The sequence below is a fragment of the Nicotiana tomentosiformis genome, chromosome 3, assembly GCF_000390325.3.
Source record: "Nicotiana tomentosiformis chromosome 3, ASM39032v3, whole genome shotgun sequence".
NCBI classification, from domain to species: domain Eukaryota; kingdom Viridiplantae; phylum Streptophyta; class Magnoliopsida; order Solanales; family Solanaceae; genus Nicotiana; species Nicotiana tomentosiformis.
The window spans coordinates 98,014,502-98,086,590 of NC_090814.1; the positions used below are offsets into that span (position 1 = coordinate 98,014,502).

Sequence of the window (72,089 nt, forward strand, 5' to 3'; positions counted from 1 at the left end):
TAGGCACTTCAATTTGATTTTCTCCTTCCAAGAGTTTTTGATTTCGAAGCATCGCCCGCCATGTCCAGTCGGGGTTGCCTTGATGCCCCTGCTGAGGCTGTGTGCCTCTTGAATATTGGCTTGTGTCAAACAAAAGCCCTGTAAATCAGCCTTGATATGCCTTCTTTGCCTTAATTTTTGGAATAGAGTTACACCGAAGGGGATTCAAAGAAAAACAAACAATGGAATGGACAATGAATTTAGAACAAAAGGTATCCCTTTCGGGGAAAGGAAGAAAAGGACTTATCTGAAGTACATGCAAATTTCAATGAACATGACATGCCTTTTGGACTGGATGCCTGATATGTGTCCATTGTCCGACTCTCAAAAATTCATCACAATTTTTGCCTTGAAACCGAGAAACCTTGCCTAGGACTGTGTCAATACCAATGGTTGTGAGGATACTCTCTTCGATCAATGGCGCCCTTTGTGGGTTTTCACCAACTGACCTCTCTCATTTCTCTTCCCACCATCGCCTTACAGTGCTATTTGCGAGTTTTCACTAACAAGACTCTCATTTTGGTTTCTTTACTCACCATCGCCTTGCAGTGCCCGTGAGGGTTTTCACTAATAAGACACTCTCATTTTACTTCTCTCATTTTATTGTATCAGATCCAAGTAACTGTATCCTCCATTCTTGAACATTCTCGTTGATTGATCGGAAGGACTTGAAAAGAATTTGGATTAAATTACAACTTTGGAACCTTTCAGGCGAAACCATCGCTCAACCATTGTAACATCTGCCCCAATTTCAATTTTTGGGGGAATGTGGATTTTTATTTTGGTGTGACTGAACCCCAAAGAGAGGCTGCCTACATATCCTTTTGGAATCAAGTCAAACGTAGTTCAATGAACTTTGTTTCTGATTCTCTTTTGGTTTTGTTTTCTTTTCTCTTTCTTTTTCCTTTTATTTTTCCTCTTTTTTTAATTTTTCATTTCATTTTCTTTTTGTCTCTTTTTTTATTTTATTTTATTTCAATAACGCTTTCAGGTTCCAAAGAGGGTATTCAAAGAAAGGTAACCGGCTCAAAAGGGCTAGCAAAGGGTTGATGGTGTTTAGATATCGAGAATGAAAGCCTTCGTCATCTCAATCAGAGAACATTAATGCTACATAGAGGGTCAAACATAGTACCTTTTGACTGCATCCGCGTTGACGGTTATTTCAGGGACATTTCCTTCGATGCTTCAGGTACAACGCTCTATTTTGCAGTACTCTCGTTACAATGTATGGACCTTTCCAATTTGGATCCAATTTTTCTTTAGCTTCTTCATGAGGTGGGAGGATACGTCTCAAAATGAGTTGTCCTATTTCAAATTTCCTTGGCCGCACTTTCTTGTTGTAGACACAGGTCATTCTTTGTTGGTAAACTGCATGTGGCAAACTACGGCCAATTATTTTTCATCAATCAGTGTCAATTGTTCCAATCGGTTCTTGACCCAATCTTTATCCTCAATATCGGCTTCAACAATGATCCGAAGAGAGGGAATTTCAACTTCTTCTGATTTCATTCGAACTTGGCAAGCCTACTATTCCAATTCTTTATTTATTTTCTCACAAGCTTTATCTTCAATACATTCTGCTTCTTGATTCATTATTTCGAGGTCAAACAACGTTTTAGGATCTAGGCATGAAGTCTGCAAGCATGTTATGTTATTAAAATCTATATTAAGATAACAGAAAAAATAATAATAAATATGACAAGATTAAGAAAAGAGACATTCCTCGATAATGAAATATGAATTTCATTTGATTGTTTTTAATTTTGTTTTTTGATTTTTTTAAAATTTTTAGAAAGGTTTACATCAAAAAGCAAAGCAGTGAAGTAAAATATCCGGATTACACCCTAAAATAATCCAAACGCAGAAAAGATAGCAAGACCGGCTACCCAGACTCCCATCTCACAGAGAACTTTTCAGGTTTGGCACCCGTTTTTTGGTTTCTCTTCTGTCGCGATAATGGCTAATGTGGCTTTTAATGTTGGATCATCAATTCTTCAACTACCATTTTGAGGGTCCAACAGTCCTTTGTATTCATGCCCCGCTACTCCAAAGTGGTATTCACATCTAGCATCAGTTTGGTGCGAGAGGGACTTGGGGTTTGGCCGGTTCGGGGTCACTGGTTGTAGCAGACCTAGCCCGATTAGCTTTTGAAACAAACTTGAATATGATTCACCAATAGGGGTGAACTTATTCCTTCTAAGGGGCTCTTTTGGGCGAGGATTGTACTGGGGAACATTTGATTGGGGATTATACGAATCTTAGTAGGGACGGGCATTTCTGAGAGGTGGAGCTCGGTTATGTCTATAATGTTTTGGCCGCCTGTAAGGTTGCGCGTTCATCACCGCATATGATTGGTTGAATGACCTACGGCCCCCTCGATCTCGAAGCCATCATAACTCTCTCTTCTCTCCCGTTTTTGTTCATCAAAACCCCTGAACCGTTCATAACGGCCTGTGATGTGGTCTTAAAGGCAGCATGATTCAAGATTCGACCCATTTTAAAAATATTTTCGATCATCTCCCCAATTTTGATAGTATCAACGAATGATTTACCCATAGCGGAGACCGTGTTCTAGAAGTAGTCTGCCTCTTGGGCCTGTAGGAAGACCGTAACCATTTCAGCTTCATCCATTGGAGGCTTAACCCTAGCGGCTTGCTCGCGCCATTTGACAACATATTCACAGAAACTTTCCGCATTTCTTTTCTTTTCTCTCTTTGTTTTCTTTGTTATTTTTTTGGTCATATTCCTTATTCTCTATTTTTTTTTTAGTTTATTTGATGGCAATGATCGAATACGATGGGGATTGCCACGTATCATGACGCCGCATGAATTAGATCTTGCGTAGTTCGGGAAGATCGGGAATAGACTGACCTATTTTTATTTTTATTTTTTTGTATAAAGACTTTTAAATATTGTTTTTTCTGAGTTTTTCCTTTTTATGGAATTTTGAATTTTTTTATATAAAAAAAAAAAAGAATTCTAAAGAAGGAAGGAAAATATTTTGGATTTTGATTTGAATTTTGTTTTCTTTTTTTCGAACGAAAGACTTCGGAAAAGAAGAAAAATATTTTTGGATTTAGTTTTTTTATTTTATTTTTTTGGATTTTCTAAGGAAAGAATTTTAACGAGGGAATTAAGGAAAGAGGAATTTGTTTTGATTTTTTTTTTTTAAAATTGAGGCCGCAACCGATGAGGTTTACCTACGTATCTCACATCCGGTGAGAATTAGACCCACGTAGTTTGGTAAGAAAAGCATGACCTTTTTTGAAAATATTTGGCATATTTTGAAATGACTCCTCTTTGTTTTTCTTCAAAATTTCGGCAGAGTTTTGGGATTTTCAAATACCTGAATTTTCAGAAACCAGGTAAATTTCTTTCTCTTGCCTCACTCTTGGTTTTTCTTGATTTTATTTTCCTATTTTAGAAACCAGTCAACATGCAAGTCGAACCAAATAAATGCACAAGTAGCACGTAAAAATGTATCAGGATGATCTTTTGATTTGGGTACACCTAAGGCTGTCCAACGGGTCGTCCCGTCCCGTCACGTCCAGGTCTCGTCCCGTATCCCGTCCCGTCCTGCCTGTCCCGTCCGTCCCGCGTATTTTTTTTAAATATTATGGTATATTTGTGGAATTTATATTGTATTTGATATGTATAAAACAAATCCAACCTATCAGTAGCATCGAAGAGTGCTTTTAGCGCGACAAGATTTCAAATCGGAGATCATAGACATTCACTAGTAGAGGACAGCCTAGAGATTTCCGTTTTATTTAGAGATTGGAATAATTCAGAAAGAGGAAACCTTAGTTTTGAAAAATTAACCACTAGGGAAGAAAAATAATACAATGAGATACTTAGCACCGGGAGCGATGACGACATGGAACTCATGGAACATTATTAAACGGAACACGGGATGGGAGGGGATGCCCATTTCGTCCCATTTATCCCGTCTCCGTCCCGTCCTGCCTGTCCCCTCTGTCCTGCGTATTTTGTTTTTAAATATTATGGTATATTTGTAAAATTTATATTGTATTTGATATGTATAAAATAATTCCAACCTATCAGTAGCATTGAAGAGTGCTTTTAGCGCGACAAGATTTCAAATCGGAGATCATAGACATTCACTAGTGGAGGACAGCCTAGAGATTTTCGTTTTATTTAGAGATTGAAATAATTCAGAAAGATGAAACCTTAGTTTTGAAAAATTAACCACTAGGGAAGAAGAAGAATACAATAAGATACTTAGAACCGGGAGCGATGACGACATGGAACTCATGGAACATCAATCAACATTGCCAATTCCAGAATAATGTCTGAGAGAAATTATAGATAAGTTACAACGAAGCTATATAGGAGCTTATAAATATTAGTATGATAATTTGTAATTGACTACTAAGAGGCCTAGTTCAAACAGAACCCTTCCTAGAAGGTGGCTGCATATATTAGGTGCTTTTCAAAAGAATTATATTTGTATGTGAAATTTGAAAGTTCTATTAATAAAAGAAAAGGCTCTAAGCCTTGAATTTTTTTATGAATTGTCCTACACTCTTACTTGGTTACTTAATGGTTTGAAATTATATTAAATAAATTACAACTCTATTATAATTACTAAAATATTTCATTACAAGTCTTTTGTTTTAATATTTTATAATTCTTTACTTAGTTTCCTAATTTTCTTATAATTTATTAAGTTAAAGTTTATTAAATAAGTCAAAAAACTAGTTGTTGCAAATTTTAAAAATTTAGTCATTATCAAAAAATTAGCCGTTGCCAAACTTAATGCTTAAATAATTTATTTATTTTTAAAAACGGCCTACTTAAGGCCTGTGAAACTGTCCCATCCCATTCCGTCCCATCCCATTTGTTAGCGGGATGGGATGGGCCTACCGTTTCATCCCGTTTAGGCCCGTCCCGCCACCGTTCCGGCTAAATATCGTCCCGTCCCGTTGGACAGCCTTAGGTGCACCTGTCCTAGACGGACCCAACCCTTGTGTTGAGTCCCCAAAGTCAATAGCACATGATGCAAACAAACGTTCCTACCAGGGATCATGCATGAGGCTATGTTATTCAAGGTTTGAATCATGGGTATGTTATTCTAGACCTGGCTTACATGAGCAGACAACTCGAGCCGGAAGGGGGGGGCAGCGTACCGGGAATACAGAAACTTCACCGATTTTATAACTTATCTGATCCTCGTTCTAAAATTAGGGTATGACTCTAACAGAAAAGAAGCCACGCGAAGCGCACACTTCCCAGAAGATTTAGAAGACTCACAGAGAATAAGGATTTTTGTAATAGTTTATATACAATTCACATAATATCAAAAAAGTTAAAAAGCGGCATTTAGCACATTAGGCTCAAGCACGTAAAAAATCAAATAATAAACAAAATCCAATTATAACAGTTATTCTAAGCTTGAATTCTAAACTCTGAACAAGAGATTCTCGGTTCGAATCCCCAGTGGAATCGCCAGAGCTGTCACACCTCCTTTTTTCCGAGGGATAGGGAATTTTTTTAATTAAAGTGATATTATTCGAAATGAGATTATTTATTTAAATCAGAGTCGCCACTTGGAATAATTGTTATGGTGTCCCAAGTCACCGGTTTATTTTAAAATTCCAATTCGAGGAAATTGACTTTATTTATGGTCCGCAAATACAGAGGACCGGTAAGAAATTATGTTAACCCTGTAGAAGGTGTGAGACACTCCCGAGTTCTGTGGTTTTAGCACGGTCGCTTTACAATTACACTTGGCTTAATTTCATGATTATTACATATTTAAAACCTTTTATATGTTACCGCTTCTATACCGTTTTATTTATTTTTAACTCTTTTAGTATTTATGAAAATTATTTGAACAAGTCGCGATGTCGCGCACTCGTTGTTTTGGTACATATTGTAAATCACGCCACGTGAAACGCACCTGTGATTCACAACATGTTTATTTTAATTATTTGAAGTTGGGGTCAAGTCGGGTGAAACACACACTTGAGTTGGGATTTACGTATCGTGACCGTGCCACTGGAACCGTTTTTATAGTTACAATGATTTATTATTAATCGAGCCTAAAACAAGCTACGATGTTCATAATTTGCTCAATTCATAAGTTTGAGATTATTGTGAGACCATGAATTATGAAATCAATTGTGGAAAAGGATCAACTTTTGCTCTTAATTATTCTGGCCCAAATAACTTAAAATTGATCATAGACAATTGGCTTTTTAAAGCCAATTAATGAGTATGCACAGTTACTAGTTCATCAAGCTACTCCACTATCCATTAGTCAATTGCAGTAGTACATGATTCATTAAGCAAAGCTCAACCGCCGGGCCCAATCATCTTTTTTTTCTAAGTCTAAACCTCATTTTCCAATTTCAACTAGCAGACATGGATTTTATTTCCAAAGTTCAAACATTCACTATGTGCCCAAAAATCATGTTTTCATCAATCTTCATGTTAATCAAACAAGAAAGTAATAAAATTTAACAAAGCTAATGAGACCTAACAATTAATACAGAAAAACATTTCAATCCTCATGAAGCTAAATAAGATCAAATTATATATTCAAGCATAATATCTTAACTAAACAATGATGGGAGAAATGGACCTTTACAAGACTGTTTTAAAGCTCGGATAATAGACAAGGATGCAAATGGAGTCTCGACCAAATTCGACAAACGGAGCTCGAACTCGACAACTCAACTTTGGAGCTGGTATTTTCTATACAAAAGAGGACTATTTCGCTGTGTTTTCGGCTCGTTTTTATCGTGCTTTTTAGCTTGGTTTCCAGTTGGTTTCACGGCTAGAGTTTGGTGATGGATTGCTGGATTTTTCGAAAGAAAGCCGAAGAAAGAATGACACGAATAGAATTTTCCTTAGCGTAGAAGAAGCAAAAAGATTTCTCTCAATTCCCCCTCCCTTCTTTTCTCTCTTCCTTCTTTCCTCACATTTTCTCTTCTATTTATAGAAAACTTTTCGGAATTTTTCAGATTTTGTTTTCAATTGTTTTATTATTTGTTAATTAAAAAAATTCTCACTTCCCATTTTTTTTTTCTTTAAAAAAAATCCACACTTTCCTTTGCTTTTATTTTTTAATTTCCCACTTTTTACTTTTATTATATTTAAATTCCCACTTTTTTTTACTTTTTGTTTTATTTTTTATTTTTCACTTATTTTACTTTACTTTTTAAAATTTTTACTTTCTTTTACTTTTTAAAAAATTTTCACCTACCTTTACTTTTATTTTTTAATTCCAACTTTCTTTTACTTTTCATTTTTTAAATTTTCACATTCTTTTACTTTTATTGTTTTTCATTTTTCACTTTCTTTTACCTTTTTATTAAACAATTTTCACCTACTTTTAATTTTACTTTTTAGTTCTATACTTCTACTTTTCCTATTTTTTAATTTCATCCAAAAATTTTAAAAAAATATTTATTTTTTTTCGATTTTAATTTATTTTTATTTAAAATAAATATAAAAATAAAAAATAATATTAATTGCAATAATTTACCTTTTAAATTATTTTTAATTTTTACCCTAAAAAAATGTAACAAAGCTAACAAATATATATTAAATTTCTAAAAATATTTACACAGTAGAAGGTGATAAAAATTCAAATATAGTCAAAAATTAGGTGCTCACAATTATGTTACTACTTAAATTTTCTAATTTGATCATATGATTTTATACTTCAATATTTTATAGATTGATTGGTCGATGTAACGACCCGACCGATCGTTTTGAGCTCTAGCGCATCGTTCAACGGTTTGAGGTCTTGAGTAGCTTCACTTCAGGTATTATGACTTGTACGTGTGGTCGGAATTGAATTTTGAAAAGTTCGAAGTTGATTTGGAAAGAAAATTATAATTTCGGAAGGTTTAAGTTGGAAGAGTTGACTAAGGTTTGACTTTTGAGCAAAATACCTCTGAATCGGAATTTGAAGGTTCCAATAGGTTTGTATGATGATTTCGGACTTGGGCGTATGTTCGGGTTGAGTATCGGACCACCTGTGAGTATTTTGCGCTTATGATGGAAAATTAACATTTTGAAAGTTTAAGAATTTCCTTAAGTTTGCTTTGATGTGGACTTCAATTTTGTCGAAATTCGTTCGGGATCCCGAGCCTTGGAATAGGTTCGTATTGTGATTTATGACATGTGTGCAAGGTTTGGCGTCATTCTGGAATGTTTTGATATGAATCAGATGCGTTCGTCCAAGTTTGAAAGTTTAAAGAAGGATTCGATCGTCGATTCGTAGTGTCGATGTTGTCTGGTGTGATTTGAGGCCTTGACTAAGTCTGTATCATGTTTTGGGATGTGTTGGTATGTTTGGACGGGGTCTCGAAGTCCCCGGGTATGGATCAGATCAAAAACGGATCGAGTTTGGACTTGGGAGAAGTGCTGAGGCACCTGGGATTTGGTGCAATCGCACCTGCGTGAAAAGGGCCGCAGGTGCGAGCCCGCAAAAGTGACTTTTAGACTGAGCTAGGATGGCCGTAGATGCGAGGATATTTTCGTATTTGCAAGCCCGCAGATGCGAAGGGTGCTCCGCAGAAGCGGAAAACGTGATGAGCATCTGGGGTCGCAGAAGCAGAAGATCTCCGCACGTGCGGGAGCGCATGCGCGTATGGTGGACCTGAAAAGCAATCTCGCAGGAGCGAAAATTGTTCCGCAGAAGCGGATTTGCATGGCTTGGAGGGGACCGCACATGCGATGGATCTTTCCGCAGGTGCGACTGGTGTTCTGCAAGTGCGGAAAGTCGGCTGGGCAAATTATTTAAAAACCAGGATTTTGCTCATTTCACTCATTTTCTCTCTTGGTTTGGGCGATCTTTGGAGAACTTCAAGGAGAGATTTTCGTTATTTATGTCAAGGTAAGTATTTTCATCTATTGTAAGTTAAATACATGGTTTATATATGGATTTAAGCATGAGCATTTGTAGAAAATCGGGATTTTGTTGGAAACCTATAAACTGGTATTTATGGATTTTTACCACGAATTTGGAAATGGAATTAGAAACAAATTATATATTTGAGTTCGTGGTGTTATAGGTAAAAGTTTATCTTCAAAAAATTTTGAAATCCAGGCACGTGGGCTCGAGGGGTGACTTTATTGACTTTTCAAGCGGAATTAAAAATTATTATAAATTGATTAATTATGGGTAATATAGTATATATTTATGGATTTACACATTTGTTTGACTAGTTTTGGAGAGACGGGCATCAGTTTGAGGTGTTTGAGAGGTGTTGGGGCGGGTCATGAAATTTCGGAGCGAGGTAAGTCTCTTGTCTAACCTTGTGAGGGGAAAAGTATTACTAGGTGATATTTATTGTTATGTGCAACTAGTTGTGGGTGCTACGTACGCACAAGGCGACGATAGTCCGTACGTAGCTAAATCATGTTTATGTCCGAGTAGACTTAGGAATTTATCATGTAATAATTGAATTATTTGAACTCGTTCTACTGGCTTAATTAATTAAAGTTATTACTAAATTTGATTTAGAAATAAATATATGTATACTTGGCTGAACCTTAACACTTTGAGTTGTGGACGAGTTATTTGAGAAACGGTAAAGAATATATTCATTTTGTGCTCATGTACTGTATTGTAAGCACGTGTCTCGTAATCCGGTAACTTCCTTCCTTTCTCATGGAGCGGGCCGAATGCCTCGGTAGTATAATAGATGCATATATGGTTCGTACCGCACGACCCTCGGTAGTGTACACATTATTCTGGATCGGGCCGAATGACCTCGACAAAATCGTGCGTTATGTCATGGGCGGCTTTCCAGCCATGCCCCATGACCCCTTGGACGCACCCTGTGGCATCCTGGCAAGCCTCCCAATGCCTAACGCCACGGTTGGCCCCGTAGTCTCGACAACTCCAAGTGATAAGCGCGCATATGCCGTTGTCGCCCCACCGATAGCCATCACCAGTGCCCAGCCACATGCAGATGCCAACAGCGCGCGCGCAGACAACGCCGCGTGCGCTGACCCTGATGCTAAAGACAAAGTTGCTGCCAACGGACTTGTTTCTATTTTGTAGAAGACTAAGTCCTTTTCATTGTAAATATAGAATAGTTTTACTGCATTTTCGTTTAGTGTGCTTTTATATCCTATTTAGGTCAAGCCATATAACTTTGGTTTATTTTTTTTAAGCATTATTAAAGGGGCCAAGCAATCAAACTTTCTAGCAAGCAATCAATTCTCAGTAATGGTGTCTCTCCCCCCCGACACCGTGTTGTTTTTATGTAATACCTTTCATTCAATGCAATCAAGCTTTCTTTCATTCTCAATTCTCTTTTCTGCTCTCTCTCAATTGCTCATGATATTGGTTTTCCCGTACGGCACTGACAATCTAGTATAGCGTACGGAGGGGACCTCAGTTGGCGGACAGCAACCGTACTGACATCGGTTGCTTAGCCTTACGTCGCTCTTCCAATGAATTTCAGGAAGGCGCCGCGTAACAGTTGGTATTAGAGCCTAGGCTCGACATCGGACGAGGGATTACATTATAATTACCACCATTTCTGACCATGGTGAATTATGGGGTTCGCATCGCGACCCTTGAGGGGACGGTTGACGCATTTCGGCCCATCATGGAAATGATGCATGACATAAAGACCAGCCTAGTGCAAAGGTTGGAGGACCTGGACCGCAGACTGGTCCAGGCCAAAGTTGACATAGAAAATATCAGTCGCGACTCTGAAGGAGACCGGCAAACAGTAGCCACAGAGGCAGCCAAAATTTTTGGTAAATTTGAGGTCCTCTAGTAGGAGCGTGCCGAGGATTTATCCAACAGGGAACAAGAGGCAGACAGGGTGACTGCCATGCAACAAACTATAGACAACTTGACAGGCCAGCTCAACGTTGTCAATGCTACTTTACAAGGCCTAATTCGAGGAGGCGGAAACCAATTTTGGGGTGGTGTGAACCTCGCCCTTATGGCACAAAAACTGAAAATTTCTGAGCCAAAGCTATACAGCGGAGCTCGGAATGCCAAAGAAGTGGAAAACTTTATTTTCGACATCGAACAATACTTCGATGCCGTGGGAGGCCTAGAAGAAGCTAAGGAGGTAGCAACTGCTGCCATGTATCTTCAAGGTGATGCCAAACTCTGGTGGCGGGTGAAATACGAAGCCATCAAGGCTGGTGAAGATACCCTCGAGACATGGGCAGAACTGAAGGCAGCCATACGCCTACAGTTCTTCCCCGAAAATGTTGAGTACAATGCCAGGAGAAAGCTACGGGAGCTCCGCAGACCAAATCAATGCGAGATTACGTGCGGGAATTCTCTGCTCATGCTAAACATCCATGACATGGGGGACAAAGACAAACTCTTCACCTTTCTGGAAGGGTTGAAACCTTATGCCTACATGGAGTTGCAGAGACAAAGGGTAGACACATTACCTAAGGCGATCCAAGCAGCAGAGTGCCTTGGGGATTATCAAATAGAAGCCCGAAAGGACATGCCTCAACAACCTATCCGAGGAGGATACAAAGGGGGCCAACCGAACACTGGTGGCCCTAGAAGAAGTGGAGGAGACCGGAGTGTACCTAAATCTAAGGCTCCCTCTTCAGGCAGTACTAGTGATGCATCTAACAACAATGATCGGGGGAGGAAACCCCCCCTCAGAATGACGTCATTGTGGCGGACCACATTGGAATAATGAATGCACACATGCACAGATGAACGCCCATCAAACTTTTGAGGATGGAACGGATGACGACGCCGATGATGCGGACCAGACCGAACTAGTAGGTGCATTCAATGCAATTGTTGGCTCTATTTCTGAGCCCTTAGCGGGAACCAGTGCTGGTATCCGCAAGAAGAAGGACCCATGTCCAATCGCCAAGAAAGGAAAAAAGAAGGCGAATGAGAGGACTCCTCCTCATCAAGAGAGGACCTTAATGTTCGTTGACATGAAGGTAAATGGCAAGCCCATTCGGGCAATGATAGACACGGGTGCTACCCACAACTACTTAGCCTTGACTCAGGTGGGGTGCCTTGGACTAGTTGTAGGAAATGGCAAAGGTCGTGTGAAGGCTATCAACTCACCACCTCATCCAGTGGGTAGAATAGCCAAAGAAGTACTAGTGAAGCTTGGCCCTTATGAAGGAAAGTTCAACCTGCGCGTAGTGATCATAGATGAATTCGAGTTAATAGTGGGGTTAGAATTCCTGAGACAGACCAACACCATGCCCGCACTGTATGCGGATATGCTACTGATGGTGGGAGCAAATGGGGCCAAGCCCTGCATTATTCCGTGCATGCCCATGAAGATGAACACCGAGAACATCTCGGCCTTGCAGTTGAAGAAGGGGGTCAAAAGACATGAACCCACGTTCCTGGCTACCCTATGCATGGAAGATATAGAATGCTCCTCGGGTCCCATTCCTGCACCTGTGAAGGAGTTACTACTAGAATTTGAAGACATAATGCCACAAGACATGCCAAAGAGACTCCCGCCTAGGTGCACTGTGGACCATGCGATTGAGTTGGTGCCAGGTGCGAAGCCACCTGCCCAGGTGCCATACAGAATGTCACAACCCGAACTCACCGAGCTTCAGAGACAATTGACGGAAATGCTAGACACAAGAATCATCGTTCCCTCCAAGTCCCCATACGGGTCCCCTGTGCTATTCCAAAAAAAACATGATGGCCGTTTACGACTTTGTGTGGATTATCGGGCTCTGAACAATATCACAGTGAAGAACAAGTACCCTATTCCGCTAATGGCAGATTTGTTCGACAAACTGGGTGGTGCGACAGTGTTCACCAAAATAGACCTGAGGACGGGTTATTGGCAAGTTCGGATTACAGAGGGTGATGAACACAAGACGACCTGCATGACGAGATATGGGTTGTTCGACTTCCTGGTTATGCCATTCGGCTTGACTAATGCGCCAACCATATTTTGCAGCCTAATGAACCAAGTCTTCCGAGAATACATTGACGAATTTGTCGTGGTATATTTGGATGATATTGTGGTATATAGACAGATATTGGAAGAACACTTGGAGCATTTGCGGAAGGTCCTAGCCCGATTGCGGGAGCACGAACTATATGCGAAGCTATCCAAGTGATCCTTTGCGCAAAAACAAATTGACTTCCTCGGACATGTCATCGAGGAAGGGCAGATCAAGATGGACCAACAGAAGATTCAGGCCATCACAGAATGGTCGCCGCCTAAGGATATCCACGCCTTGAGGTCGTTCCTTGGCCTATGTAACTTCTATCGGCGTTTTGTGAAAAGTTACTCCCTTATTGCAGTGCCACTGGCAGAACTTCTCAAAAAGGTCACACCCTGGGATTGGGGTCCCAAGCGAGCAGAGGCCTTCAACGCATTAAAAATGGCCATGTCCAGTAGCCCTGTCTTGGCTCTCCCTGACTTGGCCAAGCCATTCGAGGTACAAACGGATGCCTCCGACTATGCACTTGGTGGAGTCTTGCTACAAGAAGGGCATCCCGTAGCATACGAGAGCCGGAAACTGAAAGATGCAGAGCGACGCTATGCCGCCCACGAAAAAGAATTATTGGTTGTCGTTCATTGCTTACGCCTTTGGAGGCATTATCTACTGGGAACCCCGTTTGTGGTCAAGACAGACAACACATTTGTTAGCCATTTCATGACCCAGCCAAAGCTGAATGGTTGACATGCTAGGTGACAGGAACTCTTAGTGGAATTTCACTTCAGCCTGGAGTACCGAAGTGGGAAGACTAATCATGTTGCTGATGCGCTCAGTCGGAGGGCTGATCTAGTATCGGTGTGCATACTCGCCGCCCTAAAGGGAAGCGAAGTAACAACCACCATAAAAGACCAGATACAGGATCTACTCATCAAGAATCCCGCGTGCACAATATTTGGTTGATTTGGTAGGACAAGGCAAGACTCGCCAGTTCTACACACGGGATGGTTTCCTGAAAGTGAAAGGGAACCGACTTTATATTCCTAACGGAGGGGATCTCCGAAGGACTCTTTTGGTGGAATGCCACGATACTTCCGATCATCCCGGTAAGGAACGCACCATGTCATTGCTTCGTTGTGTATATTATTGGCCTCAAATGATCGACGACGTCGCTCAATATGTGAAGACTTATTTAGTATGCCAGAAGGACAAGTCAGACCGCTTGACGCAGGCAGGACTCTTGGAACCACTAGTTGTCCCAAAAAGACCTTGGGAAAGTGTTTTTGTGGACTTCATCACCAGATTGCCCAAGGTCGGAGATCTCATGACTATCTTGGTTGTGCTGGATCGGTTTTCCAAGTATGCTACCTTTATAGCATCCCCACAATATATATCAGGAGAAGATACAGCTCGACTCTTATTCTCTCATGTCGTCAAATATTGGAGCTTGCCTAAAGACATCGTTAGTGATCGCGACTCACGCTTCACTAGCAAATTTTGGACCCAACTTTTAAGTGCCTCGGGTCAAAATTGAGTCATAGCTCAAGTTTTCATCCGCAATCTGATGGCCAGACGGAGCGATTCAATGGCATGCTAGAGGAATATCTCCGGCACTTTGTAACCGGATCGCAGAAGAACTGGGTGAAGCTTTTGGATGCTGCCCAACTGTGTTTCAATTCACAAAAGAGCTCAAGTACCAACAAAAGCGCTTTTGAAATTGTTACCGGACAGCAACCGCTACTTCCACATACTGTGAACGCACCAAACATGTCAAAATCTCCTCGGGCCGCTAACTTCTCAAAAGAATGGAAGCAAAATTTGGAGACAGTGCGGAGTTATCTTGTCAAAGCCCAAAAGCGGATGAAGAGGCATGTTGATCATAATCGCCGCTTTGTTGAATATCAAGTGGGAGACAAAGTGATGGTCAAAATCCCAAAGCGGTACTTGTTTGCAGGGGTCCATGACCCTCGCCTATTGCAAAAATACATTGGACCCTTGTTCATTGAAAAATGCATTGGGAAAGTTGCATACCGGGTGGATACCCCAGCTTGGTGAAAAATCCATCCTGTTTTCCATGTCAGTCTCCTGAAACCTTTTCGGGAAGATATAGAGGATCCTTCACGAAGCCAAATTGATTAATTATGAGTAATATAATATATATTTATGGTTTTACACATTTGTTTGACTAGTTTTGGAGAGACGAGCATCAGTTTGAGGTGTTTGAGAGGTGTTGGGGCGGGTCATGGAACTTTAGAGCGAGGTAAGTCTCTTGTCTAACCTTGTGAGGGGGAAAGTACCCCTATGTGATATTTATTGTTATGTGTAACTAGTTGTGGGTGCTACGTACGCACAAGGCGACGATAGTCCGTACGTAGCTAAATCATGTTTATGTCCGAATAGACTTAGGAATTTATCATGTAATAATTGAATTATTTAAACTCGTTCTGCTGGCTTAATTAATTAAAGTTATTACTGAATTTGATTTAGAAATAAATATATGTATACTTGGCTGAGCCTTAACACTTTGAGTTGTGGGAGAGTTATTTGAGAAACGGTAAAGAATATATTCATTTTGTACTCATGTACTGTATTGTAAGCACATGTCTCATAATCCGGTAACTTCCTTCCTTTCTAGTGGAGCGGGCTGAACGCCTCGGTAGTATAATGGATGCATATATGATTCGTGCCGCACGACCCTCGACAGTATACATATTATTCTGGATTGGGCCGAATGACCTCGACAAAATCGTGCTTTATGTCATGGGCGGCTTTCTAGCCCCATGACCCCTTGGATGCACCCCGTGGCGTCCTGGCAAGCCTCACAACGCCTAACGCCACGGTCGGCCCCGTGGTCTCGGCAACTCCAAGTGACAAGCGCGCATATGCCGTTGTCGCCCCACCGATAGCCATTACCAGCGCCCAGCCACATGCAGATGCCAACAGCGTCGCGCGCGTAGACAACGCCGCGTGCGCCGACCCTGATGCTAAAGACAAAGTTGCTGCCAACAGACTTGTTTCTATTTTGTAGAAGACTAAGTCCTTTTCATTGTAAATATAGAATAGTTTTACTGCATTTTCTTTTAGTGTGCTTTTACAGCCTATTTAGCTCAAGTCATGTAACTTTGGTTTATTTTTTTTAAGCATTATTAAGGGGGATTAAAATATCAAACTTTCTAGTAAGCAAACAATTCTTTGTACTGGTGTCTCTCCCCCTAATACCGTGTTATTTTTCTGTAATAGCTTTCATTCAATGCAATCAAACTTTCTTTCATTCTCAATTCTCTTTTCTGCTCTCTTTCAATTGCTCATGACATTTGTTTTCCCGTACGGCACTGACAATCTAGTTTAGCGTACGGAGGGGACCTCAGTTGGCAGACAAAAAACGTACTGGCATCGGTTGCTTAGCCTTACGTCGTCCTTCCAAGGAACTTTAGGAAGGCGCCGCGTAGCAGTTATATCGCTAGTAGTCCGAATATTCACGAGATAAATCTTCCATTGATGCCCGACATTTTATGCTATTCCTTGTTTATTTGGTATTGACGCTTGGTATTTTCTGAGCTATTAAGGTAGAATACAAGATCGAAAAATTTATACTTTAAAAGAAATAATTGAAAAATTATGAAATTACAGATTTACTCCACTATTGATGTGCACTTCATAATGAATTATCATATTATTTATTTGGACCTCTAGTAAGTATTGATGTCGAGTCTCCGTCACTACTTCTCCGGGGTTAAGCTAGATACTTACTGGGTACGCGTTGGTTTGCGTACTCATGCTGCACTTCTGCACTAAATGTGCAGGATTTGACAAGTCATTTGGTGATCATCTTGGCGTGTAGGCGCATTTGTTGAGGAGACATTACGTGAGTTGCAACTCAGGCTACGCATCGTAGTCCACCGAATCTCCACCGTACTATTTATTTTATCATGTTTTATTTACATTCTAGAAAGATGTTATATTGTTATTGTACTCCTTAGAAAATACTCATGTACTTGTGACACCGAATTTTGGGGTTACTACGGGTTGTTTGTTATTGTAGTTGTGTAAATATTATCATTTACCCTGTAAATTCCATTTCATATGATTTAATTAAGAAAAATTATAATTTCAAAATATTAAAATGAGTAATTAAGTTGATCAATTACCATTGGCTTGCCTGATGACGGCGTTAGGCGCCTCCATGACATTTAATGTATTTTGGATAGTGACCATCGACAATTAGAATATCATATTAGACATATCTCTCGGAGGGTGGGGACTTAAAACCAATTATATCCTACTACTTAAATATTAAACAAACACTATTAGCGCTAAATTAAGAAGGACCCACTTCAACAAAAGAAAAAGGAACCACTGCGAAAAAACAGGACGCAAATCCCAAGTAGATCCGACGGTTCATTTAACATCGCCGTGTACGTGTATGTGTACACGGGGAAACCCTGTCTCTTCATCTAAAATTCTTGAATCTCCCTTTCCTTTTACTTCGTTAAATTCTTCACTATATACTCTTTTAAGCTCCATTTTTGTTTTTCCTTTCTGCTTCACACTTTTCTCTTTTTGCATGGCGAATCCTAATATTGTAATTAAGCAAGAAGTTGTGGAAGGGTTTATGAAGAAGAAGCCGCCGGCGGTTTCTTCACCGGCGACTCAATCGGTGTTTATTGACCTAAGCAGTAGTGACGACTCTGACTCCGATTCGGACGGTTTTGTTGGCAGTAATAGGCCGAAGAAGAAAAGGAAGAGTGTGGAGGATGTGAATTTCCCTTTGCCGTTGGGATTTTTGGATCCTTTGCCTCCGCCTAAGGAACCCCCGTTGCCGTTACCGGCTCCGCCGCTTAATGGAAGCAATATTAAGGAGTTAGGTTCTTCTTCGGAGAGTAAGCAATTTTGGAAGGCTGGAGATTATGAAGGGGCTTCTTCTTCTACATCCGGAATATCTTCAGGTTTATTATTCAGCAAATCCTACGCACTGTATTCTTCAGAAATTTGGGATTTTATTATTGTCAATTTCATACGCCCTCAGAAATTTCACTTTGTTGTTGCTATATTTATTCTTGTTCATAATTCGTGCATGCCAGCAATTATGTGCTCTTCTCTTTTCATTTTGTGTTAACTGTTTGTTTGTGCATTTTGGTGGATTATTATAGCTTAAATTTGTGTGTTGGGGGGGGGGGGGGGGAGTTGAATTCGATTTTCACAATCTTGTTGAATATGGGGGGAGCTATGAGTAGTAGTTCGGAGCCTTAAGATTGTAATTTTTTGGTGGATTATTGTAGCTTAAATTGGGTGAATGAATTCGATTTTCTTAATCTTGTTGAATATTGGGGAAGTATGGGTAGTAGCTTGGTGCCTTAATGATTGCTTATTTATTTGGTAAGTTACTTAAGTTTCTATAAAAGAATTCCTTTTTTTTCTCTTCAGTCAGCAGAATGTTTCAAAAGATGTCTATTAGTAAAACTTTGTCTTGGTAATGCATTCTTTTGAAGGATATTGCATGTTCCCTTTTTGGGCTCTTGTAGTTGAGAGGATTATTTTAGCTTGAGGGTGTAACATAATTTTTTAATATTGTAGGTGGTATAGATCACGTCAGAGTTCATCCCAAATTCCTACACTCCAACGCCACCAGTCATAAGTGGGCACTTGGAGGTAAATTATTACTTGACCATAATATTTTTAGGTTATTACATGCCCTTACGGTTTTTGCCTTTTTGATTTCATCTTTTCTGATCATATCTAGTCTGCAGCTTTTGCAGAGCTTTTGGATAATGCATTGGACGAGGTATACTTTTTGGCATAATACGCTAGTGTCTTTGTTGCCACTTCACATACCATTTTAAGTTCACCTTTCTTTGATTAGGTCATTAATGGAGCAACATATGCGAACATTGATATGGTCAAAAACAAAAAAGATGGAAGCAGAATGCTTCTGATTGAAGGTATTCAACTTTACTGGATTTGTTTGCTTTTTAACATGGATGCTAGAACTATTCTTCCCCTACAAGTGAGTTTGCCCAGAGTTGGCTCCAATTGTCCACAGCTACCCTTCCTCCTCTCTTCCCTTTTAAGTCTTTATTATGTCAAATAAGAACACTATCCTTTTATTTTTTTTCTTCCGTTTTCCTTTAACATATTGGGATTGGTAAAGAGAAGAATGGTTATGTTTCACTTATCTTTAATCCATGTGATTCAATAAAGAGGACATCGATTTTGTGTTCAATGTCTATTTTGAGAAGAAGAAATCTCAATGTTAGTTCCCAGGAAAACATGGCCCAACCATGGAGTTTGCTATTAGATGCTTTATTTAAAAACTATGGATAGGTTATGCTTCATGGTAGTAGGAGCTATAATCTGGCCTAACCTTTCCCCTAACCACCCTTAAATATCATTTCTTGAGCTTTTCTGAAGTCCTCGTATCTTTTATGATCTAAACCTCTCTTTTGATCGACTATATACGCTGTCATCTTCTTCTTTTCACTTTGTTTTGTGAGACTGTTGTTTTTTTCCATCTTGCCCATTCTTCTACAGATAATGGTGGTGGAATGGATCCTGATAAAATGAGGCATTGCATGTCACTGGGATATTCTGTGAAAAGTAAAGTGGCAGATACTATTGGACAGTGTGAGTTTTAACTGAGATGTTTTTTTAAGTATCGGTAGTTTCTGTTCAGTTGTTTAGATTACCAGTAATGTTTACCTCACCATATAAATTATATTTGTGCTTTTGTATAGATGGAAATGGATTCAAGACAAGTACCATGAGGCTTGGAGCTGATGTGATTGTCTTCTCTCGTTCTGGTGGAAAACCAGGGAAAAGGTTGTTACTTCTACCTCCTTTTACTGGTCTTCATTTTTCAGTTTGGCTGGTATAAATTTGGAAACTGGCCAAGGCATGCATGATACTGGAGTTTCACACATGATCTTCTTGTCGTAACTCGTGTATTGTTTTCTCTGTATTTATCAGCACATTATGTGTTTGGTTTCATATGTGCAATGTTTTCTTCTGATATTATCTGCAGCTTCATACATTGTTTAGATGATCACTGCTCTATGGTTCTTAGTAAAGGTATTGCTAGTTGGCAAGGAGTAGGGCACCAATGTTACATTTAGAGTCATGGCATCCTGCCCTTTATCAGTTATAAAGGGGGAACAACTCCCTCTTATTATGTGAAATCATTGCCTAGGTTAAAATCTAGGTATGGCAATGTAGCAGGAAAATGAAGATCTCCTTTTACCCTACCTCCCATGGGGCAGGTAGAAGATGGGATTGGGGGGGGGGGGTGTTCGGGGCCAACATGTGAGAAGTAAATTTGTGAAGTTCTGTTGGTAGAGGGAGGGTAACATGACAGTGCAACTTTGACTCCATCGATCTGGTGCTTGATTTTGCGAAGAGTCAAGTGCTGAATTTTCATCCACTTTCGCCCTATCGATTGAACAACCTCCCTCCCCCCCCCCCCCCCCCCAAAAAAAAAAAAAAAACCCAAATCTAGAAAAAATTAAGAAAGAGTATTAGTGGAGGGGTATGCATGTGGTGGTTGCAGACTTACGCCGATCTTATCAATTTGAAGTTTCATGTCACTGAGAGGGTTTAATTTTTCCATGCTCTGCTTTAGTTTGTTGCCTCAGATGATGGGAAGTTTGGATCAGTTAGGTGCTACTTTGTGGCTACAATTATATGATGTGGTACTACTGCTCTAGCATAGCGCCTCCATATACTTAAAACTACCACTTATGTTAGGACCAACAGGAGATAACTAGGAATCCAGGTGTCTAAACTGGTAGCCCAGAGCGGTGGCTAGTTAGCTATTATGCTATAAAACTGTGTACAATCAAGTATCCATGTGGGTATGTTTAGTTTTTAGCTAGTTTTCAGTGTTTTGAAAGATGTGCATGAAGTAACCATGCCTGGTCAATGTGGGTACATTAAGGAAAATGAAGACTCTGTGTAACACAGGTTTGTTATATCCCAGAGAATGACATGCTCCCATGGAGTTATGATCTCTTAGTTTCTCATTTACCTCTGTAAGCTAGTGATGTCTGATCTCAAACTTTGCAGTCTCTTGTGCTGTCTCCCACTCTTGTAGTTGCGAACATTCATCCCTTCGACCGTTGTTCTCTCTTTATTCTTTTGGTGTTTCAGTACACCTATTTACTCGGGTATATCTTTTGCTTTCAGCCCCACACAGAGCATTGGATTGTTGTCCTACACTTTTCTGCGAAGCACTGGAATGGAAGACATCGTTGTTCCCATGGTAAGCATGCTGAATATTTTAGAAATTTCCATTGTATTGTGATCTTATGGTATACATGTGGATCTGGTGTCCCTGTCCTTGGCAAATTGCTGAGTGAAATGCTTCTATTGCGATTCACTAGTCAGAATCCAGTTAATCAACTCTTTGCCCCTATTTTCATGTTAGACGTCTAAACCTTAAGTAAACAAGCTCGCGCTTTATACGGAGTTATGTTGTTGATGTGAACTTTATATTAAGTGTCTGCATTCTAACTTAAACTTGATAACATGTTTTTGGACTTGCTAATAGGTATCCTGATCTTACTTTTTGCCTTGATAGTGGTTCTTGCATTTCATTTTGCAGACCTCTATTTATAAGTCCTAGCAAAGAGGGAGCACTAGTTCCCTTCATGAGTATGATTTTTGTAATCCTTCATGGATATTACTGACTTTAGATGTGATGCACAATCCCTTATATTGATTTTTGTTTTCTTGCTGGTGTGACAGCTTGACTACGAGAAAAGAGAAGGGTGGGACAAGATAATACGATCATCTACTAGCGACTGGGATAAGAATCTCGAAACCATAATTGAGTGGTCCCCTTTTTCAAGTGAAGCCGATCTTCGTAGACAGGTAAATCTTCAAAATTACTCCCCCTCCCACAATCCCCCAAAAAAGAGAGTAGTATTTTAAATCCTTCCGCTATTGTTAAACTAGTTATGAAAGATCTTATAAGGAGAAAATGAGAAGATATAAGCTGTGATGAAAGGTTAAATTACTAAGTGCACAGCTGTAAAGATTTGCAAAAGTTCGTGTATACCTTGATCCCAGTATTGAATGAACATACAATCTCACCCCCAAAATGAATTCAGCTGTCATAATATTAAATTTAGCATACAAATTCTAGCCTCTCAAGTGTGTTCACCTTGGTTCAGCCTGTGTGCAACCCTATTGTGAAGTTTATTTGTGTGGGTTGAACTTAATGAACTATTCCATGCCTATAAAGTTGAATACTTTTGGTTTATCTGCTAACCATTCAACTTTTGCTCTACATATGCTGCAGTTTAATCCGATGAAAGGTCAGGGCACTCGGATTATAGTATACAATTTGTGGGAGGATGATCAAGGACTATTGGAGCTAGATTTTGATGCCGATCCACATGTACCCCTTTAATATTCTTTAGTTGTTGCCCGTTTCTCTGCCTTACTTTATGTGCTATCAAATGATTCTTAGTTTTCGAGTGACATGTTACTTTCGTTTTCTCCTTCTTTAGTTGTTGCTCGTTTCTCTACCTTACTTAACGTGCTGTCACATGATTCTTAATGTTCGAGTGACATGCTACTTTCATTCTTTCCTTCAGGATATTCAAATTAGAGGGGTCAACCGTGATGAGAAGAGCATACAGATGGCTAAACAGTATCCAAACTCCAGGCATTTCTTGACGTATAGGCATTCGCTAAGGGTAAGTGAGTTCATAATTGTTTTGCCATGTGTTAGTGGTGGCCTTGTTACGTCTAACCTGGTTGTTTGAGTTTTCATGTTACTTCGAGGTTCTGTGGGGAAATTAATTAGTTCTTGTTGATTCTTTAATCCTATATGAAGGGCGCTTAAATTGATCTCTAGCTATAAAATGTACACTGCTAGTGCCCAGGTGGATAATATCTGCAAAAAGAGGTTGTCTTGACAGCAGTTCTACTTTCCGGCTTGGAATGTGGGGGTTTATGTGCTCCTGGAACCAAGGAGCAGTTGCACTATCAAGTGGGCATTACGCCTTTCCCCATATTGACCAAGGCTATCAAGAGTGACTATGGTCTAACCTAAATATTCCATGTGCGTCTTGGTGTTAAATGTCATCCTCACATTTTGGATCAAAAGTAGTTGTAGACCAGATTTTTCCTCGTATACTCTCAGAACAACCTTAACTAATTATTTTCAAGTTTGATATTAAATGCAGGTGCTTAAAGTACGTGTATGATACTTTTTCTTAGAAAGTAATTTTGTTTTTATCACGTGTTCTCTTGGATTTTCAGAGCTATGCGTCAATTCTATACCTAAGAATTCCTCCTGCATTTCGAATTATTCTGCGCGGTAAAGATGTTGAGCACCATAACATAGTAAATGATATGATGATGACCCAAGAGATCACATATCGCCCTATGCCTGGTGCAGATGGAGTACCCAAGGATTCCAACGTAATGTCTTTGAATGCTAACTCTATTTGGATTTTTTTTTTCAGTCCTCAATCTTGTTCTCATTCATTGTCATTTTGGTGCTTGTAGATGGTGGCTACTGTGAAAATTGGGTTTGTAAAGGATGCAAAAGCTCATATTGATGTTCAAGGGTTTAATGTCTATCACAAAAATCGACTTATTAAGGTTTATCCTCTTTTCGGAAGTGTAAATGTTTTTAGTGAACTGTGATGATTGTTGTAGTTGTTGATAATGTCTTTCTGACTATGTGATGGAATGCTTTCTCCAGTACCTTTGTCTATGTGGGGATCTGCAGTAGCAGATCCATTCTTGATGAGATATGTAACTTGATATTTTACCTTATCCTGCAATGAAATAATTTTGTTGTTTCCAAAACCTGCAATCTGCTAATCCACAAAGCACAATTTCTCATTCTTATAGTCCAACTTTTGTTAAAAATGGTATGATTGATTTTATGTAGTCTTTCCCTATTGACAATAAGAGATGCTTAGTTTGGAGCTATTGCATGGCAGAACATTCTGCATTTTGTGATTTAGTGATCTGTACTAAAGTTTCCTTATGTTGTTAGCCATTTTGGAGGCTTTGGCATGCTCCTGGAAGTGACGGTCGTGGCGTTATAGGTCTGCTATTTTATCTCAAGATTCTTTCTTTTGTAGGTTTGCCTACTTAAAGTGCTTATTGTTTTGTAACATTTGATGGCAGGTGTCTTAGAAGCCAATTTTGTTGAACCAGCTCATGACAAGCAAGGGTTTGAGCGTACAACAGTTCTTTCAAGACTTGAATCTCGATTAGTGCAGATGCAAAAAACTTACTGGTGTGTTCTGTTTGTCTCTGTGTTGTCCTTTTCCAGAGTTTCATATACTTAGTATACTCCGTTTTCCTTTCCAGGTCAACTTTATGTCACAAAATTGGCTATGCTCCTAGGCGGAATAAGAAAGCTTTTGAAGGAGGTATGCTTGATGTATTTCTTTCCTATCTTGATTTTTCTTTTTCTTCTTCGTCAATACTTAAGACAACCTTTAATAAGGTTTGGCGCTTTGCCTGGGGACTTGTGTTCATGTTTTTTCATAGTAATCTCTATCTCAAAGAAGATACTGCTTCAGTTAATTAGGTTTAATGCTTTTTCTGCAGATATTTGTTTCCTTTACTTTTAATATCTCAGTTTGAGAATATGATCTTGCTTTCTGATTATATCTAGTTTCTGATTATAACAGACGATAAGTACATACTTATTTTTTTAAACAGAGACTTCTCCTGGCTATCATTCTTCAGCATCTCAATCGAAACATAAAAGTTCAGGAAAGTTATCTGAGAAGAGTAATGGCTTTGGACATCTAAATGGCAAGCATGATAGCAAAGCCAGAAGATCTGGAAATAAACCAAGTTCTTTTGAGCCATCCTCAACTTCTGCTGAAGATGACAGCGATGAAAATGACCTTCCAAATCAACCAGGTGGACATCAGAAGTATAATAATGGAAAAGATGGCTCTCAGGCTATGCATTCACCGCCAGGCTTTGGACAAAGAGATGCTGAGAAAGTATGTTCACCTGGTGGAAGCTTCAAGCGAGTTACTAGAAATTCAAGAAAGGTTACATCTGATCTATGTACCCTTTTAAGCTCCAAACATTGTTCCGGTTGTCTTAGTTTCTGGCACTGCTTAAGCTCTCTTTGATGATGGAATTGTCTCCATTTAGCAATATATGCCAGAGTATAATGTTAAATTACTGCAGATATAGCCAGTGTGCTCTTTAAAACGTTCTCTGATACATTCCCGTATGTCTTGATGAAAGTTTTGAAGCTACTCAGGAGATTCTAACAGTCGCTACAATAGACTCTGTGTTTAGTAAATTTTTTGGGCAGGGAGATGGGGTGGGTTTGGCCCAAATTTTTGAGCACCTAATTTCACTCATCAACTTTTGAAGGTTTTCATTGTGGAAAATTACTCTTCTTAGAATTCATTGTCATGGAGAGTTGGAGCAGATGGTGGGATTGATAAATTTGGTTATTTGGTCCTATAGGGAGACACTGATAAGAATGACGACGTGCTGCCAGATACTCTCACGGAGTCGCTAGAGCAGTTAAAAGAAGAGAATCGTGAGCTTAAAGAAAGGTGCTGGTCCTGCAAGCTTTACATAAGTATTAAACCATTTTGTGTAGTATTTTAGGCTCAAATTCACTGTCAAAATGTTTATTTATTCAACAGGCTGCGAAAGAAAGAGGAAGAGATTTTAGGTGATCTGTTGCGTGATTTGCAGCATGAAAGAGAGAGATCCAAATCACTTGAAGCTCAGGTTAGATGAGATTTTCATGTTTATTACTTACCAAAATAGCTGCATTTCTCTGCATGAAAGCTGCAGTGTTTTTGCTGGAGTAGCTAGTTATTTATAGTAGGTGTTGATGTGAGAAAGACTGGGAATCAATTTTTTTCCTTCCGAGGAGACGTTAGGATAGCATTATGTTTATGCTCCTTACTGGGAACTGGAAATATGACCTCAAGGTCCTTGGACCTTTCCTTAGTTCCTGCTAGTGAATCTATGTATGTTCAATTTGTTTTAGTAATAGTAAGGTTGAAACTCTATTAGACTGGATTTTGATGGATTCTTTAATGAAACTGAAATACTTCTGCTCCATGTTCAGCTGCAGGAGGCAAAAACAAAAGTAGAGGAACTTAACAAGGAACAGGAAAGTTTGATTGACATATTCACGGAGGAGAGACAACGCCGCGACCTAGAGGAGGAGAACTTGAGAAAGAAGTTGAAGGTGAACTTCTTCGCTCAACTTTTTGCATCTTTGCTTTAGAAAAGTGAATAGTCAAACAATCTTCTTGGTTTGCTTTCAGGATGCATCAAATACTACGCAAGAGCTTCATGAGAAGGTGCGGGGTTTGGAGAAGACGAGGTCTGCCAAAGGTAGGTAGATTAAATCTAGGAAAGGATGGACTCTGTCTTAGTTGCCCAATGCTGTATATATAATGGGTGTGCCTTAGCACCAAAATTCGTAGAAACATCACCTTGGTGCAAATGCCTTAGCCTAACTGCAGTTCCACGCTCTTGAGCTACTGGTACTGCTCTCTTTCCTCGATGTTTTTGTTGTCTTATCCAGTGTGGTAGTTCACTTTTCAGAGTGAACTGGGATTCTCAACTACTGTTAGAAACTGAACCCCTCTCATCTTCTTAGCTTCAGCAAGTTCTAGAATTAGCATTTTGTGTTTCCTTACAAGGTTAGGGGGAATATCAATGCCAAATTTTGTCACAAGATGCGCAATTGGAGTGTAAATATTCTAGAAAATGACAGGCTCATTGCCCTGTAATTTAATGCGATGTTAGTGGCACTCTTGATTGCTATCCAACAACTTTGTAGAAATTGCCTTTCAAGTCCCTTACCCCTTCTGCCCATTGTTGTTGTCTTCAATGATCCGTTTGAGGGCATAATTTGTCTAGAATCAGACAAAGTTCTAGATTGTATGATCTTTACCTGAATTGTCACCTTCGCTTTTCGAGAATGATATTTGTACTACTTTGACCATAGTTTCTAACGTAGTTTGTGTAGTTTTAGGACGAAGAATTTTCATGTTGTAGCGTTACTTATTTCTTTGTCCAATTCAAAAGATTCTAAGTTTTCTTTGCGACATAAATGTACCTTCTTTATCCGAGTTTTAAGGTATATTAAGTTGCTGCTCTGTTCTGGATGCCACATTTGTGCATGATCAATTTGGTAATGTTCCTTAGCTGGTAAGGGTTAGTACTTCTAAAAAAAAAAAATATATTTAGATACAACACAAAACAAAATGGCACTTGCCAGTTTTTTTAACTGAAAGAGAATTTTGATATTATTGTCAAACGGCGACCATTTTTGTAAGAAAAATTGTAAACCGCATAGGGGGCTTAAATTATGGAATGGAGGGGAGTACAATTGTTATTCAGATGTGACTTTTAACTAAAGGTCTGTTCCTCAATTTCCTCAGACTCCAAATACTCATTAGATGTAATCTTTTCTTGTACTCTCATTCGAAGGTTTTAGTTGCAACTGGTTGCCGGCAGGCTGGATCAAATTTGGTCCCATTACATCCAAGTTTGAAAGAGATTATTCATTCTTTATTTTTTCGCTTTAGAAAAGGTACTACTTCGTGCCGGTTTATTGTCGTCGCAAAGATTACTTTTCTTTGGCGATTTGCAAATTTTAGACGTGCTGCTTTGCTATTGTTATTAATTTCTCATATCTAACTAACCAGTCTGCGTACACTAATTATTGCGCCAACCTCGTTGCATTATCCAGCCTACGATTGGTGGTTGGTACACGGATATTAGTCCGAGTTTTCTTCTAATAGATGTAACTTTCATTGGTTAAATTTGACAGTGATCCATTTCAAGGTTGTCATCCCAAGTTTTCTACAAGTAAAACAAAACATGAAGAATATTATAATTGGGATCTTAAAAATTTTCTGAAACTGCAAAACTTAATTAAAAGTGCGTCTGCCCCAAATCAAATCCAGAATTTAACTTTCGAATTGTCAAGATGAACAACAATGAATAAGTGACACCGTCAAAGTAGACAGGTAATGCATGTATACTGTTTTAAGCTTTTTAAAAATGAATCGCACGTCAAAATCCACATTCAACACATAATATTATGAAATCTTAGGATGTGAATATCGAATTGAAAATCAGTGATTTCATCAAAAGTGCAATTGTCAAGCCAAAAAAACGAGATTGCAGGACATTCATCTTGCGCATGTTTACTGCTCAACCACTCAAAAGAGTTGTATACTTTACATTTAAAACCCAGAAATTACTGCTACAATATATTTTCCTCAGTAGGTCACTCTGATATGAACAAAATGTCAGAGCATCCCAAAACAAGATTTCCTATGGAGTCAGAGAAAGGCAATCCACAATCAGTCAGCACTCAGCATGGCCACAACCTTCAAAAGCAATTGTCTAAAGCCCAAAAAAAAAGAACAATAGGAATCCCCTAAAGGCCAAGAGCTCTGTTAAATCATGTGTTTTTGCTTTTAAGAAGTGTTAGTGTATGTTATTAGACTCAGCAAGAAAGTATCATCATCATCAGCATATAACGGAGGAAACTGAAAGTGGGTAACGAAAAGTGTTGGCATATTGGAAGGAAATAGTATGTCCATTGATAAGGGGCTTCCCATCATTGACGAGACAATCGTCAAAGTGTAGGCGCTTGAATATGCGAGGGTTAATAAGGCGAGCAGAGCTGAACCAGCCACATTTGAGATGGATGCCTCTGATATCACAGCCAGAGACACAGACATTCATAATCTCCACTGTATATGTTGGTATTCCACTTGGTAGAGGTGCTGTGGGTCCTTGATTTATCACTATATCTGTTTTTGAACACTTGTCACCCCATATTCTGTTAGTTTCCACTTGGTTACCTGCAACAAAAGGCAATTGCAGATACAGACAAGTCAGCAAAATAAACCAGCACCAGCAGACCTATCCTTTGTCCTTTTCCAACTAGTTGCTTTATTGTTTCCTTTTTTCCCATCAATCCGGGGTCGGGTTTGGCCCATGAACTTGAGTTTTGGATTTTTTAATGGAGGGGCATTAAAGAGCTATGAGCGTTAATCCGTGTAATAAATGACATTTGTTATAAGTTTAACTTACATTTATTTCACATAATCCAAAATGTATTTACATGCAAGCCTCCATAATAAATGAGATTTTTAATTTTAGAAAATAAAACATGTTACTTGCTTTATTAGGTAAAAAGTGAGTCGATAGAATAAAAGTTCACTTTTGAGTTTTGATGGATAGTATTTCCTCCATCCAAGTTTACCTCCACTATACTAAGTGGGCGTTTGGACATAAAAATTGTAAAATTATGAAAAAAAATAAAAAAATTTTTCAAGTGAAAATGGTATTTGAAAATTAGAGTTGTGTTTGGACATGAATATAATTTTGGGTTGTTTTTGAAGTTTTGTCAGTGATCTGAGTGAATTTTGAAAAATAACTTTTTGAAACTTTTTAAATTTTCGAAAATTTTCAAAATTCATCTTCAAGTAAAAATTTGAAAATTTATGGCCAAATCATTGATTTCGGGAAAAAAATAAAAAAAATTCGAAAAAAGGTGAAATTTTTCTTATGTCCAATCGGGCTCTAAAAATAGATACCCACTTTTACTTGTCTAATTTAGAAAATCAAAGAACAATTTACCATTTTATACCTATTTTACCCTTCTTATTAAGTCTATGACTTAATTCCAATTCATTTTTCAACATATAACAAATAGAGGTAATATAATAAAATTACTATATTACTTGTGTGTCAAGTCAACATTGGACAAGTAAACTTGGACGGAGAAAATATTAGTTAAACTCATTTATAATTCACGAGCCCTATTGGGGCCTAAATCATAAATTGTCAACTTTAAGATATCAATGGGGCATAGGGCATTTTTCAAGACAAATTAAGCTTTTTTGTGATTTTGATTGAAATCGAACAGGCGGAGAAAATGACAGAACAATCAAAAAGGCTGAATATAGGGAATTGAGGCATTTGAATTAAGTTCTCTTTAAGTATCTTAAATGGCAGGACAGCTATGTGCACGTGAACCACAGAGCAAAATACACCATTATGAGCAAATTTGTAGAGCAGTGATAGAAGGCAAGAGCAGCCAAATATTCTTTTAATACCATGCAGATTGGAAACACTAGCTTATCATTTTTATTTTTTTCTATCTGGATAAAATAAATGCTGTTTCAACTTTCGAAAGTCAAAAGAATCGTTTGGAAAGTGATATTACATATCTGGCACGAGATATGAACTTTTAACCAGCAGAAAATTAGAAAGATACTGAACTAGTAGTAGTTTCCTAAATTATGATAAATTGCATGCGAATTTTAACATGTAACTACAGCAGAAACTAAAGCAAACGAGTAAGTATGCTTTCATATACTTTTGTCCTCTTCTCCTTTTTGCCCTTACAATTAGTAGTAGTTTAAACCTTTTCTTTAGTTTTTGGGCGACTATGAGAAATATTTGTATTTTTTGGTGTATAAGACCAATAGAGACATGAGAAAACAAAAACTGACGTGCGCCACCTACACAGCAAAAATTGTACAGTAAACCTGAGCAAACAGGAGGCAGCTGCCTGCTTGCTATGCTGTCTAGGGTCGTACCTTAAAGCAAAAAAAAAATGGCAGATTTTGTAGACCGAAATTAAAATTTCAAATTCATTTTTGTTTGTGAGTTATACTACTAGCAATTTTTTGGACTAACCTTGTTTAAGAAGCTTGCGATGAGGACCAAAATTTGTGCTCCCAGTGACAGCTGAATTTACTTCCGCCATGAAATTAAGACCAATTGGTTTGCCTGCAATTAGAAACGTAAGATGAACAGTAAAGAAAAATCAATGACGATAAATAACATAGCCGTAGCCCTCTACAAAACTTAATGTGCATAATTTTACAGTTGAAATGGAGAGATGAAAAGGACGAAAAAGCTATTGAATAATGGGGGAAGAGCGTCGTGTGCTAATAAACAATAGAAAAGCAGACCTAACAAATGGAGTAATTAAGTGCAATCTCATTCATTGAAAACCGACACCCATACATACACACAACTCCTGCTCTCTCTCTCTCTCTCCACATGAACGGTGTGCATGTGGTTGTTCATATAAGTAACTAATTATTTCTCTTCGTAAATTCAATGAATACACACCTGTAAAAAACTCCGGTCCAATGATTAAGAGAAGGAAGAAGAACGCGAACACGGCGGAGGTCAAACCGATTCTGATTCGCCGTTTCAATGATTGATGAGAGCTCATGATCGTGGAATCGAATCAACAAATATATTTAATATAATCCCTCCCGAACTCAGGCAAAATTAACAGTACTGTTGTATACTATGCTTCCACGAAATGGAGGAAGTTTCGAGCCGAGTTACTGAGTCGAATCGGTGGTCTAGCTGAGAACGGAACTTTACACGGAGATTCAAAGTTGAACTGTTGAATCAGCTGAAAATCTGTCTTTGACTGAATCACACAGAGAAAAGAAAAAAAGTGATATGAGAGATGCGCTGAAATGACTTGATAAACTCTGCTACATAAAAAAGTACGAGTTGACATAAAGCAAATATATAAACATATTTTCGAGAAGTGAGAATATACATGAAAAGTGCTATAAAGCCATAGATCAAATCAGTATAAGCGCCGAACAACAGTAAGAAGAAGACTAGAAAAAAGAGAGAGACAAACAAGGCCGATAAGCATTTGACTAATAGAAGATGAAAAAAGGCAGACTCACGAGCGTACTTTTAATATTGCAGAAAGCGTAGCCTAAAATGGCGAAATCGACGGCGATGTGCTTTCCGCTCCCAAAAGGCGAAAATAGAAAAGCTCAGGTCAGAGTCATAATGTCTCGAACTCCTCTCCAACTCATCAGTAAAGGAAATTTTCCCGACACTTTGCTATTTTTTCTCCGGGAATCAAACAACTTGATATTTTCAATATTTTTTCGTAAAAACACACGTAGAGATTCAATAAATACATTGATGAGAAGGCAGAAACAAGCAAAATGGCAAAAAAGTTAAGAGCATTCAGATTTTTAAAAAACGAAAAGGAAAAGGTGGAATGAACAGAGACAACATGTGCAGAGTTGCAAAAGCACTGAAGCAGTGAAAGCAAATACGCTTTTTCTGAAACTCAAAGAGACAAATAACACAGCGAGAAAGAAAAACGCCAGAAGTACCAAAACAGTGCAAGCAAAAAAAAAAAAAAACCAACATATATTTATATGTATTGTTGCAATGAATACATTAATGAATGCCATGTGTGCTCGAGATTTCTCACCTCCTTTCGTTGATCACACACGTACGGTACTTTTGAGAGAGCTCGACGCAGCGCACTGCACAGTACTGTAAACTGCAGACAGAGAGATAGTGGAAAGAGCCCTACAGAGAGAGAGGAGAGAGAATTTACGAGTGAAAGAATTGAGAATGAATAAAGGAATCTGGGGTTTTCGATTGAATTGTCGCAAGCGGAATGTTTCTGGATAGAGAAAGAAGATAAATCGGCCATTGCAGCTCCATGTTTAACTCCGGTTAAATGAAGTTCCCACGCGCAGTTCAGCCCTGGTTAGGACTGACCAACCTCTACCCAATTTTTCCCCTCCAATTACAAAGATTAAAGACTACTTACTAGTACTAGTTGTATACTTATATCTCCTCTTTTTAGTTATGTTTTTTGTGTGGATTTAAGTTATGGTATAAATTGATAACGTAACAAATTTTATATTAGTGCAATTTAGTAGTATGTGATAGTATATTAGTTATTATCAGGTTATCAGTCACGGTTGAAACATAAAATTTTAAAAATTATTTATGATTACCTTATAGAAGTGATTTGATTGTGTGAGTATATTTTACATTCTTAACACATAAAATATAATAGGTGTTTGGACATAAATTTGGTTGAAGCTTGAAAAATAAATTCTAGAATTGTATTAAAAAATAATTTTTAAAAGTTGATGTTATACCTTTCGGGGTTGTCCGGTTGGTTTAGAGGGTTGGCTTGGGGGGTGGTTATCCATACGGATGATTTGGGATCGATTCCCCCTTCAATACCTTCTAGGTTGAGCCTGTCGCACATGCCTTGCCTAGTGCGGTTTACATTCCCTATGTGGTTTGCAGGGTTGAGCCTGTCGCACATGCCTTGCCTAGTGCGGTTTACATTCCCTATGTGGTTTGCAGGCTATTACACATGGGGAAGTTTACCCAGTGCGCACAGAGTGCTCAAACGAAGGGCAAAGGATGTGGCAGAGCTTGTAGCGACTGCGGGTTTCCCCTCTTACCAAAAACAAAAAGTTAATGTTATGTTTGGACATACATTTTACTTGAAAAAAATTAAAATTTTGTGAGTGAAAAAAATTTAACTCTAGAAAACTAGTTTTTGAAACTTGAAAATTTTTCTTCAATTTTTTTTAAACTGATCAAATTCCATTAACAGATAACATTTTCAATTTTTTTAAAAACATAAATCTATGTTCAAACGAAAACTTAAACTCATTCAATATTTGAAATCCACTTAACTCTCCTAACTTAAATTTGCCTCGCGTAAGTTATATAAAAGGGATAAGCACTCCCAATAAGAAGTTTTATACCTCATATTTGAAACCTTTAATTAATGGTTAAAGCTTTCAAAAGTCTCATTCATCATACTGGTGGTACTAAGCTAGCTTATGGATATAGATTTAATTGAAACTTAAAAAATGAGTTTTTAAAGTTATGTTGAAAATTTTTGAAAATTGAAATTGTATCTCGACATGCATTTTATTTGAAAAAAGTTTAAGTTTTTTGAGTGGAAGAAAAAAACCCACACAGAAACTACCCTAAACAAGTTTTTGGGAACTTGAATTTTTTTTTAAATTCTTTTTTTGAAAACTGATCATATTCCATAAACGTAGTTTCAAAAAAAATTTCCAAATCAAACCACCGGAATCTATGGCCAAACGGATCCTAATAGTATCGCATTTGTCTTGATAACAAATTAAAGGCAAATTTCCTTGGACTAATAACATTAAACCCATGGCCTCGTTTACGTAAATGATATACTTGTGATCAAAATGTAATAACTGGAACTGTACACTCTGTCCATAATTTTCATTGCGGTTGCAATATGGTATTTTACTGTTGCAGCGGTAAATTTAAACGAGCTAGTAAAGCTTTAAGGAACCAGGCAACGTGTTTGATGAGATTTATATTTGGATACATTGAGTAGCGGTGCAAGTTTTAATTAAACGAAGAAGAAATTAAAAAAGCTAGTGAAAATAAGGGATAACGAGACAAGTTTTGAACGTTTTGGGGGAGAAGCTACTTAGCTATTACTTTGAGGGCTATTGTGCATTTTTGCTTTTTACACAACTCATAAATGTGTTTATATTGAAATTTTAGCTTGTGGTAGTGGAATTCAAAAGGCTTTCATTTTCTCTTTTGTATTGGAAATAGAGTTTTTAGTTATATATATGACCAGTGTAATAATTTTGTACACTATTCAAATGATATATATATATATATATATATATACTTTAAAGTTTTTCTAAAATTTTAAAGATGTAGTCTTGAAAATAAAGCAGGTTACTTGCTATAACATATAAATGTGACCTTACGATGTAAAAAAAAATCACACCAACAATATATATAATTTAAATTCCTAAAACTAGATTCATGAGTGTTTATCCGTAAAGCGATACAGTTGAATTTATACGCGGTTTATAGACAAGTAAATCGATTTGATCATAAAATGATAAATAAATTAGACAAAAATATAAGACTTAACCTTGAAGCTGAGATAAAACAACAAAAATCGTGGCTCCGGGAGCAGAGCTTCTGGAGGCAGTAATAACAATATAAGCAAGAAGGTAAAATTGTATTAAGCTTTGAACAGAGTATAGTATATGTTTGTCAGAAAATTCATGTCTCTACAATGATTGTAGAGCTCACTATTTATAGTTGCACCTAGAGAACAAAGTCCTAGGATTAAGCCCTCTTTAATGATAATTATGAGGGCCGTTGAAGAATGTGTAACGGTAGGCACTGGATTCCATATTCCCTGTAACGAATCGTGCACTTAATGCTATAGAATATTCTCCATTAAATGCTACCGGGTGGCAGGCATTTAATTTGCCTTTATGAATACCATTCTCTTCGAGATTGTTGCCTTCGGACCAGACTGTCTTCTGTCTTCGGCTCCACTTGTTGCTTCCTCATGCGATCATTAAATATGAACATATTTTACCCTATACAGATAGTCCCCCTGCTTTCCGGTGGCATAACTTTGTGTCACCGGAAGTCGGTAAAGATACCTTTTTTGAAGGAAAATCCTCTGAACCCCTCTGAAAAGTTTCTGAGGGTTGATTAGACGCAAGTCTCTCTGCATTTAATGCCCCGAATATGCGTCATCTCACGATTCAGCACCACTTTTGCCGGTTATCGAGATAATTATGGCCACGATTTTATCCGCCTTTTCCTTTACTTATACGCATCAAACTTCTCCATTTACATTTCATAACTTTCAAAACTTTCTCAAACTCTATTTACTCAACTCGTACTTGTCTTCAACTTTCTCTAATCTTCTTCTTCAGAAAACCTTTTCTCCCTTCTGATAACAATGGCATCTTCTTCCAGAAACCCCAGTTCCTCAAAGAGCAAAGGTAAAGCTTATGATGTTCCTCCTCCTATAGTGAGCATCATCATTCCAAGGAATCTTATCATAACTAAGGACTTCGAAAAGAAGTATTCTTCTGTTAACCCTCGCACGTGGGCTGTTGGTGCGTATCCTTCTTCCATCCGTCCTGCAAGCATTCCTGTTGTGAAGGAAGACTGCCATTGCCAAGATTTAAACATCATCGCTCCTGACCTGGTGGAGCGGATAACCTTACCCCACATATTTTTATATGTATTCCTTCACTTTAGGACCGTTCTCTTTGAACGGGGATCTTGACTCTGTGATCGTGGAGTTCTGCATCCATTACCAGGTATGCCTGGCACAAATAAGTCCTTCTGTGCGGAGGACAAATTTCTTGTCTTCGGCGTCTATGCCAGGAGACGGGAGATGAGCTAATCCTATCTCGATTAATGAACCTTTATTCCCCCAAGATTTTCTTTGGGGGAATGATAAATTTCAGCAAACGTGGTCACCATGCTTTGCTAACCAGCATGGATGATGACAACGACCGTTGGTGGATAGAACGGTTCGTTGCAGTTGCCACCAGGGACATCATCCCGGCCATGACTCCATCCTTTTTGGAATTATGGAACCGTACTCGTAAGTTTACCGTTTGTCTTTTCTTCTAGTTAAAGATCACTTCATGCTGTTATTGACCCTTCTTCTTTCACTTATTTCAGCAACTCGGCGGACACTACCTAGGGTTTAAGGCTTGAACCAGTGGGTCCAAAAAATTTTGGATGTCACCACGCCCGAGACCCGCACGTGGAAAGAACTGGCCTTTAAATATGGGTGGAAGGCCAAAAATCATGGTAAGTCGAACTCATCTTTTACCTTTCGTCTAGGAATATTGATTAACCTTTCTCTCTTGTTGAATTCAGGTCTACCCCAAGGCTTAGTTGTCGTCTCCGAGGAGGACGTTTTGGCTGATCCTGCTGACACGGTGAGGCTGCTGCAGGAGGCTTTCACCCGAACAGGTGTCTCCAGGCTTGCTTCTGGTGCAAGTTCTTCTTCTCGGAGTCCCCGATCGGAGAATAAGCAATAAAAAAGGAGATGTTCCTCTCCGGCCGGGGAAAAAAAATAAAAAAAGGCAAAAAGTGCCACGCCCGAGTCATCTTCGGATGCTATGGTGATGAGCGCCATGCCCGAGCCGGCCATAGACACCGTGGTGATCGACGATGACAGAGAAGCCAGTGATGAGGGGGCTTCTCTACATAGAAGATGATGACCTTCATCAGCTCAATAAAATGCTCAATCTGTTGAGTTAGTTACACCAACCGAAGACGATGCCTCGACACTCTGGGGGGAGTACGATATGGTGGAAAATGCTAACTCTCACTTTTGAGTCCCAGTCCCAGTCCCCGTGCACGATACTATGAGGCTGAGTATCGGGTCCCTTTAATCTTCGGTTGATGAGCAACCAACAACCAACATTGTGTTTGCCGCAACCGCTTCTCAACCTACAACGTTATCAGCTTCATCTCCTTTTTCACCAACTCTGCCTTAGCCACCAGCAACTGCTACATCATCTCCACCGGTTGCAGTTGCCCGAGAGGAGGATATCCCTCATCCCAGTCCCCAGTTCATGGGAATTTGGGGCATAATTATTCTGCCCCTCTAAAGATCCCTAAAGGAGGAGGACCGTCATCCTCTCGGTTTTTACCGGATGCCATCTATTATCCCGGCAGGTGGAACTTGCTAATTATCTAAAGCCTTTGGCTTCAGAAAAAGATAGGAATAAAATACAAACTCTCTCGGAAGAGTGTTTATTGAACAATGCCATGCACAACATAACATTGGTATAGTCTTTGTTTCCTCTGTCGTTTCTTCAACATTTGTTATGGCAGGGTTTTGAGTTTGTATTTTGTTTTTCAGGCCAACTTCCTTGCTTTCGAGGGCCTTCAAATGCTAATTCTTGATAAAGAGGAACTTATCTCTGAGCTGGATCAACTTTTGGCCAAGTGAGACCAGACTGCTGTTCGCCTCTCAGTACTTGAAATATGAGCTGCTGAGGTCGTGGAATTTGAGGCTCGGTTGCAGCAAAGCGAGCAAGAAGTAGTGACCCTTAGCCAGGAGACAGCCCAGTTAAGGGTGCAATTTGAAGAAGCTAGGGCCAAATGGGTTGAAGTCCGTAATGCCGTTCTTGCTGCATCCGGTCGTGAGGCTGCCTCTGCAGAAAGATTGAAAAATTTGGTGGCATCCTTAAACTCCAAAATTGAAGAAGTTACTGCTGCCGAGGAGAAGTATGCCCGGTTAGAGGAGAGGCATAAGAAGGTCATAAAGCACAATAATGTTTTCAGCTCCTTTGTCCGTGACCTTGATGTCAGCCTCCGGGCCACTAGATCCGAGCAGGATAACCTTTCTGGCGAGGTTGATTGACTTAAAAAAGAACCCCATCACCGAGCGACTTCCCTCATTGTTGAAAATATATATTCTATGTATAGCATGAGGAGAAAAACATTGGAAGAGGCCAAAGCGGGTGTCATTGACTTTGATGCCGAAATCGCTAAGGCCCGTAACCTGGAGTCAACTGCCCGAAGGGATCTTCTGGTCCGGCCTGATGCTACCGGCTCTTCTGGTTCCGATTCCTATTCTCAGGAACTGAAGAAGAACCGGAAGGTGATGATGCTGAAGGCCAAGATATTGAGCCGGCGGCGGATCCACCCACTTCTCCTGGGTATGCAAATGCTTCTCTTCTTCCGGGTTTCGGAGATGCCGTAGCTTAGTTTTTGTTTTCTTTTCTTTTCCATATCGTTGTACTTGTGCTGTTTGGCACATTTATTGTGAATAAAAACATCTTCTCATTTAAGTATCGTGCAAGATTTTTTGTTTGCATTCTTTTTGTTTAAGTATTCTCTCAAGTTTTCCGCGCCGAGGTATGCGAGGCTTCGGGTGTATTTTTCCCCGGTAGTATTTGGATTCGGGTATAAGTTCTTCCGAGATTAACCCTTTAACGTGAGGGTTTCATAAGATAGAGCCCTCTTATGTTTTACGGTGCTCTTGAAGAGGACGTCTCATGTTCATTACGACACTAGCATTTGAAATACTTGTTTAACTTTGAAATGATAAAATTAATTCATCGTTCAGACAAGAAACAAGATATAAATAAAAGGACTTTACTTTATTCCTTTAATTTTAAAAACTACATAAGCATTCGTTGTGCTAAAAAGAAATTGAACATTACTTGTGGCTAACTTGTTCAACTTGTTTCTATTGGCTTGGTCGCGCAGTCCCCGGTCCTGGTGATATAACTTTTTTCCCGGGTTTCGTATTCCCGATCGATGTGGTAATCATTTTTGCCGTATCCTCATATCATCCCCCAGTGTTCAAATGCGAATGATGCGAATTTGAACACTGGAAGTCTTGATCCTTTGGAGATTCCACTAGTGGATGGTTAGATAATCTTTAGTTCGGTAACAAGCTTCACTTCCCCTTAGGAACTTTGTTATTGAGTCAAAGACTATCTAACAACCCCATAGTGGCTTGCACTTGTGAGTGGTCAGGTAACCCTTGGCCGATAGCAAATTTTTCTTCCCGGTAGGAACTTTTGCTACCGAGCCAAAGATTATCTAATCGCTCAGTAGAGATTCGTTGTTTGCATGCCTTGTCATTTTAAGGTCTTATTTCTTCTGATGAAGCTTCCTTCGTAGTATGCTTTCCGTTGCTGCCTCGTTAAAAATTTTGCCAGAAAACCCAATTGGGACAAAAACTGAACGAAGGGAAAAAAAGTGCAACACATACGTTCAGTGTAGGCGAGGCTCATCAACAATAGTATCTTTTGAGGTGTGCCACGTTCCTGTTGCTCGACAACTTCACTCCGTCTTGATTTTCCAATTCGTATGACCCTTTTTTCGGTGACAGCTGAAACCCGGCTTCCCACGTTGGACTCAGCTTCCCTACGTTGAGCTCCCGGATATTCTGAGTTACTTTTCTTAAAATTAAGTCTCCTACTTTGAAATAACGGAGGTTGGCTCTTCGATTGTAATATCTTTCCATTCTCTGCTTTTGGGCTGCCATCCTTATATGTGCTAAGTCCCTGCGTTCGTAGAACAACTCCAATTTGACCAATATTTCTTCATTGTTTGTTTCTTCGTCCACCCGAAAATATCTCAGGGTAGGTTCTCCTACTTCTACAGGGATCAGGGCTTCTGCTCCGTACACAAGATAAAAAAGAGTCTCCTCCGTTATTAATTTGGCCATTGTTCGGTACGCCCGTAGTACTCATGGTTGCTCTTCGGGCCATTTTCCTTTGGCTGCTTCCAATCTCTTTTTGAGATTTTGGATAATTACCTTGTTTATTGATTTTGCTTGACCGTTTGCTCTCGGATGATAGGGTGACGATGTGATCCTTTTGATTTTCAAGTCTTCAAGGAATTTTGTGACCTTTGCACCTATAAATTGTGGCCCATTATCGCAGACTATCTCTTTTGGTATTCCAAATCTGCAAATTATATTCTCCCACAAGAAATCTATCACTTCGCGTTCGCCGATCTTCTGATAAGAACCTGCTTTAACCCACTTAGAAAAATAGTCAGTTAAAATCAAAAGAAACCTTACCTTACCAGGGGCCAGTGGCAACAAACCGACTATATCCATCCCCCACTTCATGAACGGCCATGCCAACAAAACTGAGTGTAGCGGATCTGCCGGTTGATGTACCAATGGTGCGTGTTGTTGACATTTATCACATTTTTGAACATAAGTTTTGGCATCTTGTTCCATCCGAGGCTAGTATTATCCTGCCCTAATTAATTTTAACACCAAGGAATCCGCGCTAGAGTGATTTTTGCAGATCCCTTCGTGGACTCCTCAGATATCATAATTAGCTTCGGAAGCTCCCAAATATAGGGCCAACGGGCCTTGGAAAGATCTTATGTATAATTGACCTCCCTTGCTATATCCCGTTGCTTTAGTACGTAGCGCCCGAGATGCCTTAGGATCTTCAAGCAATTTTCCATGCTCGAGATAATCAATGGTCTCATTTCTCCAGTCCCAGACCAAATAGGTCGTGTTTACTTCGTAATAACTATCCGCATCCAATACCGAATGCATAAGTTGTACGACCGTGCCGGAGTTCAATCCCTTCATTTTCGTGGACGATTCAAGATTGGCTAGTGCATTTGCTTCAGCATTCTCTTCCCCCGGGATGTGCATAATTGACCATTCCCTGAACCGAGCAAGCAGAGCCTGGATTTTCATTACATATTATTGTATGCGTTCCTCTATGGCTTAGAAGATCCCGTAGACCTGAATTACTATCAATTGGGAGTCATATTTGATTTTTATGACTTCGGAGCCCAGTCCTTGGGCCAGCTCGAGTCCTGCAATCAAAGTTTCATACTCTGCTTCATTGTTAGTCAGATGAACAATTCTTATGGCCTACCTTAGGATTTCTCCCGAGGACGTGATTAACATTATGCCGAGCCCGGACCCTTTCACATTGGAAGCTCCAACCGTGAATAAGGTCCAAACTTCTGACGTTGATTCTGACACCATCACTGCTTCTTTGGTAGCTAAAGGTAACAGTTCTGGACTACGTCCTTCGGCCCTTTCATAGGGAAAAAACCGACCTCTTAAAGACCGTCGATCTGCGTCGAAATTATCTTTTAACTTTTCTTATTCTTCTCCCGCTTCCGACCCTTTTTAGTGTCGGGAAACCGAGTTGATCGTCCTTAATTCTTATCTTTGATTCGTACCGGTTGTGAACATCTACCCATGCTGTTGCCTGGAACTCGAGCAGACTTTCTTTTAATTTTCGGGAAGCATCAGAACTTCTTGGATTCATACCTTTAGTGAATGCTTTAGCTGCCCATTCATCCGGTACGATCGGTAGCAACATCCTTTCTTTATGGAATCTGGTCACGAACTCCCGCGACAATTCAGACTCTTCTTGTGCAATCCTGAATATGTCAGTCTTTTGGGCCTGTAACTTTTTGGTCCCGGCATGGAACTTGATGAAAGAATTCGCGAGCATCTCAAAGGAGTTTATGGAGTGCTCGAGAAAAAGCGAATACCACGTCAGGGATCCCTTTGTAAGGGTCTCCCCAAATTTTTTTAATAAGACTGATTCAATCTCGTGTGGAGACAAATCATTTTCCTTCACCGCCGTGGTATAGGTGGTGATATGCTTTTGAGGATCTGAAGTCCCATCATACTTTGCCACGTCTAGAATTTTGAATCGCTTCGGGATCAACTCTTGGTGTCGCACTTGGTTTGAAAGGCAATTGGGTGTACTTTGAATCCGGTCCTTTCAACACTGGTGGTGCGCCCGGAATTTGATCCATTCGGGTGTTTATTTCCCTCATAAACCGCATGAGTTCAACTTTAAAGGGATCATTCTAATTGTTGTTACCGGATCCGCTACCATTTCCCCCGGCCCCATCGAAGATGACCTAGCCCCTCGGGTGTTGTTGTCGACCCTCTGCGTTGTTTGATTTGTAGGAGCACCAGGAGGAATTGGAAGCACCTAAAAATGCATGCTTCAACTCTGTCATGACCTGATCCTGTCGTGTGAGATGGCCTATAATGGTCTTTTGTTGCTCTATCAAGATCCTTACTATTTCAATGACGTGCTCCTCTTCAGCATCATCAGGAGTCGCCTCTCGAACATGTCGCGGATATTGCTTGTCGCGGACCGGCGTGGCCTCATCCCTCTTGTTGTGGGTATCACTAATTGAATCTCCATGCTGAGGCTGATTTCCTTGGGCCTCAATGTTGTGTGTGATGTTGATACTGTTATCTACCATTTCTTATGATTTTTTCTAAGAACAAATAATCAAATGAGTTAGTAATAGATGCAAGGATCAACGGTGGGCACCAAACTGTTTACCCGTAAAATGGTATAGTTGAATTTATACGTGGTTTATAGACAAATGAATCAATTTGATCCTAAAATGAACAAATAATCAAATGAGTTAGTAATAGATGCAAGGATCAACGGTGGGCACCAAACTGTTTACCCGTAAAATGGTATAGTTGAATTTATACGTGGTTTATAGACAAGTGAATCAATTTGATCCTAAAATGATAAATAAATTATACAAAAATATAAGACTTAGCCTTTAAGTTTAGATAAAATAGCAGAAATCGTGGTTCCAGGAGCAGATATTTCGGAGGCAGTAATAACGATATAAGCAAGAAGATAAAATTGTATTGAGCTTTGAATAGAGTATAGTATATGTTTGTCAAAAAATTCGTGTCCTTACAATGATTGTAGAGCTCACTATTTATGGTTGTATCTAGGGAACACGGTCCTATAATCAAGCCCTTCTTTAATGACAATTATAAGGGCCATTGAAGAATGTGTAATGGTAGGTAGTTCATGTCATATTCCCTGTAACGGACCGTGCACTTAATGCTATAGAATATTCTCCATTAAATATTACTGGGTGGCAGGTATTTAATTTGCCTTTATGAATACTATTCTCTTCGAGATCGTTGCCTTCGGACCAGACTGTCTTCTGTCTTCGGCTCCGCGTATCGCTTCCTCGTACGATCATTAAATATGAACATATTTTACCCTATACAATGAGGTTGAAGTTATATATCCGGCAAGTTCTATTTTAAAGAGAAACCTGATTACATATATAATTATTCCTATTATGAACTACCAACGAGACGTGTAACCTATTTTTTGACATTTACCTTTCTTAATATACTACCACACATTTCTAATTTGATTTATCTAATTAATTAAGGTCAATTTATTGTAAAACTAAATAATTATGTCATCCAACTATCCTAGTTCAATTCTATTACCGAGATGTTTACCTTCAAAACCGATAACAATTAAATTTGTAAGTGGTTTTAAGGATACAAGGGTTAATTCAATATAAATGATAAAGTAAGTTAGATTAAACATATAAAAGACGTAATAAATTGTCAAACCAATCAAGAGAAGTGATCCCAGACTTAGTGACAGCTTAATGAAATGCATGCCTTCGATCCTAGGCTCATGTTATTGATGAATTGATGAACAAAAGTAAGAACTTTGAATAATAGAGAAAATAAGAATATATTGACTTGATATGCATGTTACCGTGTACCTAATAAATAATCATACCCCCTTTATATAGTAGGGGATTTTTACCCTTAGTGCAATTTCACAAAAGGTAAAAATCTTCCGTTTAACTGATCACCGATTTTCTGCCGATACGTGCTGAGATTCACACCATAACATCTGGATGGTCACGGAGATCATGGCCATTTGTTAGTCATGCTCAATTATCTGGTAATGTTCTCTGAGATTTTTGGGATTCGAACTGATCTTGGGGGTCGTGGCCCCGATATTCCCGAGGGCAGACGTTTTACCCGGACCCCGGCTCGAGGGTCTCCTTACCTCGATTCTGGTCCCTTACAGTTACGTCTCTTCCTCCGTTTACTTCATTGACAACTGAAGCGTCCCATGGGCTCGGTTTCACCCGTACACAGATAGTCCCGTAGTTTCTCGGAGAGTAAGTTTACGGAAGCAACGAGAAATGATATGTGCACTTCGATTCCTTCTTCAATACGTCGTGAGAGAAATGACAAAGAATCCGAAAAGTCCCGTCAATCGCGTCATTATAACTTTAAACACGTTTCAGCCATCGACGAGTTGTCACTGCGTGAAACCTCTATAAATACTCCCCTCCTTCGTTCATTTTTTACCTTTTGATCAAGCTTCTACCCTCGAGTCTTCAGGATATCACTGCCCTTCTTCTAACATTTTTACCTATGTTCTTCGAGATTCCTCAGTAAATTGCAAGTTTCTAGTTATTTTTTATCCAAACCAACGCACTTGATTTTCTTAGTAATGCTTTTACCTTTTTTCTCCCAACCTTTCTTCATATTTTCAAACTTTTTCCAAATATCAACGGCTAAAACTTCCAAAATTGTTCCCCAAAAAGTTTCTTCCTCTTCTTCACAGCCGACCACCGAAGTCGAGGAGACACTTCCGATGTGGTCGTCCTCGAGAGAACTGCTCCGGGCGCTGCTACCGATGAATCGACTCCCGAGCCTCCCTCTAAAATGTTCGTCCCGGGGGAGTGCTCGATCGCGGATGATTTTAAGGTCGAAAAGCCCTCGTCGGTGTAGGGATGGTGCGAGGCGGTATCTAGGTACATATGCTCCATCACCGAAGAGGACCTTCCTGCGGTTCAAAAGGACTGTGGCTGGGCAGATAAGGACATAATAATCCCCGGGCCCAAGGACGCCATTACTACTCATGTGAAGGGGTATTTTAGTGTTTACACTTACCCCTTCACACTGGGCCCGATGAACCCGGTTATTCTGGACTTCTATAAGAGGTATGAAGTATGCCTCGGTCATATCCACCCGTCGTTGTGAAGGATCGTAATCCTCCTTTAATACTTCGTGAACAAAATCGACTCCTATCAGTTCATAATCAATCATCTACTCCGTCTGTACAGACCCCAAATCTTTCGAGGGGGACTGATAAAGCTCGTACGTCGGGCTAGCAAAGCCCCATTTTCAAGTATCGATGAGGATCGGGATCGGGGATGGCAGGGACGCTTTGTCCGGGTGAGGACCACAGACTTGATCCCTGTCGAGTTTAGGCCATTCCTCGAGAAGTGGAATGTATCATGTAAGCATAACTTTCCTTTAAATGTCAATTTTATATTCATCTCCTTTTTCCTCACTAATATTTGCGGTGGTGCAACTGTTGCTTGAGTCCCAAACGCTATTCCTGCTTAAGGAGTGGATCGAGGGCATTTGTTCGCAGATGCCTTATTCTGCTGAGCGCACATGGCACGAACTCTCGAAGGGCCGTTGGGAGGCCCATTCTAACGGTAAGATCTCTTTCCCGAATAAGTAATATTAGGCTCCTTTTTCAGCACCATATTCTCATTCCCTCTCATTTCTTTTCGCAGGCTTGCCTAAGACCATTAAGCTTTGGCCTTTAGTAGGGGACGAGAACCTGTTAGTTGATCCCTCTGCTTGGGGGAAGCTCGAGGCCATACCAGGAGAGAAGACGAAAATGAAGGCTCCGTGTTCCTCGAGCTCAAAGAAGAAGAAGCCAAGAAGAAGGTTGGTCCGTAAGCCAAAAGAGAGTTCTAGCTCCCGAGCGCCCGACTCGGACTTGCTTTTCCGGATTAGGGATGATCCTGATGAAGGTGATATTTTTATGGCCTATGAGCCGACCTCTCTCGAATAGCAGGCGGCAGTCGAAGGGGAAACAACGGGGGCTTATCCCCCTCAAGTTTGGGAAATCGATGTAGAGAAGAGGACTGCGACCTTTCGAGACACCGGATCTGGTCCGACCGGTGTCATAGATATTCCAAGGTTGCTTTCATTCATCGAATCCATGTTTGACGAAGCCCGAGCAGTGAAGGAGCAATCCATCGAAGGGGCCCATGGAGCGGGCGATCCCCTTTGTTCTTTCTTCGAAGGTGTGGATTCGACAGCTCTGGAAGACTTCTCCAGGTTGGGTGACTTGGAGGTGCCAAGGAAAGACCTATATTTAGAGGTCGGTGGGCTGAACTCGAGCCCAAAATTAATCAACCAGTTCCCCGCCCCGAGCACGGATCCCGACCGTAAGAGGTCAATAATCATCACCGTTCCGGAGGATGTCCGCGTTCTTTCTACCCCTGTTGGAGTGGCGAGCTACCTCCGGTGCCTGGTTACCAAAGAAGACCAGGCACAAATGAACTAGGTGGATGTGCCGTGCTTGTTCAACAAAGTGCAGCAGGCGCTCAACTGGGTAAGGCATCATTACGTTCTTCCATCTTTTGACTTAGGTTTTTGATATTTCTCACGTCCTCTCTTTTATCTTTTTGTAGGCCTCGATACTCCATCAAGAAAGTTTTCTACGATACCGGGCTGAGGTTAATCAGCTCGAGGCTGAGGTCAGGGAGCTCGCCAAGAAGAGGGACACGTATAAGATTCTCAGCGAGCAACATGAAGAAGCTGTCAAGATTCTCTGTGCCGAGGCTGATGCGGCTTAGAAGGAGTATGCCGACCTGGTGGAACATGTAAAGATTTTTGAAGTTAGCGATGGCGACTTAGACATGGTGACTAACGATCAAACCTCGCAGGTCCAGCAGAAGGTTGATCGGGTCGACCCACTTGGGGCTGAAATGAACAACGTCCAGGCCATGGCCGATGTTTGGAAGGAAAAAATAGACCGACTAGCTTCGGAGAAGGAGACCACCCGGGAGCAGCTGGCATCGGTAGAGGTCCAACTCCGAGTGGCGGAAGATAAAACCGATGAACGGGCTCGACAAAAATGAGGACCTCCAAGCTCAACTAGGCTCGGCTATTGCTAAACGGGATGCCCTTGGCAAGGATCTTGAAATAGTAAGGTCCGAGTCGGAGACAACCAGGGCCGACGCTGAAGAGATGGTGGACCAGTATAGGGCTGATGTTGAGGAAGCCGAGGCTCGTCTAAAAGTCATTGTTAAGTACGTGAAGCAGTTGTCTCGAAGGGAGACCCACGAGGATATCCATGCCCGAGGTTTTGACCTATCAACCGAGATCAAAGAGGCGAAAAGGCTCGAGGTCGAGGCCAAGAAGCTAGCTGAACCTGAGGATGAAGAAGGCTCTAAGGGCTCCAGCAAACCCGAGGATAGATAAGACTTTAGCGGCTCTGGTGACGAGGCGGGTTCTGGTGAAGATCAGGCGTAGGTGCCTTAGGATCTTTTGTGTGCATTTTGTACTTTTATTTTGTTGAGGCCGTTTTTATTGGCCTTTGTAAAGTCATTTTGGAATGTATATATACAAGGTTCTTTTTCGTCTTGGTAATTTTGAAGTCTATTAGCTTCAACATTCTTTTTTACAATTGCAAAGATTTCAAATGCCTTAGCACGGAATAAAACGTAGTAATAAGTTATTGTTCGGAGGTCCCAGCAAGACTTGTTTTCAAAGTAAGTTTCGTTTGAAACTTGTGGGAGCTCGATATGACCGGAAGCTTTCCCCAAAGTATTTGTTTAGATATTTTTAGACTATAATTTGGCCGAGGGTAGCCTTTGAATCGGTTTGGAATTTTGAAGGCCTTATGTTTTAATTACCAGCTTCGAACGTCTCCGAGCCATATTTTGGGTGTCCATAGCCTTTTAAGTTCAGGCACTGCCTAATAGGCTTTGTTCCTCCGGGCTTCGATAGCCGTCCGAGCTTTCCTTGGACGACAGTCCCCGAGTGGGGGTAGTCGTAGCCTTTTAAGTTTAGGCACTGCCTAATAGGCCTTTTTCCTTCCGGCTTCGATAGCCCGAGCCGTCGGGGTTTGTCTTGGACGACAGTCCCCGAGTGGGGATGATCTATTGGATCTGAATAGAGGTGGCCCTTGGGTTCGATATCCTTAAGGAACATAATGTAATAGTCTTAAGGGATAAAATATGTATATACAAGGTTGAAACTTTCTTTCATTCCTGTGCGTAATATACATGATTGTAAGTATGTACAAGATTCGTGTTTTGGCTTAGGTGGTCTACGCGGGCACAATTCATTTGACCGTTTGGACCTTACAATAAATCTTATCCACCGAGCCTAGACTGTTCAAGCACAAAGTTTCCTTGCTAAAAATCATTACCCGAGGGTGATGGCCCCCAGCATTCGAGGTCGATCGTCGAGAGGGCTCAGATACTATTGATGTAACCATCGACTCCGGTTCATAATCGATCTTGGATTCTAAGTTAGCACGATCCACTGTTGTCTCGTTAAAAACCTTGCCGGAAAACCCATTTGGGACAAAACTGGTTCAAGGGAAAAAGAGTGCAACGCGTGCTTTCAGGCCTAACAACTACATCATCCTTTGGCTATTGCCTACAAGTGTTAGTCCAATTCGCAATATATGTAAATAAAAGAATGAATAGGTCGTACCTTAGCAGTAGTATCGTTTTAAGTGGGTTACATTCCAGTTGTTCGGTAGCTACTCACCGTTCCCTGCTTCGAGTTTATACGAACCTTTACCGTTAATCTCAATAATTCGATATAGGCCTTCCCACTTCGGTCCCAGCTTCCCTTCATTCGGGTTCCGGGTGTTTAGAGTCACCTTTCTTAACATCAAGTCCCCGATATTGAAGTGTCGGAGGTTGTCTCTCCGGTTATAATACCTTTCAATCCGTTGTTTCTGGGCGGCCAACCAGACGAGGGCAGCCTCGTGCCTCTCATCCAATAGTTCCAGGTTCGTGCTCATCGCTTCACCATTTGACTCTTCGATCGTATATTGGATCATTAAGCTCGATTCTCCTACATCGACCGATATTAGCGCTTTGGCAAGGTAGACCAACGAAAATGGGGTGGCCCCGGTACTAGACTTTGAGGTCGTACGGTATGCCCACAAGACTTCGGGCAAAATTTTCTTCCATTTTCCTTTGGCGTTGGTCAATCTCTTCTTAAGGTTTTGGAGTATAGTCTTGTTTGTAGACTTCGCCTGCCCGTTCCCACTAGGGTGATAGGGTGTTGACATGATCCTGTTGATCTTATGGTCCTCGAAAAATTTGCTTACCTTACTGCCAATGAACTGCTTCCCATTGTCACATACTATCTCGGCCGACATTCCAAACTGACATATTATGTGGTCCCAGATAAAATCAATGACTTCTTTTTAACTAACTTTCTCAAATTTCTAAGCTTCAACCCAATTAGAAAAATAGTCAGTCATAAATAATATAAATTGAGCCTTACCGGGTGCCCATGGCAAGGGAGCGGCGATGTCCATTTCACATTTCATGAATGGCCAAGGTGACAAGACCAAATGGAGTATCTCCCCAGGCTGATGGATCATCGTTGCGTGCTTCTGACAGCCGTCACATTTCCGTACGAACTCTTTCACATATTTCTCCATGTTGATCCGGTAATAGATGGCTCTGATTATCTTACGAACTAACGATTCGTCCCCCGAATGGTTCCCGCAGGTGCCTTCGTGAACTTCTCTCAAAACATATTCGGTGTCTCCCGGTCCCATACATATGGGGAGTGGGCCATCAAACAGGGTGTTATCCTTGGACAGGCTGAACCGGGCCACCTTCATGCGCAGAGCTCTCGATTCTATAGGATTCGAGGGCAGCTTCCCGGTCTTCAGGTAATCTATATACATGTTTCTCCAGTCCCAGGTTAAGCTTGTCGAGTTTATCTCGGCATGGTCTTTTTCCACTACCAATTTTATGAGTTGTACGACCATTTTCGAGCTGAATTCATCGTCATCAACCGACGACCTCAAGTTAGCTAGAGCATCGGCTTCGCTGTTTTGATCCCGGGGTACATGTTACAGGGTCCACTCCTTGAATCGATGTACTGTTACTTGTAGTTTACCAAGTATCTTCGTATTCGTTCCTCTTTAACTTCGAACGTGCCATTGACTTGATTCATCACAAGGAGGGAATCACATTTAGCTTCGATCATCTCGGCCCCAGGCTTTTAGCCAGTTCGAGACCTGCAATCATGGCCTCATACTCGGCCTCATTGCTAGTCAATTTCACAGTTATAATAGATTTCCTAACTACGTTACCCGTTGGCGGCTTCAACACTATGCCGAGTTCGGACCCATTTGCGTTCGAAGCACCATCCGTAAAGAGGGTCCAGATCCTCGAGGTTAACAACAATTCCTTTTTGACTTCTGGTATTAAGGTTGGAGTGAAATCGGCCACGAAGTCTGCCAAATTTGAGATTTGATTGCGGTTCGGGGTCGATATTCAATATTGTACCCACTAATTTCCACGGCCTATTTGGCCAATCGTTCTGAGAGCTCGGTGTTTAACCAAATATATATTTCTCGGTCAAAGTCAATATTTAGAAGTAAATGGGTTACTGATAACTGAGATTTACTTCACTTTCCCAGCAATTTTAGGAAAAATAGATCAAAGAATGGAAACGATTGATAAAGAAAAATAAGAGATGAACTGACAATCACTCCCCAAAATCAAGGCTTAAAACTTGAAGAGTAAAGCGAAGAATAATATGTATTTCAGTAATAATCGTAACTTGTCCTTACAAATGGGATCTCTGCCCTTATATAGGAGAATATAATTATAACGGTTCCCACACTTAATTCTGGCTTACTAATGACATTAATTGTATTGATTGCCCGTTACTGTAGGAAACCGTAACTGGCACATTTATGACTAAAAAATCTTTATAACAACTCCGATTCTCCTTCCTTATTTACTCCCGGTTCACATATCTTCCCTTCTTTGTAACCTTTATTCATTTCGTTCCTATTTCTTCCTTGAGAGTTGTCAGGCCCGGTTCTTTTCTCTACATTATTTCGTGGGTGTTTCTCCCGTGCCTTTCCTGCATTTTTAATTCACCTAATTGAGTGTGCCACATGTAGCTCTATCGATGCTCCACACATCATGCCCCGCCAGCTTACTGATTGTCCATGTGTCATGTATTTTTTCTACTAATACTGATAGTCCTCTTACTTTCTGAATATTCTCAACTGAATATTCGGAAAGTGGTAAGTTTTTATGGCAGGAATTCCTTGCCGCTGTTCCTCGAGTATCATCACATTTCCTTCAGAATTGATGCTACATATGTCACATCCATTTAATGCCCATACCACGTGGCTTCTTACGATTGGATCTGCAGTTACTCAGCGCTTTTTAGGATTTTTTCTGTGGCTGCGTCAGTCACGAAGTGATGGTTCCATTATGATGCTTCATAATGACCAATTTTAACGACGGTTGTATCTTCTTATAAATATTTCATTATTTTTTATTTCTTTAAGTCTTCTTCTTCAATATACATTACCTCAATTCTTCTTCGTATCTCTGTACCCTTTCTTATGTGTTTCCTTTAATAATCATGTCTTCGTCGACACTAGACCCTCACAAAGTTGTGATCGTTGATGAACTTGCTCCTTCCACTGTCCTACTAGAAGTAGGAGAGGTGGTAGACTTCATAGCCTTGGTTCATTATCTAATCGTGGTTCTTCTTCTCAAAGTAGTTCTGTTAGGCCATCTTCTGCTAGGCCTAGGTCTCATCTAACCCCTAGATCTTCTTCTAGAAATACGGATCTAAATGAACCTGTGCATGAACCTACAGTTGCAGAGATTGTTTCTCAAGAGTTTTCTTTTATAACAGACCGGGAGACCTTGGGAAATCAAGTCTCTTCTATAGCTTCCCTTAACCCTACTGAACTTTATCCGAGTTTAATTACTGTCGGTCTTCTTTCCTTAGTTTGACAAGAATGTCATTGGAAATCGAATTTCCCAATTTTAGTCCCAGGTGCCAACCAAAGAATCACCTCCTACCATGCCAGTTTTTCTTTTGTTTATACCTACCTCTTTACTTTAGGGTTTAAGTCTCCCATTGATCCAATCATTATAGAGTTTTTTCGCTAGTTTAATGTGTGCCTTGGCCAGATTAACCCTATCGTGTGGAGGGTTGTTGCATGCCTTCGTTATTTGTCAGATTTGGTGTCCATCTCTTTTATCTTTCGACACTTACTTCATCTTTATTCCCCCAAGTTGATTCGTGAAGGAGATTTTTCCCTCGTGGCTAGAAATAAAAGAGTATTAGTTAGTCCCGAGGATGACCGAAACTGTGGATGGTATTCCAACTTTGTTGCTGCCCCCACTAGTGGGTTAGTGGGTAAAAAAAATATGTCTTTTCCAGAAAAGTGGAACTTTGCACGTAAGTTTTCTTCTTTTTCTTTTTATATATCTTGATTCACTTCATGTAATCACATACCCATTTTTCAGCAACCGTGGAAGTCTTTGATGAGATTCCCGACTTTCGTGCTTGGGTAGAAAAGATGTTGACTGCTGCTCCTATAGACAAAAGGTCTTGGAAGTTTATTTCTCAAAAATTCGGTTGGAAAGTGAAACGCACGGTACTTTTTCCCTTCATAATTCTTCTTCTTCTTTTACTTGTTCATATGAAAAATTTTCATCTTCCATTTTTTATTAGGGTTTGCTATTTGTGGAATTACTCCCGCATATGTTCCATCAACCAGGCTTTCTGTGAGTCTCTCCCAGGAACGGATTTTGAGTGCCTCTTCCGCCAAGAGGAAAACTGATGAAGCTCGTGGCTCTGATGACAAAGGTGAGTAGAAGAAGGTTCTTTGGTGAGAAAATCGCGCGTCAGGAGACGCGTGGTTTCTGATGATGAAACTTCTGCTTCTCATGACCTTCCATCGAGTTCGATTCCTTTCAGACTCATAGATGAGCCATAAAATGCTCCTTTAGTGATTTTTGATGAAGACGCTGCTAATCCTCCACCCAGTCCTGTGTCTTTACTTGATGTTAATCCAACTGTCGCTCCCGTTGTTGCTTCTCATTTAAAAGCTGAGTTTCTAGCAGCAGAAGAGGGATGAAAAGAGTTGTAATTGAGGTCTTTGAGGGTAGGAACTTATTGAGGAAGTCTGGTCAAGCTAATGTTTGGTTGAAGCCATTGCTAGGCCTCGTAGAGAAGAAGAAGTTAGAAAGCCATAGTTCACTGACCTTAATGAATGACATTGTCCATTCTTCTTTGAAGGTATAAATTTATGTACATTTCCCTCCTTCTTTTTCCTTATTCATAAATCTTCCCCCCTAACTTTTTCGTAGATTAATTTGATTGGCACAGAGCTCATGAAAAGAGTCCCCAGACTGATCAGCAAATTATTGAATTACGTACCGAGGCTAACAACTGGAAAGAACAATTCGAAGGTCTTCAACTGAAAAATGATGTTCTTGCAGAAGAGAAAAGTGTTTTGGAGCAACAAATGAGAATGGTTTCCGCTAAGTTAGCGGTTGAGAAAGCTTCTTCCAGTCAAGTCGGGACGGATAAGAATAGACTGGAATCCTCTTTTGCTGAACAACTTTCCAAGGCTACTAAAGAGATAAGGAGTTTGAAAGAACTCCTTAATCAAAAAGAAGTTTGCGCGGGTGAATTGGTTTAGACACTTACCCAAGCTCAGGAATATCTCCGTATCTCTGTAGACAAAATTCAGTTATTGAAAAGTTCTATTACCCCGTTGAAGACAACTTATGAAGCCTCGAAAGCAGAAAAAGAAGAACTGAGAGCTGAGATTGATCAATGGGGGAAGGATTACGAGGCCCTTGAGGATAAGTCATCGATGGATGTTAGCTGGGATTTCCTGAATACTTGCCTTGAGACTTTAATTGAAGCCAACCAGGAGGGTTTTGACCTTACTTCTGATATTGCTAGGGCTAAAGAAGCAATTGATAAAACTCAGCAACTTCAAAGCTTTTCCTCACCCGAAGACGAAGGTTCCAAGGGTGATGGAGATGGACTTGCTCCTGACGGAGCTGATGTTCAAGCCTCTTCTTCCCAAATTGATCCTTCTTCTCTCGTTGATGATGCTCCTGTTGATGATGCTCCTTAACCTTTGCCTTTATCGTACTTTTTTGTTGGCTTTTATTTGGAACTCCCTTATGCTGTTTTTCCCTTAATTTAACAACTTTTTGATAGATTTGTTTTTGGCTTCCCTGTCTTCTTGGGGTTTGATGACAAATTATCATCCTTGTTTTTCAAGGTTAATATATAAATGTTTCGGCTGCTTTTGCCGCATATTATGCTCTTTTCCTTTTTAATATTTGAGCTTTTTCTTGCATTAAAAAAAGGCCTTAATAGTCCGTGACTTTGATAAACACAGATTTTTATAATAGAGGGCTCTTTTATGTTAACGACACTGATGAAGATGACGTCTCATCTTCATATTGGTGCAAGTAAATGAAACATGAAGTAGACATGAAAAGAAAAATAATTTGAAGAAGTTTTATGTTTTAAACTTTCAAATAGATTTCGTACATCATTCTCATATTTGTTCATACAACACATTCATAATTGCTTGAATTTGAGCAGATTTACAAATATAAATTCGGGTCTATTATACCATGACTAAATTCTTGGCCTTAACCTAAAACTCTTGGGAAATGGAATATCTTGCATCCTTTTCGCGAGTTCAAACTCCTTTGAATTTTTTTAAGGTTTTTGGTTCAGGATGAACTATGCCTCTTTGGTTTTTTGCTTCCATCTATATGCATAGTCCCCCCAGTCTTGGAGCTTTGAAGTATGAAATCCCGAACACTGGATCACTCCTTTCTTTTAGTCCATTTCCTGAAAAGAAAAATACGAATGAGACTCGGAGATAATTATTTAGATGATGACTGCATAACCCTCTTTCCATCAGAAAGGTTCCAACCTAGACCGGGAATAATTCAGTATTCCACGTGCCTTTCGGGTTTAATATCATCATTTGTTACGGGCCAACTTTTTGCCTATCATCTAAAATAGTTAGTAAAAGTCAAAAGAATACAATAAAATTGAACTTGTGTGATACCTGACCGTGGGTACTTTCCTCATATAGAAGTAATACTTCTTCAAATGAACTGCATTCCAGTTCGATGGTAGCATCTTGCCATCCATGGTTTCCAACTCGTATGCCCCTTTTCCAGCGATGCCTCATACTCTATACGGGCCTTCCCAATTTGGGCTCAACTTTCCTGTATTGGCCTTTTTTCTTTGACCGGAACACCTTTTTGAGGACGAAGTCCCCAATCTTGAAGTATCTCAAATTAGCCTTCCTGTTGTAATATCGTTCAATCATCTGTTTTTGAGCTGCCATTCGAATTAATGTTGCTTCTCTCCTTTCTTCTAATAAATCTAAATTTACTCACATCTCCTCCTTATTTTCTTCCTCAATAGCATGTGTGTATCTCGTACTTGTTTCACCTATCTCTGCCAGAAACAAAGCTTCTGCACCATATACAAGCGAAAAAGGAGTCTCACCCGTACTTGTTTTTGTTGTCATTCGATAAGCCCATAACACCCCCGGTAATACTTCTGGTCATTTGCCTTTTGATTCTTCTAACCTCTTCTTCAAGTAATTGATAATAACTTTATTTGTCGATTCAGATTGTCTGTTGGCCGCAGGGTGGTAAGGTGCGGATGTAATCCGATTAATCTGCCAACTTTGAAAGAATTCTGTGATTTTTGTGCCTATGAACTGGGGGCCATTGTCATACACGATTTCCTTTGGAACCCCAAATCGACGTATAATATTTCGCCAAATAAAATCCCTGATTTCTTTTCCCCGCACCTGTTTGAAAGCACTTGCTTCTACCCATTTTGAAAAATAATCTGTTAAAACTAATAGAATCCGTACCTTTCCTTTAGCTTGAGGCAAAGGTCCTACAATGTCCATGCACATTTCATGAAGGTCCATGGTGAAATAACTGAATGCAATAGCCCTGCTGGGCGATGTATGTTATTGGCATATCGTTGACATTTATCTAACCTGGCTGCAAAGTTTTCTGCTTCTTCTTCCATTTTTGGCCAATAATATCCCGCTCTTATTAACATCTTTATCAATGATCTTCCCCTGGCATGATTGCCGCAGTGCCCCTCATGTACTTCTCTCATCACATACTCCATTTGTGATGGACCGAGGCATCGTGCTAAAGGTCCGCCAAACATCTTTTGATATAAATTTCCGTGAATTAAGCAATACCAAGCGGCTTTTTGTCGAAGCAATTGTGACTTCTTGTCCTTAGTCAAGATACCATACTGCAAAAAGTTCACAAATTCGTTTCTCCAATCCCAAGTTAGATTATTAAAATTTACATCACTCTTGTCTTGGTCGAGTGCCGAATGAAATAAATGTATCACGATAGCATTTTCTACATTTGTTACATCTGCGACAGACGCGAGATTTGCCAACGTATCTGCTTCTGCATTCTCTTCCCTGGGTATTTTCACGGCCTTCCATATCTAAAATTGTCTAAGTAATTCCCGTACCTTTTCTAAGTATTGCTACATTCGCATTTCTCTTGCCACGTAAGTCCCCAACATCTGGTTAACCACCAACTGTGAGTCACTTTTGATCTCAATTTGTTCTATACCAAGTTCTCGTGCCAATTCCAAACCTGCAATTACATCTTCGTACTCTGCCTCATTGTTTGTAATTGGATAATATTTTATTGCTTGTCTTATGACTTTCCCTGAAGGTGGAATCAGAACAATTCCTAAACCTGCTCCTTTAACGTTTGAAGAACCATAGGTAAATAGGATCCAAGTCCCCAGATTAGCTCCGGCAAACCCCTGTAGTTCCTTTTCTGCTTCAGGAACTAAATTCGTGCTAAAATACGCTACAAAATCTGCTAAAACCTGCGATTTTATTGCAGTCCTAGGTTGATATACGTTATCATACTCAATGAGTTCTATTGCCCATTTAGCTAATCTGCCTGATAATTCCTGTTTATGCAGTATACTCCTCAGATGAAAAGCAGTTATCACAGAAATAGGATGACATTGAAAATAATGTCTTAACTTCCTAGATGCCATAATTAATGCAAAACAAGCTTTTTCAAGTGTGGATACCGTGTCTCAGCATCTAATAAAGATTTACTAACATGATAATTTGGGGATTGTTTACCTTTATCTTCTCGGACCGACACCGCACTTACCGCCACTTCTGACACAACGAGATAGATGAGAAGCCTTTCACCATTTTTTGGTTTGGCTTGCTAAGGCGGATTTGACAAATACGACTTTTGGTCCTTGAGGGCTTGTTAGCACTCATCCGTCCATTCAAACTGATTTTATTTTTTTAATACTAAAAAGAATTTAAAACTATTCTCTGATGATTTTGATATAAACCTCCTAGGGCTCCTATCCTGCATGTTGATCTCTGCACTTCTTTTTTGCTTGTGAGTATATCTGGTATTTCCTCGATAGCTTTGATCTGCGCAAGATTCACTTCAATACCCTTGTTAGAAATAAGAAAGCCTAAAAAATTACCGGAAGCCACGCCAAAAGCACATTTTTCTGGATTTAACTTCATATTATATTTTCGGAGAATCTCAAAAGTGGCGGACAAGTGTTGAAAATGATCTCCCGCCTGTTCTGATTTGACTAGCATATCGCCAATGTAGACTTCCATTGTTTTTCCAAATGTTCTTGAAACATTTTAGTCATAAATCTTTGGTATATGGCTCCAGTGTTTTTCAAGCCAAATGGAATGACTTTATAAATATAAGTCCCCCTGTCTGTGATAAACGATGTTTTTTCTTCATCTAGAGGGTCCATTTTTATTTGATTATATCCTGAGTATGCATCTAAAATACTCAAAAGTTCATGTCATGCGGTAGAATCAATTAGTTTTATCTATATGCGGTAAAGGTAATGAATCTTTTGGACAAGCCTTATTCAAATCAGTATAATCTACACAAACTCGCCATTTTCCATTCTTTTAGAGAACTACCACGATATTAGCTAACCAATCAGGGTACTTTAGCTCTCGTATTGACCCATTTTTTAAAGCTTTTGTACCTCATCATAGACCACTTGATTTTTGAAGGATAACTGCTTCCTCTTCTTCTACTTGACAGGTGGGTATAATGGATCCTCATTTATCTTGTGGGTCATCACCTCCGGTGGTATACCTGTCATATCTCTGTGCGACCAAGCAAAGCAATCCGCGTTAGCCCGTAAAAATTCAATTAACTTACCTTTCATTTTTGGGCTTAAATTTGCTCTGATGTAAACTTTTCTGTCTGGCCAGTGTTCAAATGGCGTTACAGCCTCGAGCTCTTCAGTAGTTGTCTTAATATTTTCATTTTCTTCTGGCTCTTGAATAACATCGAGTCTTGAATCAACATCAGTTTGTCTTGGTATTTCTTCAGTTGAGGTCTTTGTAGTAACGTCCTCAACCGAATTATAAGGTTGCTATTTCACGTCTGCCCCATTGGTTACTGTGCTTGCAATCACCACTGAGTTGATACTTCTTGAAGCTTGCTGATCTCTACGGATTTGACGGATTCCCCACTGTGAAGGAAATTTGATAACTTGATTTAATGTGGATGGGATGGCATCCATATCGTGAATCCACGGTCTTCTCAGATTATATTATAGGCCATGTCCACATCTACCACCTGAAACTTTGTATCCTTGACAACTCTTTCTGCAAATGTGGTCAGTACTACTTTCCATTTTGTGATAACGCTCGAATTATCAAACCTGGATAATGACCGCACCTTTGGTATCACCTTATCATTAGCTTGAATTTCATTCACCACCCTCATCAATCAAAACTTGTTTTACGTTAGTGTCATGTACAAGTAAAGATATTACCAATGCATCGTTGTGAGGAATTATCAAGCTGTCTACATCCTCATCATTGAATGTCATATTGTCACCATCCAAGACCTGGCGAACTCGCTTCCCATGAGTAATCGTGACTTTTGACATCTTTTTTGCAACTGTATATGTTACTCCATTGACCTCATCTCCCCTAGTTATTACGTTGACTGTTCTTTTTGGTGATGGAGGTTTTGGGGGATCTTGTCTATTCTTCATATATGATTGTCTTTCTTTCTCACTGAACAAATCAGTAAGATGGCCTTGATTCAACAGATACTCGGCTTCTCCTTGCTGAAGTCTACAATCTGTCGTTCTATGGCCATGATCGTTATGAAACTCGCACCAAAAATCTGGATTTCTTCTGCTTGGATCTGATCTCATTTATTTAGTCCACCGCACCTTATCCCTCATACCTCTTAAATCAACTACTAACTCGGAGATGCTGATATTAAAGTTGTAATCTCCTATCCTTGCTTATGTATTTGAATCATTGCTTTCGGGCATCCCGTTCCTTTTTGAACCTCGATGAAGAACTCGTGTCTTTTTGCCTTGGTCTTGAGTCGAATCGTGTGCTTACCTATTTAGATCGAGGGTCTCACCCGGCAGGTCCCATGTATGGCTCGTACTTATTTTTATCGGATCTTTTTTCTGATTTCGCACGTCTCAATCATGCTCTTTCGTTGGTCCTTGGTTGTGCAACCATATCTTCTTCTATTCGCAACTTCGTACTGTACCTGTTGTACACATCGTTCCAAGTTGTTGCTTGAAATTCTCGCAAACTTTCCTTCAGCCTTCTCGTGGCTTCTAAACTTTTCTCGTCCAAGTTGCTCGCGAATGCCATAGTCGCCCAGTTATCAGGTACTTGAGGTAACATCATCCTCTCCTGCTGGAATCTGTCTACGAATTCTTTGAGCAATTATGTATTCCCATGCTTAACTTTAAAGATGTCTTCCATCCTTTTATCAACTTTTTGAGCTCCCGAAATGTGTTTTTATAAATGAATCTACAAGCTCAACAAAAGAATCAATAGAATTTTCTGGTAAAAGAGAATACCATGTTAAGGCTCCCTTTGTGAGTGTTTCACCAAACGTTTTTACCAAAACTGATTATTTCTTGTTTGGTTAAATCATTGCCTTTCACGCCAGTAGTGAATGTAGTTACGTGATCTCGAGGGTCAGTTGTTCCATCGTATTTGGGAATATCAGGCATTTTAAACTTTTTAGGAATTGGTAAAGGTGTTGCACTTGGCTTCTAAGGTTGTTGTGAATACTTGTCTATATATACCCCTTTGATTATTGGTGGTACGCCTGGTATCTGCTCTATACTATCGTTCTGCTCCTTCAACTCACCTAATTGAGTGTGCCACCTATCGCTATATCGATGCTCCACACATCATGCCCCGTCAGCTTACTGAGTCCATGTGCCATGTCTTTTTTCCACCAATACACTCAGGTTTGTGCATTATGTTCCTCAATAGGTAAATAGTCACGACACATATGTGATGGCATTGAAAATATGGCCTTAACTTCTTGGAGGCGCTTAGCAAAGCGAGGGCCAATTTCTCTAGGTGAGGATTGATAAGTTGGTATTTTAACAACTTAGCTCGTAGTTAATCTTAGATTTTTGCTATGTTTGATTGAGTAAATCACGTGTTTAATGTCGTTTACATCCATTTTACAGGTTTTATGTGATTTAGAAGTGATTGTGAAGAAACTAAGTGAAAACGAGTCAAAAAGGAGCTAAAATGCAAATACGAACACTGCCCCAGTAAATTACCCTTCGCGAACACGAATGCGTAGCTTCAGGAAAACAAACCTTCATGAACGCGAAGTGTTGTACGCGAACGCGAAGCTGGAGGAAACAAACCTTCACGAATGCGAAGATGAAGGCAACAAAGCTTCGCGAACGCGAAGGTATAATCACGAAAGCGGAGAACAAATAGGCGAAAAAACTGGGCAGTTATGGAATTTCACATATTTTACCCCCAAACTATCGAATACATGACCTAGATCATTTTAAGGTATCTTTTGGCATTTGGAAGTAGCCTTGGCAACTTTTGGCATTTTTGGAGTTAGGGGTCTTGCACACACACTTGGGTCTTGAAGATTTGGAGCTTTTGGTTGACACTATGCGTCACCTATCCAATCAGATACATGGAGTAGATGCACATATTAGGCAGCTTATAGTTGGTCTTCCTACTGGCCCATCTGGGGCTCGCACATCTACTAGCACTACTGCCCCACCATCTTTGGATGGCATAGTTAAAGAGCAAAAAACAATAATGGGCAAGATGGAGGCCATGAACAACAGGTTGGAAAATGTGAGCCGCCGGCAAGGGAAGATTGAGAAGCGGTAGAGAAAATTCAAGGAGCACGAAAAGAAAAAGAGCAACCTCCTGAACAAAATGATGGATAGGCTGAGGTCATTCTGTAGTTCAAATGACTCAGATGATGATGAGGAGGAGGAGGAGGAGCTCAAATTTCCTTCCACCTCTAGCTCCGACTGAGGCCGATTCAGGGAGCCCCTCTAACTATTATGCTTTTTGTTTTGATATTGTGCAGTGAAGACACTGCAATAATTTTAGTTGGGGGTGGCCCACTTTATTTATGTATTTATGACTGTATGAGTTTGTATGGATATTGTGTGTCCTTGCCGGCCTTATTTTATGATTAATATAGTGGTGGATTAGTCACTTTGGTTATTTTATTTTCTATAGTAGTTTTTAGTTATCTTATTCTTATTCTATTTTCTTTAGTAATTTTTAATTTATATTATTTTTATCTCTTTACTTTGAAATAAATTTTCTCGGGTTTTCTTTATGCCTACGGTTCTTTCTCGAGGAATATTTTTGTGTTGAACGGGGTGACTTTTTCCTATGATGGATGGCATAACAAGTTTCTTAAGGGATTAGTCTTGTTTAGTTTTTCTTTCTTTTTAGGTAAAATTTTAGTTTTTAATTAGTTTAGTAGCTAGTAGTGAATAAATTGGTTATTGGGTGTGATCTTTTTGTCCATAAACCAACATGTGGCTTGTTTGGTATCAACATGATTTAAACTTTGGCATATGAAATCTTGATCTTTAAGTTAAAAAATGATTGAAGTGATAATCCTTGTTGTGACTTTTAGGTTTTATTTTTGGCTTTTTGATTCATTAAATAGTCTTTTAGGCTATATGTGATTTTCTTTGGGTTCATTGGCTTTAATTAGATTTTGGATTTATATGTCACTCGAGTTTGCAAGTGCCATGTGTGGTGAGATTTATTGTGAGTTCTCTTGCATTATTTGTAGTCTAGAACTTGCCCGTAATATGCTTCAAGGCGAAAATCCTAGACTAACTTGGTTTGAAAAATGATGTTAGGCCTTCCTTGGACCGTTATTGTGCCTTAAATTTCCTACTCTTGCATATTTTCCCTAGTCAACCCCTATTGAGCCTTTAAACTTTTTCATTGGCAATCATGTTACAAGCTTTAGCCCTCCTTTCTTTATTGATCTATCTGTTGGCACCCTACCTCCCTAAGTACTTTGAAAGTGTAAACATAGGCTAAAAGCCTAAGTTTGGGGGTGAAGGTTGGAAAAGTTGTGATGTGAAAAGTGCTTAAAAGGTGAAAGGTAATAATTATAAAAAAAAATAGTGGAAGAAGAAAAAGGAAAAATAAGGATTTGTGAATAAAGGGAAGATTAGGTATGGAATGAAAAGTGAAGAAAGGGTGAAAAAAGTTTTTGAAGGAAGTATGCTTTAATTGTTGCAAATTGTAGTGCTTAGGGAGGTTTTGAGTCACTCCTATCCAAATTGTGCCCTACCTTAACCAAAAACCTACATTATAATCCTTTAAGTCCTACTTGATTTTGAGCCAAGTGTGTCTATATTAGTGGAGAAATACATGAAGGGCAAGCCTATGGCACTATTTATGTGCATTTGAACATCTTAGTGTGAGAGAGAGTTAATTCTTTCCATTTGATATCCCATTTGTGTTTAAATTGAAATTTATAAGTTGGGATTCTCTCTTAAGTGTGAGGGCACATGAAATTTTGGGTTGTGAACTTAATCCAATCTCCAATTGGGAGGAATGAACAAAAGAAAACTGTTGTGATAGTGAGGCAAATTTTGAAGCTTTAGTGTCATGACTTGGTTGCTTTGACCACTTGAATTAAAATGAAATTTGTGAGAAGCTGTTGGCAATTCATATGCTTTGGATTAATTGTTGGTACCAACCGAAGTCACTAGATTGTGTTTAATGTGAACCTTTTTGACTTGAAATGTTGTTTGGTATGCCACTAAGCTTAATTGATGATTTTATAGAAAGATGTTCTTAGTTGTTGAATTGCTTGAGGACAACCAATAGTTTAAGTTTCGGGGTTTGATAAGTTGGTATTTTACCAATTTATCTCGTCGTTAATCTTAGATTTTTGCTATGTTTGATTGAGTAAATCACGTGTTTAATATCGCTTACATCCATTTTACAGGTTTTATGTGATTTAGAAGTGATTGTGAAGAAAACTAGTCAAAAAGGAGCTAAAATGCAAAAGGAACACTGCCCAGTAAATTACCCTTCGCGAACGCGAAGGGATAAACGCGAACACGTAGCTTCAGGAAAACAAACCTTCGCGAATGCGAAGTGTTGTATGCGAACGCGAAGCTGGAGGAAACAAACCTTCACGAACACGAAGGGTCAGTCGCGAACGCGAAGATGAAGGCAACAAACCTTCGCAAACGAGAAGGTATAATCGCGAACGCGAAGGTATAATCGACCTAGCTCATTCTTAAGGTATCTTTTGGAATTTGGAAGCAGCCTTGGCAGCTTTTGGCATTTTTGGAGTTAGGGGTCTTGCACACATACTTGGGTCTTGAAGATTTGGAGCTTTTGGTTGAGAATTTCTTACCCATTTACTTTCAATTCTTCATTTTCTTGCTTTGTATTGAATATCTAAGTATGTAGTATTTTTTTCAGCATTTAAATCTTGTTTATGGGAATATTCATATTCAAAGTGTGGATTAAATACCTTGTTGTGCTTATGTATTTAACGATTTTTACTTATTGTGAATTGAGTTATTGTTTCTTTAATTATTCTTGTTATTAAATGTTTCCAAAGGGATTATCTAACCCTAGAACTCGCCCATTCACTTCGAATTAATTTTGGGAAAGATAATTCGGGGTTGGAAAAGATTAATTAACAAGAACTTGAGGCGTTAACCCTCATTTTATAGATTTTACCTAGGAATAAGATGAACTACTTGTAGCCATATTCGGGTGTGCTTAATCTCTTAATTGTTTTAGGGATAATTCAATTAGGAAGTCGTGTTAGTCTTCGAGAGAAACTAATATAGAATTATTACCCGGGGTTAATTTATAATAAACTCACTCATATTTATAAAATTGTGAAATATAGTGGATCGTTACTAGAGTGTAATTCCCAATGCATCTATGCTTGTCGCCATTGACCATTTTACTTGCTTTCTAGGCTAGTTTATATTTTTGTAATTAGTTATAAATAGTTTTTTAAAACATTTCTAAGTGTTTGGCTTAGCATAATAAGTGATAATTCTCTTACACGCCTAGTCGCTTATATATTGTTCTCTGTGGGATTCGACCCCGACTCATAGTTGGACAAATTATATTGCATGCGACCATGTCCATTTACTTTGTAGTAGTGTATTTGGACATCATAAAAATTGGCGTCGTTGCCGTGGAACAATTTGGCGTAATTAGGTTGTTTGAGAAATAAGCGTAAGTGCTTTGGTCCAAACTTGTGAATATTTGTGTAATTATTTTCTTATCTTTGTTTATTTCTTTCTTATTTATTTTCTTGTTTATTTTCATAATTTTTGAAAATAGCATCACATAATGAAAATTGGTCAGATGGTAGTTGTTCATACTTTGATGACCCTTGTCCTTATTGTGGAGAACCACACTCATGGCAAAATTATTTAAATTCTCCCGGGGGAAGATTGTGCGCACAATATCAAACCCATGAGTAGAGTATTTATGATAAGTGTGGTAGTCAAAATGGTCATTGTGACAATTGTGCTTATTTGTCCTTCCCTTCCCCGAACCTCCGCTATGATGAATTTACTTTTTGTGATGACAAGTATAGGTATGGACGTGGAAGAAGTTGAGCATTGTCAAAATGGAGAGTGCAAGATCATGTTGGAATGCCTACTTGAAGGAGGAAACAAAGAGCAAAATGCCTTGGAAGAGCTGTTGGAGAATTGTCTCCAAAATAATTTGGCGCTTGAAAGGTTGAACTCACAAATGGGAGAAATGCTTGAAGCTTTAGAGGTCCAAAAGGCCTTGGAAGTGAATGATAGCCAAGAACCTTCCTTAGAGGTTATAGCCGAAAATCCTTCTTTGGCACTTGATCAATATCAAGAAGAACTTTTAAATGCTCAAAATGAGAGGATGATGCTTATGTTGGAGGCCATTCTTGAAAATAAGGAGAAGCACAACTTGGCACTCGAGGACTTGAAACAAGTACTAACTCAAAATGATGATAATATCTGTACCTTGGAAAATCAAATGAAAATATTGGTTGAGGCTCACTATGCCCACCAACTTGAGAGTGTGGAAAGAGGTCAAGAAGAGTCCAACTTCGAGAAAGAAGGTGGGTTTTATTTTAAGGAATCAAGAATTGAACATCCGCAAACCGACTCCATGCTTGTTAGTGATGACAAGAAAAATATGGAATTAGAGTCAACTAAAAAATTTAAAGATGTGATTGAAAATGACTCTAGTTCTGGGGACCAAGAGGAAGTCAAAATTCAGAAAGAATTGCAATTTGGAGGCTTGATGTCACATTCCAAGCATTTTTCAACTTTGGAATTGCATGGTGATATGGGAATGGAGCCGTGCGAATCCAAATGGAAATGCAAAAAAGAAAAACAAGAGTCATACATTTTGCAATTTGCATATTCAAGAAGGCAAAATGGCATTCCTCACATGAAAGCCAATAAATGCCAAACGAAGAAATTAAAGTTTGGCTTGATCATATATTTACCACCCATCGTTGCTCATGGTCACAAGATTGATTCCAAGTTAGGTGCCCAATTCATATCTTCCAAATGGAGAGAAAAGTGGTAAAGTTGATTCGTGTCATACCACGACGTTAAATGCAGCGCTTAGCAGGAGGCAACCATCGTTTTCAAAAATTTTAGTCGTTTTTGAAATTTTCTTTTTTTAGAATAGCTTAGTATATTATTTTTGACTAATCTGCCAAGTTTCACGATTTTTGGAGTTGATTTGTGCAGGTCGGGGTGATCGGACAGCCAAAAACCAGTAGCTGTTGGAAATTGCAGAAGCACTTCTTCGCGTTCGCGATAGACCTTTGAGATCGCGAAGGGTTATGAAATTTTAAGCCTACGCGTACGCGTAGCTAATGTCGTGTTCGTGAATGTTTGGCCAGCTTTTGCTCTTCGCGTAGGCGACGCAGCCCCCGCGAACTCGTTTAGTCAGGTAAGTTTTAAAATTCTAAAAATACTAAAAATACTGGAAACGGACACTTAATTCCCTCTTGGCTCAAGAACAGTTCTCCTCCTCCTTGAATCCCCAAAAATCAAACTCCCCATATTCTTCAAGTCCATTTGCAATTTTCAATATCCATTTGCAAGGTATGTGATTTCCTCTCTTGTCTCTTAACTCTTTCTTCCCTTTCTTGGTGTGAAATGGTAGAAGAGCAGCCATGGTTGTTTTGCGCTTAGGGTTTCAAATATCAACCTTGTGTGTGAAATTTTTTGTGCTTGCTGGGTGAGGTTGGTTGAGTGTGAGTGTGTTATTGTTATTACAAATATTTGGACGAAATATGGGCTAAAATTAACTGGAAAATGAACAAGGAAAAGAGGGCACACAAACTGCTTGACAAAATGCCTGAAAGAAAAAAAGGCCTGGGCGATGAAGATGACCATCGCGAACGCGATGTTCTATTCCCAGAGGAGTAACATTTTACTCTTTGCGAACGCGGTGGTCTGCTCGCGAATGCGAAGGCAAATTTCTAGGCAAAATGTTTTTCTCTTCGTGAACGCGAGCGACCTTACGTGAACGCGAAGAGCAATTACTGGCAGTCCCCAAAATGGCAAAAAACAATAGCTTTGCACAACTCTGGCCGGGACCTTTTTGCCCATTTCTTTGGCTTAAATACTTCCTAATAGATTGTATCAAGTGTCTATATGAGCTTTTAACATTGTTGGTCTATTTTGTAGGTATTTTGGGAATAAAATTGATCCATAACACAACAAAATTGAGCAAGAACATGCCCCCGAAGCTAAACAAGAGGAACCCTTTGATCATGACAGGTTTTTATCTGCTGAATCTGAACGAAAATATGACGAACTCTTGTCAAAATCCATCGTCAGGGAAAGAGGCATAAACACGGAGAAGGTTGAAGCTAAAATGCCAGGCTTCTACACAAGATTGGTAGAAAGCAGTTGGATTTGTTTTTCCCCTCAACCAAATGATGCCAACTACACAGTGGTGTTGGAATTCTATGCAAATACCTTGAGGACAGATTTCCAAGGAGCCTTAGTTACTACTGTGCGAGGTGTGCAAGTCAGCTTCAACCCTGAGATAATCAACAGAATTTATGGCCTTCCCAATGCCGATAACGAGATTTACAGAGATAGAGCAAAAGCAGGAGGAAACCAATGGTTGGTGGACAAATTGCATGACGGAGTGACCCCGAAGTGGTTGACATTGCAGAAGGGAGTTGACTCTCTTGATTTTACTGCGGAAGCAACGACTTGGCTTTCCATTATCTGTTCTAGGATCTTGCCCTCTACAAATGATACTGATGTGACACTAGAGAGGGCACTGATAATTGTTGCTATTATGGATAGACTACCCGTGAACGTGGGAGAGCACATTGTTAGAGAAATCGAGGAAGCCACCCATGGGCTGTCCAAGAGCCTATTCTTCCTATCATTGGTTACGCAGCTATGTTATGATGCTGGGGTATTAAAATGCCCAAATGATAATGAGAAAGGTCCGAGAAAGCCGATGATCCACCCATTGCTGAAAAGGGGACCCACTGACAAGCAGAAAAAGAAGAGGATTGATGTTGCTTCCTCTTCATTTGGGCAATTCTCTTAGGCCACCACTGATCTCGACGGACCCTTTGCACATGGAACAAGGTCATTTGACCCCATGGGACTACTCCAGTCTAGACCTCACACTATGCGTCACCTATCCAATCAGATACATGGAGTAGATGCACATATTAGGCAGCTTATAGTTGGTCTTCCTACTGGCCCATCTGGGGCTCGCACATCTACTAGCACTACTGCCCCACCATCTTTGGATGGCATAGTTAAAGAGCAAAAAACAATAATGGGCAAGATGGAAGCCATGAACAACATGTTGGAAAATATGAGTCGCCGACAAGGGAAGATTGAGAAGCGGCAGAGAAAATTCAAGGAGCACGAAAAGAAAAAGAGCAAACTCCTGATCAAAATGATTGATAAGTTGAGGTCATTATGTAGTTCAAATGATCGGATGATGATGAGGAGGGGGAGGAGCTCAAATTTCCGTCCACCTCTAGCTCCGACTGAGGCCGATTCAGGGAGCCCCTTTAACTATTATGCTTTTTGTTTTGATATTGTGCAGTGAAGACACTGCAATAATTTTAGTTGGGGGTGGCCCACTTTATTTATGTATTTATGACTGTATGAGTTTGTATGGATATTGTGTGTCCTTGCCGGCCTTATTTTATGATTAATATAGTGGTGGATTAGTCACTTTGGTTATTTTATTTTCTATAGTAGTTTTTAGTTATCTTATTCTTATTCTATTTTCTTTAGTAATTTTTAATTTATATTATTTTTATCTCTTTACTTTGAAATAAATTTTCTCGGGTTTTTTTATGCCTACAGTTCTTTTCCGAGGAATATTTTTGTGTTGAACCGGGTGACTTTTCCCTATGATGGATGGGATGACAAGTTTCTTAAGGGATTAGTCTTGTTTAGTTTCTCTTTCTTTTTAGTTAAAATTTTAGTTTTTAATTAGTTTAGTAGCTAGTAGTGAATAAATTGGTTATTGGGTGTGATCTTTTTGTCCATAAACAAACATATGGCTTGTTTGGTATCAACATGATTTAAGCTTTGACATATGAAATCTTGATCTTTAAGTTGAAAAATGATTGAAGTGATAATCCTTGTTGTGACTTTTAGAATTTATTTTTGGCTCTTTGATTCATTAAATAGTCTTTTAGGCTATATATGATTTTCTTTGGGTTCATTGGCTTTAATTGGATTTTGGATTTATATGTCACTTGAGTTTGCAAGTGCCATGTGTGGTGAGATTTATTGTGAGTTCTCTTGCATTATTTGTAGTTTAGAACTTACCCGGAATATGCTTCAAGGCGAAAATCCTAGACTAACTTGGTTTGAAAAATGATGTTAGGCCTTCCTTGGACCGTTATTGTGCCTTAAATTTTCTACTCTTGCATATTTTCTCTAGTCAACCCCTATTGAGCCTTTAAACTTTTTCTTTGGAAACCATGTTATAAGCTTTAGCCCTCCTTTCTTTATTGATCTATCTGTTGGCACCCTACCTCCCTAAGTACTTTGAAAGTGTAAATATAGGCTAAAAGCCTAAGTTTGGGGTTGAAGGTTGGAAAAGTTGTGATGTGAAAAGTTCTTAAAAGGTGAAAGGTAATAATTATAAAAAAAATAGTGGAAGAAGAAAAAGGAAGGAAAAATAAGGATTTGTGAATAAAGGGAAGATTAGGTGTGGAATGAAAAGTGAAAAAAGGGTGAAAAAAGTTTTTGAAGGAAGTATGCTTTAATTGTTGCAAATTGTAGTGCTTAGGGAGGTTTTGAGTCACTCTTATCCAAATTGTGCCCTACCTTAACCAAAAACCTACATTGCAATCCTTTAAGTTCTACTTGATTTTGAGCCAAGTGTGTCTACATTAGTGGAGAAATACATGAAGGGCAAGTCTATGGCACTACTTATGTGCATTTGAACATCTTAGTGTGAGAGAGAGTTAATTCTTTCCATTTGATATCCCATTTGTGTTTAAATTGAAATTTATAAGTTGGGATTCTCTCTTAAGTGTGAGGGCACATGAAATTTTAGGTTGTAAACTTAATCCAATCTCTAATTGGGAGGAATGAACAAAATAAAACTATTGTGATAGTGAGGCAAATTTTGAAGCTTTAGTGTCATGACTTGGTTGCTTTGACCACTTGAATTGAAATAAAATTTGTGAGAAGTTGTTGGCAATTCATATGCTTTGGGTTAATTGTTGGTACCAACCGAAGTCACTAGATTGTGTTTAATGTGAACCTTTTTGACTTGAAATGTTGTTTGGTATACCACTAAGCTTAATTGATGATTTTATAGAAGGATGTTCTTAGTCGTTGAATTGCTTGAGGACAAGCAATAATTTAAGTTTCGAGGTTTGATAAGTTGGTATTTTACCAACTTATCTCGTCGTTAATCTTAGATTTTTGCTATGTTTGATTGAATAAGTCATGTGTTTAATATCGCTTACATCCATTTTACAGGTTTTATGTAATTTAGAAGTTATTGTGAAGAAAACGAGTCAAAAAGGAGCTAAAATGCAAAAGGAACACTGCCTAGTAAATTACCCTTCGCGAACGCGAAGGGATAAACGTGAACGCGTAGCTTCAGAAAAACAAATTTTCGTGAATGCGAAGTGTTGTACGCGAACGCGAAGCTGGAGGAAACAAACCTTCGCGAACACGAAGGGTCAGTCGCGAACGCGAAGATGAAGGCAACAAACCTTCGTGAACGCGAAGGTATAATCGCGAACGCAAAGGTATAATCGCGAATGCGAAGATGAAGGTAACAAAGCTTCGCGAACGCGAAGGTATAATCGCGAAAACGGAGAACAAATAGGCGGAAAAACTGGGCTGTTCTGGAATTTCACATATTTTACCCCCAAACCATATAATAAATGACCTAGCTCATTTTTAAGGTATCTTTTGGCATTTGGAAGCAGCCTTGGCAGCTTTTGGCATTTTTGGAGTTAGGGGTCTTGCACACACACTTGGGTCTTGAAGATTTGGAGCTTTTGGTTGAGAATTTCTTACCCATTTATTTTCAATTCTTCATTTTCTTGCTTTGTATTGAATATCTAAGTGTGTAGTATTGTTTCCAACATTTAAATCTTGTTTATAGGAATATTCATATTTAAAGTGTGGATTAAATACCTTGTTGTGCTTATGTATTAAACGATTTTTACTTATCGTGAATTGAATTATTATTTCTTTAATTATTCTTGTTATTAAATATTTCCAAAGGGATTAGCTAACCCTTGGACTCGCCCATTTACTTCAAATTAATTTTGGGAAAGATAATTCGAGGTTGGGAAAGATTAATTAACACGAACTTGAGGCGTTAACCCTCATTTTATAAATTCTACCTAGGGATAGGATGAACTACTTGTATCCATGTTCGAGTGTGCTTAATCTCTTAATTGTTTTAGGGATAATTCAATTAGAAAGTCGTATTAGTCTTCTAGAGAAGCTAATATAGAATTATTACCCGAGGTAAAATAATAATAAACTCACTCATATTTATAAAATTGTGAAATATATTGGATCGTTAATTGTGTGTAATTCCCAATGCATCCATGTTTGTCGCCATTGATCATTTTACTTGATTTCTAGGTTAGTTTATATTTGCAATTAGTTATAAATATTTTCTTAAAATAGTTCCAAGTGTTTGGCTTAGCATAATAAGTGATAATTCTCTTACACACCTAATCGCCTATATATTGTTCTCTGTGGGATTCGACCCCGACTCATAGTTGAGTAAATTATATTGCATGCAATTGTGTCCATTTACTTTGTAGTAGTTGATTTGGACGTCATCAAGGATATCTCGTTTTGGCCTTGCCTAGAGTCCTGCTAACATAATATATAGGGAATTGCATACCTTCTTCTTCCCGAACTAATACTCTACCTACCGCTATCTCGGATACCGCTAAGTACAGGTACAATTGCTCGTCTGCTTTCGGAGTATGAAGTAAAGGTAGACTGAAAAGGTACTGTTTGAGTTCTTCCAAAGCTTGATGGCACTCTGAGGTCCACGAGAAGCTATTATTCTTCTTAAATAACGAGAAGAACCGATGGATCTTATCCGAGGACCTTGAAATGAATTGACCCAAGGTGGTTATGCGCCCGGTTAGTCTTTGAACAACCTTAACATTGTCCACCATGGTGATGTCTTCTATGGCCTTGATCTTGTCGGGATTGATCTCGATTCCGTGGTTGGACACCAAGAATCTAAGGATCTTCCCGGACCCGACTCCGAATGCGCATTTCTCCGGGTTCAGTTTCATATTGTATTTCTTCAGTATGTTGAAGGTTTCCTGCAAATGTTTTTAATGGTCCTCTGCTCGAGGACTTAACTAATATGTCGTCAATGTAAACCTCCATTGATTTTCCTATTTTCTCTTCGAACATCCAATTTACTAGGCGTTGATAAGTGGCACCAGCATTTTTAGTTCGAATGGCATTACGTTATAACAATAGG

At 39.5% G+C, this 72,089-nt stretch overlaps 2 protein-coding genes across 3 annotated transcripts; one reads left to right on the forward strand and one right to left on the reverse strand.

Moving 5' to 3' along the window:
* The first annotated feature begins 17,322 nt into the window (after nt 1-17,322).
* On the forward strand, nt 17,323-26,752 carry LOC104095646 (protein MICRORCHIDIA 7-like). Of its 2 annotated transcripts, none has more exons than XM_070197319.1 (20): nt 17,323-17,894; nt 18,523-18,597; nt 18,696-18,730; nt 18,809-18,887; nt 19,477-19,569; nt 19,680-19,764; nt 21,124-21,208; nt 21,691-21,810; nt 22,241-22,339; nt 22,539-22,640; nt 23,209-23,370; nt 23,458-23,553; nt 23,957-24,008; nt 24,091-24,202; nt 24,277-24,338; nt 24,634-24,977; nt 25,408-25,499; nt 25,593-25,680; nt 26,027-26,149; nt 26,229-26,752. In XM_070197319.1, exons 1-20 carry the CDS (start codon nt 17,372-17,374, stop codon nt 26,304-26,306), a joined length of 2,505 nt encoding a protein of 834 aa, XP_070053420.1. In that variant the 5' UTR covers nt 17,323-17,371; the 3' UTR covers nt 26,307-26,752. The 2 variants fall into 2 exon arrangements, with proteins under 2 accessions (XP_070053420.1, XP_009600106.1); XM_009601811.4 differs by having other exon boundaries at nt 17,324-17,894; nt 21,124-21,199; nt 21,685-21,810.
* A 1,286-nt stretch (nt 26,753-28,038) lies between these two features.
* LOC104095645 (protein TAPETUM DETERMINANT 1) lies at nt 28,039-32,535 on the reverse strand. The gene is made up of 4 exons (XM_009601810.4): nt 32,207-32,535; nt 31,078-31,390; nt 30,637-30,729; nt 28,039-28,790 (listed from the first exon to the last, which is right to left on the reverse strand). Exons 2-4 carry the CDS (start codon nt 31,181-31,183, stop codon nt 28,453-28,455), a joined length of 537 nt encoding a protein of 178 aa, XP_009600105.1. The 5' UTR covers nt 31,184-31,390; nt 32,207-32,535; the 3' UTR covers nt 28,039-28,452.
* Between the last annotated feature and the right edge of the window lie 39,554 nt (nt 32,536-72,089).

Coding starts and splice junctions, on each gene's coding strand:
- LOC104095646 (XM_070197319.1), top strand. CDS start 17,372: ATGTGTACACGGGGAAACCCTGTCTCTTCATCTAAAATTCTTGAATCT. Junction 17,895..18,522: donor TACATCCGGAATATCTTCAG/GTTTATTATTCA, acceptor TTAATATTGTAG/GTGGTATAGATCACGTCAGA. Junction 21,811..22,240: donor AAGCCGATCTTCGTAGACAG/GTAAATCTTCAA, acceptor CATATGCTGCAG/TTTAATCCGATGAAAGGTCA.
- LOC104095645 (XM_009601810.4), bottom strand. CDS start 31,183: ATGAGCTCTCATCAATCATTGAAACGGCGAATCAGAATCGGTTTGACC. Junction 30,730..31,077: donor TGGACCGGAGTTTTTTACAG/GTGTGTATTCAT, acceptor TTCTAATTGCAG/GCAAACCAATTGGTCTTAAT. Junction 28,791..30,636: donor TCGCAAGCTTCTTAAACAAG/GTTAGTCCAAAA, acceptor CTTTTGTTGCAG/GTAACCAAGTGGAAACTAAC.